Source organism: Malania oleifera, chromosome 8, assembly GCF_029873635.1.
Source record: "Malania oleifera isolate guangnan ecotype guangnan chromosome 8, ASM2987363v1, whole genome shotgun sequence".
NCBI classification, from domain to species: domain Eukaryota; kingdom Viridiplantae; phylum Streptophyta; class Magnoliopsida; order Santalales; family Ximeniaceae; genus Malania; species Malania oleifera.
The window spans coordinates 95,604,244-95,676,332 of NC_080424.1; the positions used below are offsets into that span (position 1 = coordinate 95,604,244).

Sequence of the window (72,089 nt, forward strand, 5' to 3'; positions counted from 1 at the left end):
TTTTCTTTAAATACTCACAATAGATGCATTAATTAACAATTTCAAAATACTAACTTGTCAGGAATTTTTTTTTAATAATATTAGTAATGTGATATTTATGTTCTTTATTTTTCAACTTCAACCTTCTTTCTTTTCTAGCTATTTTATATTTATATTATTCGTATGTCTTATGTGTCTAATAGACTAATGGAGTGTATAATGTATTTTATTTTATTAATTCATTTAGCACACATAAGAATTTATCACAGATAAGAACAATGAGAAGTATAAATACGCGCACACACGTAATTTTCTATCAATGATGGTTTAAAACAAATGTAAACTTGTTGCCCTTACCAAATAACTTAGTTACTCGAACTAAAGGGTCCAAAATACACTAAAACCCTTTCTAAGAATGGCCAAAAGCTTAAAACATGCAAGTACGCTAATATGCACAAGGTTGTGCGTGCTTCAAAAAAATTCACGACCGTTACACCCGCTTCCCATTATGTAACATCCGCTACTCCTGCTTCCCGTTACACCTGTTACCGTTACGTTACGCTACCCGCTACCGCAATTTAAAACCATGCCCAACATACAACCTTTGTTTCAGGCTCGGTAAGGCATAGGTCTTAGTTTCTAGAGGGACTTGGAGCATAGTATTGTGTGTAGTTTACGTAAGTGTTTTGTACATGTAATAGACTTAGTTTAGAATGTCTTGTTGGGGATTGTAAGAACAGGTTATGTTTTAAGTACGATCGTATGTATATAAGGATTTAGTTAGAAACTCTAGTTTGTCTATTAGATTCAGTATGAATGTTTATGTTTTCTGTTGTGCATGAGATTATGGTTTAGTATGAAACACCCGTATGTCCATTTTAGGGTGGGTTGTATATGTGCGATTATCAAAGACAGGTGTATTATACAGGTGTAGTAGCACTCTGGGACCGTATAAAGGGCTGAGGCATTACAACAATTGTAAGGAAGATGACAACCATATTTTAGATTGTCCTAAGAAGAAGGCTAAGGATGCTAGGGATGCTCTTAAGGCTAAGGCATCTTACTCTTACAAGCCTGTTGTTGCTGTCTCCACCAACTCCTCGGCTTCCTATTCATTTTCTGCACCTTCTTTGTCATCTCTTTCTGCAGCTAACCTTGAGGCAATTATCACCGAGATTTTATCCCGTACTTCTACTACCTTATCAATCTCCATTGGTAATTCTACATCTTGGTTTATTGACTCTCCATAGGAAGTCATTAAATCTTGTTCCCTTAATTTACACTGTTGATGGTTCACATATGTCTGTTAGTCATCTTGGTCATGTTTTTACTCCTATTCTTTCTGTACCTAACATATATGTTGGGCCTAAATTGTCTCTAAATCCTCCTTTTTGTTGGTCAACTTGTTGAAAGTGGTTTTATCTTAACCTTTTCTCACAAAGGTTGTGATGTGCAAGATCCAAAGACGGGCCAGCTAGTTGAGACCGGACATAAAGTTGGTCGCCTTTTCGAACTCACATCTCTGCATTTGCTTATTGTTCTCCTCCATCTCTCACTATTGATGTGTCTTCCAGTGTTTGGCACTCTCGTCTCGGTCATACCTCTTTGTTTCATGTTCAGTATTTAGCTTCTAGTGGTTGCTTAGGAAATGTTAAATTTGAACCTTTTGATTGTATGTCTTGTCAACTTGGGAAACAAAAAGCTTTACCTTTTAATGAAAGTAATTCTTTATCTTCTACACCTTTTTATTTGGTTCATTCTGATATTTGGGGACATGCTCCTATCTCTACAAAGGGCAGGTCTCATTACTTTGTTATTTTTATCGATGATTACTCTCGGTATACATGGATTTATCTTTTTCATGATCGCACTGGGTTACTTAATGCTTTTTTCTATTTTAAGCAAATGATAAAAACTTAGTTTGATCGCACCATTAAAGTTTTTCGGTCCGATAATGCCTTCAGTATACTTCTATCCCTTTCATTGAAGAAATTAAAGAGGCAGGCACCTTGTCCCAGTGATCCTGTCCATCCACCTCCCCACATAATGGTCATGCAGAACGTAAGCATCGTCACATTCTTGACACTGTTCGCTCTTAACTTTTCTCTGCATCCCTCCTAGAATCCTTTTGGGGAGAAATCGCTCTTACTGTTGTTTACACTATTAATCAAGTTTCAACCCCTACTCTTTCCAATAAATCTCCATATGAGGTCCTCTATGGGAAGGTACCTGATTATTCTCTTCTCAAAGTATTTGGTTGTTCTTGCTTTGTTTTACTCCTACCTCATGAACATACAAAACTTGAACTCGCTCTTGTCTCTATTGCTTTCTTGGTAATGGCATTGAACACAAGGGTTATTGACGCTATAACCCCATAGCCAAGCGTCTTCGAGTCTTTTGGCATGTTCAGTTTTGGGAACATAAAATGTTCACTAGTATCTCTCCACTTTCATCTGATTGTCCCTTATACTCTTCTATTTTCACTGACCCTACCACAAATCCCTTTTAAGATTTTTCCTCTAATGCAGGTCATGACAGCTCATCAGGTGATCACTCCACGTCTGCCTCTCACAAACCTAGACCGTCTGATGATCATGCCATCCCATCCACTCCACTTGAGTCCTCTGATTTGGATGTCCGTCATTCTAGTAGGGTAAGGGCACCTTTTACCTATCTTAGTGATTACCATTGTTTTTCTACTCTTGAATCTCTTCACGAGCCTCACAATTATCGCGAAGCTTGTTCTGTTCCTATTTGGTAGCAAGCTATGTCTAAAGAACTTGACGCACTTCACAAAACTCATACTTGGGACCTGGTTGACCTACCTCATAGAAAGACTGCGGTTGGGAACAAATGGGTGTATAAAAGGAAAACAAACTCTAACGGTTCTGAAGTATGAGGAGACATTTGCCCCTGTTGCTCGTATTATCTCCGTTTGCTCCCTTTTGGTTGTTGCCTCTACCCGATGATGGCCTTTATTTCAAAAGGATGTCAAGAATGCCTTCTTACATGGTGATTTGGCTGAGGAGGTATATATGCAGCCTCCTCCAAGGTATCCTCATCCTCCTAGTGAGGTCTGTCGTCACCGACGTGCATTATATGGGCTTAAGCAAGCTCCCCGTGCTTGGTTTTCCAAGTTCAGCTCCACTATTGCATAACTTAGGCTTGCTTCTAGCCCCTATGATTCAACTCTTTTTACTTGTCACACTGATACTAGCATTACTATTTTACTACTTTATGTTGATGATATGATCATTACTAGTGATGATACTTCTAGTATTCATGAGTTTAAGCAGTTTTTGTGTCAGCAGTTTGAGATGAAAGACCTCAGTTCTCTTTGCTACTTCCTCAGCTTAGAGGTGTCCCCTACCTCTGATGACTACTCTTTGACCCAAGTCAAGTATGCTTCTGATATTCTCACACGAGCTGGTCTCACAAATTGTAAGATAGCTGATAATCCGCTGGAGCCCAACATCAAACTCCGTCCTAGTTATGGGGAGCTCCTTCCCGAGGCCACTCGTCACCGACAACTTGTTGGGATCTTGATTTATCTCACTATCACTAGACTAGACAATGCCTATGCAGTGCACCTTGTTAGCCAGTTTATGTACGCTCCTTATTCCATTCACTATGCAGTTGTTCTTCGCATCTTACACTATGTGAAGGGAACATTATTTCATAGGCTTCATTTTTCCTCTCACTCATCCTTGACGTTGCAGGTTTATTTCGATGCTGATTGGGTAGGGGACCCTATTGATCGCCGGTCTACCACTGGTTTCTTTTTTCTACTTGGTGACTCTTTTATCTCTTGGCAGAGCAAAAAGCAAACTATTTTTGCTCTCTCTAGCACTGAATCTGAGTATCAAGCCCTTGCTGATACTACTTCTGAGCTTCTTTGGCTTCGTTGGCTTCTCCAAGATATGGGTGTTCCTTAGCCCTCGAGCACTCCGCTTTATTGTGACAATCATAGTGTCGCCCAGATCGCTCATAACGTTGTCATTCATGAACGCACCAAACACATCGAGATCAACTGTCATTTTGTGCATCATCATATTCAAGAGGGGACACTTCGCCTCTTGTCAGTTTCTTCGGCTAATCAGTTGGCTGATATCTTCACGAAGGCTCATCCACCTAGTCACCATCATGCTTTAGTTTGCAAACTCCAGTTGGCATCTTCAATACCACCTTGAGTTTGAGGGGGGATTTTAGCATATCTCCCTAATTAAGTTGATTGACCAATCTCCATGATTTGTGTAATTAGAGCATGATTTGTGTAATTAGCATTAATGTCATTAATGATTTACCTTTGTGAGCTTGTCTTCTTCACCTATAAAAGGATGGCCCTTGTACAGTTTTATATATATAAGAATACAGAAGTTATTTACAACTCTTTCTTTCTTCTCTTAGTTTTAACATGTTTAATCCCTTTTACAATGGGAAGGAAATAAGAATTCAAGTACAAATAATTTGCTTCTTCATCTTCGATTCCCTCAATAAATGTCGATGCCTATATGTCATGAGATTTGTCTTACATAAATATATATATATATATATAACCCTTTGTGAGCTTATTAATTGATACTAACTGCGAGTTTGTCATCCTAAAACTAATAATTAAAATAATGTAAGGTATGTGAAACCTTTGTTTGATATTTAGGCACAATAAAAAATGAGGTTATTAGTGAAAGATCAAAACGGTCACTATTAATCAAAAAATTGTCACTAATAGTTTAGTAATGGTTTTATAAGTATTAGTGACGGTTTTAAAATAATCGTCATAACTGTTGTTAGTAATACTTATTAGTGACGCATTACTACAAGCGTCACTAATAATAGAGTAGTAGTGACGATTTATCACCGTCACTAAAACCCTAATACCGTCACTATAAATTATACATTGGCTCGACTTAAATTCATCACTAATAGTAGACTAATAGTGACGAATTCGGAAATCGTCACTAAAAGTTGAGGATTAGTGAAGGTTTCAAAATCATCACTAATAGTGGAGTATTAGTGACGAATATAAAACCTTCACTAATACTTGGGCTTTAGCAAAGTTTAGTGAAGGTTTCAAAACCGTCACTAATAGTAGAGTAGTAGTAACGAATTTAAAATCTTCACTAATACTTTGGTTTTAGTGACGGTTTTGAAATTCGTCACTAATACTGTACTATTAGTGTAGGTTTTGAAACCTTCACTAATACTCTACTAATAGTAATGGTTTTTAAATTCATCACTATTAGTCTACTATTAACTTTTTTTTAATAATTAATTCTTGTAAAAATCCGTAATTACATTTTCCTATACATAACATTAAACCACAATTACTAAAAAATTCATATATCATTCAAATTTATAAATAATTCAAATACATTATACAAATTTAAATTCAAATATATAAATTCCATCTATTCAGATCAAAAAAATACAAAAAAAAACTCAGAAGCTGCATCCGAGTGTAACATAACGTCGTGCTGATGTTGTGACAGCTACAAATCCTACAAATTAAGAATTATAAAAAAACATTAGTATATGATTTTTGAACGTATATGTATACGTACTATATGTATCAATGATTTGATAGCAAAATAATCGGACATTCGGATATAATTAAACAAAATGATACAATTTAAAATAGCTAAGTGCTTCATATAATAAGCATTAAATAATGTAATGTGTTCATGCATCCCACAAACAATCTATATAAGAATATAGTTCCATGAAGAAATAGAATGTATGTTCGAACTTCATATAATAATTTTGAAAAGGATACTTGTAGATTTCTTGTACAATCGTCATTGTAAATTTTTAAACCACAGAAAGAAATTTTAAATTTTAAATCTTGTACATACAAAAGTGATTTTTTAATTCAGATGAGAAGGGATATTTTATCAATTTATTGATGATTTGTTCGATATTTTCATTTATATATCTACTAGAAGTATACTTTTAATACTTAAATATGTTTTACAAATCAAGTTGAAATATTTTTAATAGAAAAAATTAGAAGTACATTTATGTCACGCCCCGAACCCACGGATGGGTCCCAGGTGTGATTTTAGTAACCTAACATGTCTCTGTATCATTTAAAACATACATTATACTATACTGAATGAGGGTCCGATCCCGTGGGGTACACGTACACCCTATACACATTCACATACATATTCATACTCATCAAATATACAACCAAAATGTTCTTTCTGTACATACATCATACCATACCAGAGTCTATACATAACTGGAAATAACATCCCAAAATGTAATATATACTCTGAGTGTCTACAAAACCCAACACTGACAACCTGGTTACAAAACTCATACCTACATAGGTACTAAACGTAGCTAAACGACACCCTCGCTTCCGGACGCTAGGATGCTAGTTTCGGCTACCCAAAGGACCTAAAAAACATTTGTATATTCGGGGTAAGACACCTCTCAATAAGGAAGAAAGCAGGTTATATCAGTGTGTGGCATACGAGTGTTATTTCGGTGTAAAATATAACACAATACAATACAATTCAATACAGTTCCAGTATTTTTCACAAATCTGTTCCAGTACATATGATACTAAACATACGGTCAGTGTCCTCACGCTAAAGCATCTGATACCCTATAATAATCGAAGCCTCATAGCGATATTGTTACCAGTACGGTGTATAGCTCACACCCATCGGTGACCAGCTAAAAAAAACAGGCGATATTTCACACCCTCGGATATAAAGTCGGACACTCTCACCCTCGATAATTAGCCAAGACATGGCGTCAGCGTACGGTAATTAGCTGCACCTAGCTGATTCAGCGTATGGTAATTAGCCGCCCCTAACTCATTTACAAAACCTAGAACAATTTTGGAACTCATGTCTCTATACTCATCAGCGTACAGTAATTAGCCGCCCCTAGCTTTTTTTACAAAACCTAGAACATTTACATATGACATTTCATTCCACACTTATTTGAGTATACAACAAATCATATCGTTTTCAGTTAAAGTATGGGTATGGTCATCTTAATACTACAGTTTTAATACAACATACAATTTCTCCAACAAAACAGAGATGATACCCAAAACCCCCAAATTTTCCCAAAAACTGTAACCCAAAATCCGCATTTTCACTAAATAGATTTTCCCAAATAAGTAATCAAAACATACATACGATCGTAAACTACAGGTTTACCGATCCCGATTTAAAAAATAAACTAATATGAATAAAATCCCCTTACCTTTTCCCGAATACCAAAATACAAACTCTACGGCTCCAAAACTATGAATCGAGACACCAAAACCTAAACATCCAAGAACTATACTTCACTATAATTCTTACTACTACATATAAACCAAAACAAAACTGAAATCAGACCTGTACCTCGGTTTTGGGGTCAAAACTCAAAAATCGCTAAAATGAAGATATGGTCCACTATTCTCGAAGAGATTCTTCCCCTGATCCACGTAGTAACGTCGGATCGTCAAATCAGGTGACGAACAGCGAAGAATTAAAGAGAAAGTGAGAGGAGAGAGAGAGAGAGAGAGAGAGAGAGAGAGATATCGTTGGTTCTAGAGAGAGAGAGAGAGAGAGAATTTGAGGTTTCTTAGCACCTAAGCAATGAAATAGGATATTTATAGCCCCTTTGACCCGGCCAACCTCATCGATGAGACGGCGCCTTCATCATCGAATCATCCATACATTCCGTCGACGAACCAGCTCCTTCAGCGATGAACCCTATTCCGATATTTTACAACACGTTCGGCATTTCTTCATCGACAAGACTCTGAATTTCAATGACGAAGAGTAAGAGGGCCTTCGTCGATGAGAACAATGGTTTCGTTGACGAAACCTGCAAAAATTACCTTTTTACCCTTTCATTATTTAGTCGATCTACATATCTTGAGTCGGGCTCTTACAACCTACCCTCCTTACAAAAATTTTGTCTTAGAAATTTGTAATCTCTCTCTTACCAACTTACTACATACCCAACGCATACCCGACTCTAGAAAGAGCCGGTAGCTACCCACATAGCAGCCCCATCCCAAATACATACATACCCTCACTTATGGCGGAGGAACACCGTGGTTACATACATGCACGTTCTCGGGAGCTCACAATATCACATACTCTTTCAGAGACTAACCACACAATACTACAACGATAACAGAGTATTACATACATACATACATACATACCTATACCGACCCTGCTATCAAAACTACTACTCAGAACAACTATGGATATTTCTGGTATGTTTCCGTCTCTAACTCCCAAGAAGCCTCCTCAACCGCGTGATTCCGCCACAATACCTTTACTAACGGTATCTCCTTGGTACGCAACTTCTGAAATTTACGGTCCAGAATAAGAACGAGTATCTTCTCATATGCCAAAGCATCCTTAATCTTTAAGGACTCGTAACTAATCACATGTGACGAATCTGGCATGTACCTCCTCAACATGGATACATGAAACACATCATGGATCCTCGAGAGCGCTGGAGGTAGTGCAATCCTGTAGACCATCGGACCCACTCATTCCAGTATCTTGAATGGTCCAACATACCTCGGGCTCAGCTTGCCCTTCTTCTTGAATCTCATCACCCCTTTCATCAAAGCGATTCTTAGAAATATCTTACCCCCAACCTCGAATTCCAACTCATGGCGGCGAACATCTGCGTAACTCTTCTACCTACTCTGAGCTGATTTAATCTTATCCCTGATCAACCTGACCTTCTCAGAAGCCTATTGAACGAGTTCAGGACCCAATATTTGTCGTTCACCAACCTCATCCCAATATAAAGGAGACCGACACCTCCGACTATACAAGGCCTCAAACGATGTCATCTCGATACTAGCTTGGAAGTTATTGTTATAGGCAAATTCCACTGATGGTAGAAACTGAATCCAACTATCACCGAAGTCTAATACACAAGCCCATAACATATCCTCCAAGATTTGTATTGTCATTTTTGACTGTCCATTAGTCTAGGGGTGGAACGCTATACTGAAAGTAAGCTTTGTCCCCAATACTTCCTATAAACTCTTCCAAAATCTAGAAGTGAACCTCGAGTCTCGATTTGAAACAATGGACACCAGTACCCCGTGCATTCTGACTATCTCCTGCACGTACAAACCTACTAGCCTACTCAAAGAGTAACTAACCTTCATTGGTATAAAGTAAGCAAATTTTGTCAACCTATCCACAATTACCGAGATGGCATTCTGCCAGTGTAATGCAGGTGGTAACCCGCTAACGGAGTCCATGGAGATGTGCTCCCATTTCCACTCCGGGAAACTCAATGGCTATAACGGCCCTGCCGGCCTCTAATGTTTATCCTTTACCTGCTGACATGTCAGACATTGCTCCAAAAACCAAGCAATCTCCCTCTTCATGCCACTCCACTAGAAGGACACGCGCAAATCCCGATATATCTTCGTACTACCCGAATGTACCGTATACAAAGAACGATGTGCCTTCTCCAAAATTGTCCTCTTTATCCCCTCGTCGTTCGGAACATACAGCCTAGTTCCAAACCTCAGCACACCTCCCTCAGAGATGTTAAAATCTGCAGCCAACCCTTGCTGCACCTTTCCTACAACCTCAACTAACTCCACATCATTAGCCTGAGTGGCTTTAATCCTCTCCAATAATGTCAGCTGGATCACCAAGCTAGTAATGAAGCCTCATGATTACCATCCACCAACTCTACGCCAAGACTATCCAGATCCTGTCTAATATAATGCTGACTTACCACTACAGATACTGACGCGTGCTCTGACTTCTAACTCAAAGCATCAGCTACCATATTAGCTATCCCCGAGTGATAGCTAATCGTGCAATCATAGTCCTTGATCAATTCTAACCACTTTCTCTGCCTCATGTTCAACTCCTTTTGTGTGAAAAAGTATCTGAGACTCTTGTGGTCTATAAAGATCTCACACTATTCACCGTACAAGTAGTGTCTCTAGATCTTCAACGCATATACTACTGTTGCCAACTCCAGATCATGCGTAGGGTAATTCTTCTTGTACTCCTTGAGTTTCCGAGAAGCATAAGCAATTACTTTCCCCTATTGCATCAGCACAATTCCCAACCCCTTCAGCGATGCATTGCTATAAATCACAAAACCACCATCCCCAGATCGGATGGCTAAAATTGGAGCAGTGACCAGTCGGTATTTCAACTCCTGGAAACTCTGCTCGAACTTGTCATTCCAAACAAATCCCACACCCTTCCTTGTCAACCATGTCAGAGGGCCAGATAACTTAGAGAATCCCTCCACGAACCACTGGTAGTACCCAACCAGTTTAAGGAAACTCCAAACATCCTGCATGTTCTTCTGTTTCACACAGTCAACCATTGCTTCTATATTACTAGGATCAATTGATATGCCACACTTCAACATGACACGGCCTAAAAACACAACCTGACTCAGCCAGAACTCGCATTTCTTCAGCTTAGCATACAGCTTCTTCTCCCGTAGTACCTAAAGTACCAACCTCAGATAGTTCTCGTGATCTTCCGAACTTCTAGAGTATATCAGAATATCATTAATAAACACCACTACAAACTGATCTAGGTATTCATGGAAAACCCTATTTATTAGGTCCATAAATACCGCCGGAGCATTAGTCAACCCAAAAGGCATGACCAGAAACTCGTAATGACCATATCTAGTTCAGAAAGCAGTCTTCGCAACATCCTCAGTCCTAACCCTCACCTGATGATACCTTGATCGTAGATCGATCTTCGAAAAGACCTATGTTCCCTGCAGCTGGTCAAACAGATCATCTATATGTGGCAATGGGTATTGGTTATTCACTATTACCTTATTGATCTCACGGTAATTAATGCACATTCGCATCAACCCGTCCTTCTTCTTTATGAATAATACTGGAGCTCCCCAGGGCGAAACACTAGGTTTGATAAAGCCCTTGTCCAGTAATTCCTGCAACTGCTCCTTTAACTCTTTAAGTTTAGCTGGAGCCATCCGGTATGGAGTTTTAGAAATCGGCGCCTTACCTGACAGCAGATCAATAATGAACTCCACCTCTCGATCAGGAGGTAAACCGAGTAAGTCTTCTGGGAATACATCCAAAAATTCGTTAACCACTCGGATATCTTCAAGTCTCAAATCATCCCGAGGTGGTTCCTTCACACAAGCTAGGTACCCCTGACAACCCTCCGAGAGTAACCTTCTCACCTGTATAGCTGATAGAATCAGCAGCGTTGAACGCACACACGATCCCACGAACTCATACTTCTGCTCTCTCGGAGGTCTGAACACTACTACCCTTCTACGACAATTAATCACTGCATAACTAGAGAATAACCAATTCATCCCCAGTATGACGTCAAATCCACACATGTCGTACACTACTAGGTTCCCTGGCAGCAGTCTTCCTCGAATAACCACTGGGCAGTTTCCCAACATCTTACTACAAATCGTTACACTCCCATTTGGTATAGCCACGGACAACCACTCATCCATCACTTGGGTTTCAACCCTGCACAGTTTCACAAAACTAGCAGATATAAATGAATGAGTTGTTCCTGAATCAAATAAAACAACAACTCTATTCAAAAGCAATAACATGGTACCTATCACCACGTTCCCAGCGTGTTCCGCATCTATTGAAGTAAGAGAGTACACTCTTGCTGGAACCGTATTTGCCTAATAATTTCCCTGAGGCATCTGATTACTCCCACGATTCTAACTCTGAGCAGGCATATCACTCCTCTGTGCCTAACAGTTTTGGGATATGTGGCCTGATTTGCCATAGTTGTAGCAATTACCCCAAAATGGCTGGCATTCACTATCATGTCATTAACGGCGTCTGGTGCATGGTGTGGAAGACGAATCCCCTTACGAACCCTGCCATTCGGTATGCTGACGATACCCCTTCTTCTTCTTCCACTATCCTTGTAGAGGACCAGTCTGAGAACTAGAAGATACTGGCCTCTTCCTTTGTTCCTGCACTACCTCATCCCCTAGAGGTTAACCTCGTCTACGGTGGCTTTATCCACCAGAACTGAAAACTCTTGAATTTGCAGCATCCCCACAAGCCTGCGGATGTCCTTCCTCAAACCCTTCTCGAACCTCTGGGTCTTTTCATACTCATTCGAGACCAAATACAGTGCAAAACAAGATAGCTCGATATATCTGACAGCATATCTCTGCACTGTCAGGGTTCCCTAAGTTAGGCTTGAGAACTCATCAGCTTTTGCGTCACGAGTGGATGCTAGGAAGTATCTCTTGAAGCATACCTCCTTGAAGCGGCTCCATATACCAGATGGACCAACTCTCCGCTTCTCAAGCAGACTCACAGTCGTTCACCATCTTTCCGCTTCTCTTGGTAGTTGGAAGGTAGAATAAAGAACCTTCTACTGGTCAGTGCAGTACAAAACTTCTAATATATTCTCGGTCTTCTGCACTTAGTTCTCTGCCACTATCGGATCGGGTCCTCCCATAAATGTCAAAGGGTGCATGCGGGTGAACCTCTCTATGGTACAACCCGTAACAGTAGGAGATGCTCACGTCTCCTAACACTCCACCTGATCTTCTGCATAACCTGCCTCATCAAACCTCGAGGCACAGAAGGAGACCCATCACTTGCAGTCCACTCAGAACTACTTTCCAAGTTGTTATTCTTGGGCTCCATTCTGAAAGTAAGATAGGAATTAATTAGAATTCCTATATCGTACACAGTTAACACAATCATTGAAAACTAATCATGTCAACTACTACTCTTATGGGTTCAGGTCTATCCTACCACACCGACGCGAAGCCATCAATGGTTTATTGTGATTTTACTAAAATCTTCATTCCAGGAAAAACACCTAACACCGCCAATGAGTCTCCATCTAGCAACAAAACAACCCTTGACCTGCTCTACCCATTTCCTGTATCCTACACTCTGGTATGTACAGAAATCTACACCTAACCAAGTCTACAAGACCTAACAACCTGGTTTAACTCTGATACCAAGTTGTCACTCCCCGAACCCGCAGATGGGTCTCAGGTGTGATTTTAGTAACCTAACCTATCTCTGTATCATTTAAAACATACATTATACTATACTGAGGGTCCGACCCCGTAGGGTACACGTACACCCTATACACATTCACACACATATCCATACTCATCAAATATACAACCAAAATGTTCTTTCTGTACATACATCATACCATACCAGAGTTTATACATAACTAGAAATAACATCCTAAAATACAATATATACTCCAGGTGTCTACAAAACCCAACACTATCAACCCGGATACAAAACTCATACCTATACAGGTACTAAACATAGCTAAACGACACCCTCGCTTCCGGACGCTAGGATGCTAGTTTCAGCTACCCAAAGGACCCGAAAAATATTTGTATATTCGAGGTGAGACACCTCTCAGTAAGGAAGAAAGCAGGTTATATCAGTGTGTAGCATACGAGTGTTATTTCGACGTAAAACATAACACAATACAATACAGTTCAATACAATTCCAGTATTTTTCACAAATCCGTTCCATTACATACAATACCAAACATATGGCCAGTGTCGTCACACTAAAGCGCCTGATACCCTGCAATAATCGAAGCCTCACAATGATATTGTTGCCAGTACGGTGTAGCTCACACCCATTGGTGACCAGCTAGAAAAAACAGGCGATATTTCATACCCTCGAATATAGAGCTGGACACTCTCACCCACGATAATTAGCCACCCCTAGCTGATTCAGCGTACGGTAATTAGCCGCCCCTAACTAATTTACAAAACCTGGAACAATTTTGGAACTCATGTCCCTATACTCATCAGCGTACGGTAATTAGCCACCCCTAACTGTTTTTACAAAACCTGGAACATTTACATACAACATGTCATTCCACACTTATTTGAGTATACAACAAATCGTATCATTTTCAGTTAAAGAATATAGTTTAATACAAATATGGGTACGGTCATCTCAATACTACAGTTTTAATACAACATACGATTTCTCCAACAAAATAGAGATAATACCCGAAACTCCCAAATTTTTCCAAAAACTATAACCCAAAAATTCCGTATTTTCACGTGATAACCCAAAAATTCCGTATTTTCACGTGATAGATTTTCTCAAATAAGTAATCAAAACATACATACGATTGTAAATTACAAGTTTACCGATCCTGATTTCAATTATAAACTAATATAAATAAAATCCTCTTACCTTTTCCCAAATACCAAAATGCAAACTCTATGGCTCCAAAACTACGAACTGAGACACCAAAACCTAAACATCCAAGAACTATACTTCACTATAATTCTTACTGCTACATATAAACCAAAACGAAATTGAAATCAAACCCTTACCTCGGTTTTGGGGTCAAAACCCGAAAATCCCTGAAACAAAGATCTGGTCCACTATTCTCGAAGAGATTCCTCCCCTGATCCACACAGTAACATCGGATCATCGAATAAGGAGACGAACAATGAAGAATCGAAGAGAAAGAGAGAAATCTCGTTGGTTCTAGAGAGAAAGAGAGAGAGAGAGAGAGAGAGAGAGAGAGAGAGAGAGAGAGAGAGAGAGAGAGAGAGAGAGAGAGAATTTGAGGTTTCTTAACACCTAAGCAATGAAATAAGATATTTATAGCCCCTTTGACCTGACCAACCTCATCTGTGAGACGGCGCCTTCGTCGACGAATCATCCATACATTTCCTCAACGAACCGGATCCTTCGACGACTAACCCTATTTTGATATTTTACAACACATTTGGCATTTCTTCGTCGATGAGACTCTGAATTTCGGTGATGAAGAGTACGAGGGCCTTCTTCGGCGAGAACAATGGCTTATTCGACGAAGCCTGCAAAATTTACCTTTTAATCCTTTCATTATTTAGTTGATCTACATATCTCAAATCGGGTTCTTACAATTTACCTGTGGAATCTATTTTTTAGTTCTTAAAAGATTGCAAACGCCAACTTTTTTTTTATTTTTTCAAAATTTATATTAAAAGGATAGAAAATAAAGGATCGTTAAGTTGTAGGAAACAATTCTATTTTGATTTCTAAATTTTTAGATAATTAGAAAGTTACAGTTTATTTTTAAATTTTTCAAAAATAAAAAATGAAAAGTAAAATTTTTTTTTCACGAGTGAATAATAGTAAGTCTTTGTAGTGATCCTAAAAAAAATAAAAATAATAAAAATAAATTTTAAAATTAAAAATTAAAAATTAAAATTAAAATTAAAATTAAAATTTTTTAAAAATAAATAATAAAATTAATTAATTATATAATTATTATTAATTAAATAATATAATATAATAATAGTATAAAACATATAGATAAGAACCAAATCAATCCTGAGATTCATCTCAGGATTGACATAAGAAAGAGCCACCGCCCTCACCCCCCGCGTTCATTTTTTTCTTCATCTCCTCTGCTCCTCACTCCCACTCTCCTCCATTTCGTCTTCGTTATTTGGCCAATCAAAAATCTAAAAATACCATTGGGCTCTGCTCGCCGCCACCGACATTTCTACTAGAGCGGATATGTCGTAGGAGCGGCGTAGGCATATCTCCTGAAATAAGGCCAAATCTCAAACTTACCTCAATTTCTCTTAAATTATAAGCCCCATTAACGAATGAAAATTGACAGGAGACTCGTGGGGAGATTCTCTACAATCTAACTGGAGCGGGTTTTCAAATTGGAGTTCTGGGGTACCAATCCTAAATTGTGGGGTAAGTTTGATAATTTAGGATTTTATTGGGCTATTTAGGGTATTCAGAACTTAGGGAAATTTTAGGAAAAGTTGTTTTAGGAATTATGACGGATAATATAGTGAAATTTGAATTTCAGGATTTTAGGGGTTTTGGAACACCAGGGGCGTAGGCCCCCGTTAGCAGGTTTTTTCAGGAATCAGGTAAGGGGATTAAGTTAAGTAAGTAATTTTATGAAAATTGAATCAATTAAATTGTTATGTTTATATAAATTTATTTATTTATTTATTTATTTCTCCATTTGGGAATTTAAATGCTATTTTGGAAACCAACCATTCAAAATGGATTTTACAAACCTAAGATATATGGTATGGTATTTTTGAATAAAATGAACAGTGGAAAGCTTGTTTGTTTATATGGATTTGTTAAAATGTGGAAAATTGTGTCGCAAATGATTTAATTTGTATGGATTATTGTATATCTGGATTTGGGATTTTGAAATATTGAATTGTCTGTGAAATACTAAATTGGTTGAGAAATACTGGAAATGCTTGTGAAAATACTAAAACTGTTTATGATATGCAGGAGTTTGAACTAACGTCCAATGGCCGGGTCTTATTTGATTGGCCAAGGGTCAGGATTATTATTCGATGGCCGATGGCCAAGTTTTAATTGATGGCTATATGTTGGGTTATATTTTGTGGCCGGGGGTTAGGTGTTTGGAATAATAGGAAATATATATGAATTAATATTTTAAATGGTGATTTCTATTATCTAAATTACATGATATGTTTTAGGAACCCTGAGGACCAGTGTACTGCGAGCACGGTACCGTTGCTAGTTAGACCATGTGCACCCACATTATCTAGATAGAAGTGTAGGGGGTCCAGCCGACTACCTGCGTGAGGTTGAAGTAAGGGCGTCGGACCTGCAGCTTTGCTGTGGATGCCTACAGATGTGTTTGCAAAGGATGTTATATTTGACTTTGTTTGGGCTGATCACCCAGGTTTAGTCCAGCCTTCAGGCCGCACAACCTGTGCCATGGGGATGTAAATGGTGTGTTTGTCACAGGGAGTGTCTTATATGCATATCTGTTAATTTACGTGAATATGATTAATTAATAAGATAATTTCGAGGGTTTACTGAGAAAGGTGAGTGCCCTGATAGCAGTAATAGTACTAGAGCAGAGGGAAGCTACTTGTATGGGCGGGTAATCTTCCCTATCCTCGGCTAATTGTGTGTGTGAATGTAAAATAAGAATGTTTTCATAAATGTGTTTATCTGCTTAGTAAACTGGTTATTTTTTTTGTACACTAAATGCATGCTGGCCACACACTGACATTAACTTAGTATTTTCCTTACTGAGTTGTGCCTCACCCCTACTTTATAAACTGTCTTTTTAGGAAATCCTAGAGATCGGATCTAACGGGCTAGAGGAGCCGAGCTAGTGGTGTAAATTTATGTAGGTAGTGTGTATATAGAGATTTTTTTTTTTTTTAGTTTTATGGGATGTAGTTATGTGAAAATGGATACTTTTGTGTATAAAAATAGTTAGAACTCTGGTAATGTAATTTGAGGATTTTATATTTTATTTTCGCTGCGTATGTGTATTTTATACTTGATGAATACGGTATCAGGTACACTGACGTCACTAAAATAGCACTCCGGGCCCACGTGGCAGATTGGGGTTGTTACAGTCTTTTATTTTCTAATTTTTATAAATATTTCAAAACTAAAAAAAGCTTGACTATTTTTTTTGTAATTCTTTGAAATTTTTAAAATGAAAAATATATAAAATTGCTTTATACAACTAGACAGGCCCTAAAATTTTTTATAAAGGATGGTTTAGAAATTATTCATACAATTGCAATACTTTATTCACCAGCATATAATATAACAATTAAACTACCTCTAAATTTATGTGGTGAGCCAACTTTCATAGCTAATTGTGTTTTAAACTAATGAAGGTACTTTAATAAGGCCTTATTTATTAATTGTGGAAGAGTTATAAACCTAATATTAAATATTTCAAAGTATACTCTTTAGTTGTCACATCCTAAAAAACCTAGACGGGTAGTTAAAGTTTCGACTCATCACATATCAAATAGTATATTTTAAATATTCTCGAACTTATAATAAGTGCAACTATTGAATCTTTATATGTAATTTTTTATGAAAAAAAAATTCTTTTTAAAAATAAATATAGTGGAGCGATGGAAGTACAAGTAAAAGCATTGTGAGTCGTGACCTTAAATTTCAATAATAAAGCTTTCATTTTGCAATAATATTATTAACTCTAAGAGAAGAACAAAACAATGAGCTTAAAAAAATTTTGGTCCAAATTACTTTACCCTTTTTTTTTTTTGTTGAAAATGTGTAAAATCGTCTTACACTAAAAACTAGTTGTATAATATTTCTTTCAACTAAAACAATCATCATATAACCATCTTTAAGCATTAATATTACTCAATATTCATCTTTTGTCTAATTAATTAGTAAAATTTTTAATGAAGTAAGCCTTCAATTCCCAAAATAAGCTTATGCTAATACAGTTGCATAAAGTTCTAATCATTGAAAGAAAAAAAAAAACTAGCATTGGAAAAAAAATTCCTAGTTTCATGGTTCAACCGAATTGATGGCACTAACAAATAAATTCTTTCCCACGACCTAACATAATGGTCTAATCACGATCAATACCGCTACAACTATGTTTTCGACGTCACCAACCATGGTCGTTATGCCATGGGCAACTACAACGACTTAATTTTATTTTACTTTATTTTTTTACAACAGTCTCTACTTGCCTTGAGGGCTACATAATCATAAATAATATGTTTTGATAATATTAACATATTTGTTGTTCCTAGTGCATTTCATCTTCGTAGATTATGTTTAGTACAGATTCAAGTGACAAATACATAAATTACTAAATCGAAGGTAGAGATTGGACCAAGTTGACGTTGAAAAGGAAAGATCAAAAGGACACTCACTCGGAAGGACTCAAGCCCAACCAAAGCTTAATGAATGTATTATTTGTAATGTGGGTTGTGTGGGGTAGTATATTTTGTAACTCTTGCGTTTTTTGTTTCTTACATGATTTCTGAGTAAGAGTTGAGCAATCGCATGCATATTAGGACACATGAGTTTATAAGATTGCCCCTAAAGTCACAAACTCAACTTTCGTAATTTTCAAAGTTAAATTTAAGAGTTTGTCAAATGAATCATAAACTCAAATATGTTTTCAAAATGGACAAGTTTTCAATATCTTGGTTTTATAAACATTTTCATACTTTATCACAATTTTGTGTCAAAACGAGCTTTATGTCCCAAAGTTTCAAAGAAAGTCAAGTACTTTTATATATATTACATACTAAGCATATGAGATATCCAAATGAGTTTTAAAATATGTTTTCATAAATAAGATATCTAATATTCAAAAGAAATTTCATAAGGACAAGTTTTAAATTATATTAGTGTTATAATATTTTACAAACTTGGTCCTAATTGGGTTTAAAACCTCAGTTATACACCTATCAAATTTCTTGAACACCCTTCGGTATTTGGGGCATAACTTTTGGTAGAAAACTCCAAAAAAGGTGATCTTGGTGTCCCTGGAAAGCTAAGAAAAAATCTCACAACGTTCATGTTAATGACTTTTTCTAAGGCACTCGTCAACAAGAATAGGGGACTCGTCGACGAGTGACTAGTCAACACTAGTTGACGAGTAAAACCAGTAGCCAATTAACGCGAGTTTCTTGCCCAGGTGACTAGTCGACGAGTGGTCTCATGCCCAACTCCATAATGGCTAGAAAACGGCTAGTTTCTCATGGGAATTGTTCCCAATGGCTAGTTAAAGGCTAGTAGGAGTTTTTGTCTATAAATACAAGTCCATAGACTTGTTTAGCATGGTTTTGATTATTATTACAAGCATTTAGTGAAAAATATCTTGGAATCCAAAACCTAACACTTTACATTTAGTTCTTATTCACAAGTGCTCATCTCTCTTACTCACTTGTCTTGTATGATTTATTCCTTGAGAGATTAAGTGTGAGGTTTGTTTTGTCTTGGTGAATCGCTTGGTGAAGGCTCTTGGTGAGCACAGTAGGGATTTGTTCTCGAGTGTAAGGTTTGGTACCCGAGTTGCAAGGCTTTGCTCCACCGGTGAAGGAGTTTTATAGTGGATTGTGGAATCTTTGGCTTGGTGCTAAGGCGTGGACGTAGGCTTGGTGCCTAACCACATTAAAACTCCAATGTTAAGCTTTTCCCTCGCTACTCTTCATTTTGTTTGTATTGTGCATGATTTACATTTCATATATTGTGATATAATTGTTTGAATCTTTCAAGTATTTTATTTTGTAGAGAAAGCCCAAATATGCAAAAATATTCCATTCACCCCCCCCCCCTCTAACTCTATATACTCTCGGTTGGGACGATTAACAAGTGGTATCAGAGAGAGGCGCTTGCATTTTTCGGAGTGAAATCCAAAGCATAAAGATTAAATGGAGTATTTGGTGCGTACCTCTTCCCAAGGGTAATCCGTATATCAACCACCGATCAACGGTTCCAACTACTCGGCATGGAAAAATTGTATGGTCATATTTATTCAAGCGTACAATTTGAATATGTGGCGGGTCATTTCAAAGGGAGACTACATCTTCAAAAATGAAGAAGGGGATCCGAAAGAAATTGAAAAGATGTCTAGCACGGAAAAGAGGTTAGTTGAATTAAATTTTAAAGCAAAGCATTCCATTTTTTGTACTTTAAATGATATTGAATATATAGTCGTGTTTGCAGATGTGAAACCGCAAAAGAAATGTGGGATATGCTTCAAAGCACCCATGAAGAGCCTAGGAAAGAAATAGACTTCACCTTAGATTCATCTAGTAACACTCACCAAGACACATTTGGAGAATCACATTTGTTGACTTTTTGAATCCGATCCCTATTTTGATGCTGACAAAGCACAAGTATCTCATGTGTGCATTTAGTGCTTTTGAATAGGTTCATGATTCAGCACACACATGAGGTAAAGGACATGGAAGCCTAGTGGAACATAAAGATCATATTTTCCGGCGTATTCGATGAAAACTGAAGAACAAAAGAAGAAGACGTTCATTTTAATTTGTATATGCATTTAATTTTTATATCTTGGTCTATAATAATGCATGCATCTGCATGATATGTCTTGTATGCTCAGAAATGTCATAGATTGACCATAGGGACCGAATGACCTTAGGGCATCCTTCAGTAAACCTTTGGTCGACCAACACCAAATTGTTGGGTGTACTTGAAAAGACCCTAGGTTCCTACACATTGTGCACAAAGTCCCCAATATCACTTTACATATTATGGGAAATAATTGAGTTAAAATTGGACTTAATAGGCAATCCTGTGAGAGGTCGGGCGACCGAACCCCTAGTGTTCAAAACACCTTGGGCGCCGAACCCCTGGGAAGTTAGCTGTTTGACTTAGCTTCGGGCGACCGAACCAAATATGAACGTAACATCTACGGGCGACCAAACCTCACATTCATTTTACCCCTAGGCAACCGAACACTTGAGTTCAGTCAACTGAAGTATAGACCGAGCGACCAAAATGCAGACAGAATGATTTTCGCCTTGGGTTAACCAACCAAACCCAGACTCAGGCACCCGAACTTCAAATTTTCCTTTTTCTATTGTGTTTGTTCGGGCGACTGGACCTATGGCTCAGTCGACCGAAACTCTCGAGTTAGGATATTTTTTTTAAATGCTAAAACATGTTTAAAATTAATTAAATTTTTTTAATAATACCCAACGTGTCCCCAATGGTCAAAATTTTTCTTAAGTCTATATATACCCCTTCATAAGTCAGGATTAGTAACTTTGATTAGCCCATTTTTCTCTAATTTTTATCCTAATCAAAGTTCCCCCAAAACTTGTTTTAATTGCAAAATCTTTTATGGGGTTATATTTTATACTCTCCATTCTCTTCCATTCATTATTTTGAAAATATTTTTGAAGAGAACATTTTAATTTGGGTATTCATTTTGATTTGCACATTTAGTTTCTAAATGCTTGTATTTTGTTTTGTTGTGCAAAATCATTTGAAACTAAAACCCTAGGTTCTCCGGTTCGTTCTTGAAAAATATTATTTGGAGAAAACATTTTGTTGGGTTTAAATCTTTGAAGCTTTTTATTATATACATACTTCTTAAAGATTGCAAAACCATTTTTAGAAAAGCACACTTACTCTATTGAGCATACATTTCATATCATCATAAAGTGTTTGCATTTGAGCTTAAATGTGTATATTTATGCTTGTATATTTCAGAAGCATTTTTATGTACAAAAATTATTTTAAATGTAACGGTTGGGTTCAGCCCAAAATTGAACTGGGGAGTCTAAACCCCGTAAGTAAGACCGGTTTGATTCAACTCGAAAATTGAACTGGGAGTCTCAGCCCCGTAAGTGAGATTAGTTCGGCTCAACCTAGCAATTGAGCTAGGGTTTTTCTCGCCCTATAAGGAGAAGATGTAAACGGCTTCTACTCTACCCGTTTAAGTAAGCAGGCTTAGTGGAATCCTTGGGGGTTATACCCAAGGTGGGGACGTAAGCCGGTTTGGTCGAACCTCGATAACAAATCTTGTGTGTCTCTCTCTCCTTATCTCATTTAAATTACTGCACTTTAAATCAGTATGTATATGCTTATTTATTTACTGTTATATTTAGTTGCATGCACACATTTACATTGAATGAGATACACGTGTATGCATGAACCAATAGCTTAATCATTGTAAATACACGCGTTAAATATTGAATAGGATGTATTTTGTGGTGAATCGGTGAAACATTTAAATTAGCTAAAAAGTTTTTAAAACCCAATTCCCCCCCCCCCCCTCTCTCTCTCTCGGGATCACACCAAAGTCAACAATATTGTTTCATAGCCAACGAACAAGAAGGGGAAATTAGTTCGGAAGATGATGATGAATATATTCCTTCATATGATGAAGTTGTAAATAATTGTGCTAAATTGTATGATGAATTAGTCTTAGCAAAAATAAGGAACAAAAATGTTGAGAAAGAGCTTACCTTGTCAAAATAATGGGAATCCTAATTAAAGGAACAAAATGATTTTCTTAAAAGGGAAAATGAGGAGCTTTGTGAAAATTCTCAAAAAGAGCATGGGATTTTAGAAGTAAAAATCAAAAGCTAGGAGGGAAAATTGTCAAAATACAAAGGTAAGGAACTTTGTTTTTGTTCCTCCTTGAAAGATGAAAATTGCTCTTTGAAAATTAAAAATAAGGAGCTTATTCAAAAAGCTCAAAAAGACCATGATTTTTTCAAGTTGAAGTGGAAAATTTAAAAAATCAAATTGGAAATGTTTTAAAAGAAAACACCATCTTGAAAAAGAAAGATCATGGTAAAGTCACAAGAGGAAAAGAAAACACCAAAAAGGTTTTGGGTGTTGAAAGAAATAGTCCTTACCAAAAGAATTTGAAATCCTCATATAAATCACATGGTTATGCCTCAACGAATAAAAATAATGCAAATAAATCAAAACCCTCTCACACAAACAAAATTTGTTTATATTGTGAAAGAAATGGTCATATTCCATATTTTTGTATTTATAAAGGAGATAGAGGTAAAGAAAGGAAGATGGAATGGGTAGTGAAGAAAATCAACCTATTGGCACCCAAGGAAGAATGGGGACCAAAAGAAAATACATGATTTTTAAATGTTTATTTCCTTAAAACCTAGGATTAGGAAATAAGATTTAGATAGATTTAACTACACCTAGGTAAAAATAAAAAGGGAATATGATGTGCTTAAAGTATTAAAATCTCATATTATGCATCTTAAATTGTTTGATTATTTTGCTGGGAATTTTTAGAAGTTCATGCCAATGTTGATGAAGTTCAAAATTAAACCAATATAATGCTTTAATTATATATCTCCTTATTTGATTGGTTTATGTCTTTTTGAAATATTAGCTTTCGTTTATGGGATGAAATAGCATGTACTCAAAGCTTATTTTTTAAGGAATAAATTTTTGAGTGGCAAATGAAAAAACCTTGTTTTTCTCTGTAAGTTATTAAGGTTTTGAATATAAGTTCAAACGCATACTATATTAGGTAAATTTATCTCTTTTAAAAAAGAGATTTGTTTTGATGATATTTGCTTAATTTGGATACATAGTTAGAATATCTATTTCATAGCATTCATCAAGTTTAGTTTTAGAGCTAATCATAACAATAATTGGAAAATTTGCATTGAATGTTTGATCCAACATCATATGGTATTTTCTTAAAGATCATCATTCATGAGTTTTAAAGGAAATCAGTCTTCACATTTCTGATGTTATGGTTTAGCACCAACTTTTAGAATATGAGCTTAGCACACACTCACCTCACCACCATGGAATCTTATATTAAGGGGGAGAAATCATTTTTAGGTAAAATGAATTGTACCTCTCTTTTTTATGATGATCAAAGGGGAAGAAGATATTTGGTGCCCTATATGTTAGGAAGAAGATGTTTGGTGTTATGTATGAGAGAGAAGTGAAAAATGTATGTGAGGTAGAATGCATATGGTAGTATGAAAGTTCATTTTGCTTATTTGTTTTATCTTAAATGATCTTTCTATGGTTTGCATAAATATAGCTCCAATAGTTATGAATGTCTTTATTATGTATGCATATAGTAAGGGAAAGCGAACTTTAGTTTATTTAACAATATGCATAATTTGAGGGGGAGCTTTAAAATATATCCTATAGAGAACACCAATGGTTTGCTATCATCAAAAAGGGGGAGAATGTTAGCCTTAGAGGTTACGTGAGCTTAATTGTCTTGTTTTGATGATAACAAGTTATTAGTGATTCTAGGTAAGCTTATCTTTGCATATCAAGTCATGGATAGTATAAATACAAATGCAAAGATTAAGTAGATTCTTAATAGGTTAGACATCATCAAAAAGGAGGAGATTGCTAGTCTTAGGGGCTACATAATCATATATAATATGTTTTGATGATATTAATATATTTGTTGTTCCTAGTGCATTCCATCTTTGTAGATCATGTTTAGTATAGGTTCAAGTGAGAAATACATAAAATATTGGATCAAAGGCAAAGATTGGACCGAGTTGAGGTTGAGAAGGAAAGATCAAAAGGACACTCACTCGGAAGGACTCAAGCACAACCAAAGCTTAATGATTGTATTATTTGTAATGTGGGTTGTGTGAGGTAGTGTATTTTGTAACTCTTGCGTTTTTGTTTCTTACATGATTTTTTAGTAAGAGTTGAGCAAATGCATGCATACTACACATGAGTTTATAGGATTGCCCCTAAAGTCACAAACTCAACTTTCATAATTTTCAAAGTTAAATTTAAGAGTTTGTCAAATGAATCCTAAATTCAAATATGTTTTCGAAAGGGACAAATTTTCAACATCTTGGTTTTATAAACATTTTCATACTTTGTCCCAATTTTGTGTCAAAACGAGCTTTATGTCCTAAAGGTTCAAAGAAAGTCAAGTACTTTATATATAGGACATAGGCATATAAGATATCTAAATGAGCTTTAAAATATGTTTTCATAAATAAGATATCTTATATTCAAAAGAAATTTTATAAGGACAAGTTTTAAATTATATTAGTGTTATAATCTTTTACAAACTTGGTCCTGATTGGGTTTAAAACCTTAATTATGCACTATCAAATTTCTTGAACACTTTTCGGTATTTGGGGCATAACTTTTGGTAGAATACTCCAAAAAAGGAAATCTTGGTGCCCCTGGAAAGTTTAAAAAAAAAATCCCACAACTTTCATGTTAATGACTTTTTTTGAGGCACTTGTCAACGAGATCATGGGACTCGTTGACGAGTGACTAGTCGACACTAGTCGACAAGTAAAACTAGTAGCCAACGCTAGTTTCCTGCCCAGGTGACTAGTCGACGAGTGCAAGGGACTCGTCGACGAGTGGTCTCGTGCCCAGCACCATAACGGCTAGAAAACAGCTAGTTTCTTGTGAGAATTGCTCCCAACTGCTAGTTAAAACCTTGTAGAGGTTTTTGCCTATAAATACAAGTCCATAGACTTTTTTAACATGGTTTTGATTATTTTTACAAGCATTTAGTGAAAAATAGAATTGAATCCAAAACCTAACACTTTGCATTTAGTTCATATTCACAAGTGCTCATCTCTCTTGGTCACTTGTCTTATATGATTCATTCCTTGAGATATTAAGTATGAGGTTTGCTTTGCATTTGATATTTGCTCAATCAATGAGCATTTTCATTGTAATCATCTTCTTGTTGTAAGGTTCGTTGTGGACCATCGTGAAGGTTCTTGGTGAACCGCATGGTGAAAGCTCTTGGTGAGCACAATAGGAATTTGTTCCTAAGTGTAAGGTTTGGTAACCGAGTTGCAAAGCTTTGCTCCGCCGGGGAAGGAGTTTTATAGTGGATTGTGGAATCCTTAACTTGGTGCTAAGGCGTGGACCTAGGCTTGGTGTCAAACCACATTAAAACTCCAGTGTTAAGCTTTTCTCTCGCTACTCTTCATTTTGTTTGTCTTGTGCATGATTTACGTTTCATATATTGTGATATAATAGCTTGAATTTTGTCAAGTATTTTATTTTATAGAGAAAACCCAAATACGCAAAAAGAGTCCATTCACCCCCCCCCCTCTGACTCTATATACTCCCGACTGGGACGATTAACAGCCTCAACAACACCTCTCCCACCATCCTCTTTAAAATCACCTTTATCATAGACCAACATTTTTACATCACCTTGATCAATTGTTACAATCTGCTTATCTCGATAAAGTTGATAAGGGTATCGAAAAATACATCTACTTGGGTGCATGAGCAACCTAAGCTCGATCCATATGCCTGACAGGACTATAAATAAGTGCATAGTTTTGATTGGCCTCCCTTCAAACTTTAGATATTGTTTCCTACTTTCATAGCTAAAATTTTATTTTCTAGAAAGAGAAAATAGGAAAAAAAAAAAAAAAGTCATTTTTATTTAAGAAATACTGAATTATTAATATTATCTTGTGGGTTGGTACAAGAAAAATATTTGAAGGTAAAACTTTGTGATTTAACACATGAAATTAAAATTTCATATATTTTTTTTATAATTTCATAGTTAAATAATTTGATTTAAGACATATTTTTAGAAGCATATGTCGTGTATAGTATGGGGTCTCTGCTAGTAATAATAAAATGAAATCGCTTTTATTTAAGTGTTTGAAATTTTCTCTTATATGAGCTAAATTATTCCCATTGGACTTTTGGTTATTGTACAAAACATGCAAAATTTTATTATTCAAAAAATGGGTGCAAAAATTAATTTTCCAAATGAAGATTTGAAAGCAAAATTTGCATCAACTTATGAACCTAGAAAGAAAAGAAAGAAAGCAAATTGCATAAATTTTGTATCGTTCAAAGCAAGCACCAACACAGTTGCATTAGAAATTTGATTTATGTTTAATTTCTTATGATTTTAAAACAAGTGGAATTGACAAATGTATTTATTATAAGTAATCAGATGTTTTAATATGACTATATGTCGATGTTTTTATAAATTTTTTATTTTAAATATTTAATACTACTAAAATTTTGCTCAGTAATTCAAGAAAAGAAAATGTTATTCTATCATCCAAATATGTTATTACAAGCTAGCGTGTACTTCTTTGACCCTACTATTCATTTATTGTCTACTAAAAATTTATATATATATATATATATATATATATATATATATATAATTAGTCTTAAGTTCTATTAGGTGAGGTCAATAATATGAATCCTTTTCCGTCAATTAATTTGAACGATAATGTTTTCCTCTATTAGATTAAGGGTTATTAAATCCTTACTACTTCACTGCAAGTTATTATAAGTCTATCACTACCTCTTTTCAAGTCAGAAACGATAACTAATATACTCCTCCTCATAAGTGTTTTACTAGACCTGAGTTTTAAATACCCAAACCATCGAAGTAGCCCTTCTGTTATCTTGCCTTCATCTAGTGTTATACTTAAATTATATGCTCATTTCCTATTTTGTCTTTTTGTCATTCATTCGCCTAAATATTTATATTTTAATAACTTTCACTTTTGCCGCATGTTTCCCAATTGTCCGACATTTGGAACCATAAAACATTGTCCGACTAACATTGGCTATATCCTACGGATGGTGGTAATAATTTAAAAGTTAGATAGCAAAGATTAGTTAGTTCGTCAATTGCGGAGCCTTTAGCTGGTGAAGAAGCACAATACTCATTGGGGACTAACCATGGCCATAATAGTCTTGAAATTTGTGAGAGTACGTACACAATAGTTATGAATTTGTATGAATAAAAACAAAACTCAACAAAATTCCGAAATGTGTTTTATCCAAAATCACCAACCAACCTAAAATTCCAAACTCCCAAAAATAGGGTAGATATCCTGAAACCAAAATTGAAAGAAAGAAAGAAAGAAAGACCAGGCCTTATTCACAAAATCTAAGGTTTGTGAAAACGCAATTGCTTACCTCAATCCTACAATGTTTACTTAATTTAATTATACAAGTGTTTGATTAGTGTAAATATAATAAAATATCCCGTAACAATGTCAAAGGAGCCAAAATCCAGAACATCCGCAACCCCGCTTGCACCTTATTTCACAATCGACACAAACGTAACTTACAGAGAACCAATCAATAGACCCGCCTCCTCAATACTCGCACTTCTAATTAATTATATAATGCCTTCATTGAACAACAAAAGGAGGCACTAAACAGCTGATAAAACATCAAGCCTAGTGGAAATATTGAAGGAGAAAAGTTACCCTGATTAGATTAAGCTCTGCCAAAATATTTTTCTAACCCTTGCCAGAAAAATTAAGGAACACTGATTAATGTTAAAACATTACTTCACAAAATCGCGTAAGCAGATTAAATTAGTGCTGCTACGGTTGCTCTATAATTACCGTAGAAACAAAAATCCTAGGGGAGAAAAAAAAAAGAGAACAAAACAAAACATTTACAGACGTCTTTCAGACAAATGTATTTACAACTGCCCTCACAACCTCACCCCGAATCTTCAACGGTCTGAATCTCGCCCATCATGATCCGGTTGCTAACAACGTTAAAACCCAAAACTGCTGGGCTAACCTTCTTTCCTTTCTTCCCCTTCTTCTTCCCTCCGCCTTTCGCAGAGCCCTCATGACCCATTGCAGAATCTCGCTCAAAATCAGCAACACCCACAATGTCAGAATTCACAACTCCGGCACTCAAACCACTGACGTGATCATTCCGACTCTGGAAGGCAATTTCAAGTACATCGGCTGGTAAGAATTCCAGGTAGTTCAGGAACTTGTCGATGAATTCATGATTAGGATCAAATGACCCTAAGTTCTCCACTAAAAGTATCTCAGCCTCTGATCTTGGTTGCTTCAAGCAAAATTCCAGGAAGCTCGTATCTAGCCAGGAATAAGAAAAGATCAGCCAGATCTCCCAGTTAAACAAAAAAACAGCACTCAAAACACCAGACGGCAGCAGCTTTTAGAGATTTGTGAACTTGTTTTCTTGTGCACTCCATTTTATGTTTCATAGCCTTTTCTTGGTTTTTTTATTTTTTGGGTTTTTGGATGACAACCCCATAAAATAAATCAGGATTCAAGTGCCCGTACTACTCTACTAGCTAAATCAAAATCTGTAAAAAACTAAAATGATTACAAATAAAGGAGCAGGAACCAAAAAAATACCCTTTGTCCCTGTAAGCCTGACAGACTCACTTTCGCACCAATCCTTAAAATCCATGGCCTCTGCAAAGAGAAAAATTTTACTAAAACAGAAGGGAAAATCCAAAAAGACAATATGCCTGTTGGGATGAAAGCATCCGCCAAGGTTACAGTTGCTCACCAGAATGCTTATTTATCGCATCTCTCTTTCCTTTATGAGAAGAAAGCTGCACAGGCGCAGGAGAGGATGAAAGAGGACGCTCTGCAGGTTTGCCACTCACAGGCTTCTGTCGGCCCAATGACCCACTTGAAGCGCCCTTTATGGGAGTGTTCTTAGTTCCCCAACTGACCTGGTTTGGGGGTTGAGGGAAATCATTCCTGCATAAAGGCAATTTACATTTTCCTTCACTTTATTCAATAAATGTCACTGAATATTTTCAGACAATGTCAACAAAAAACAAAAATATGAAGCATTAAAAAATAAATAGAAACAAAACTTTAATTTTGCCAGCAAAGAAATAAAAAGAATCAATCTTAATGGTGACGTTGACATTATATCAGCATCAATTAAGGTCTTTATCTCAATACCAAGAATACATTCATTAGCGCATTGTGGCACTAAAGGCAAGACATCACATGTTAGACTACTTCTATATTCTTCATAACATGCAAACTATATATAAAATTAATTATTCCGCAACCAAGTATCAGTGACTAGAAACAGGAGCACCTAAATATTAAATGAGAGATTTCAGGTGAAAGTTCCTGTTATGGACAACCATATGAAACAATTTTGGTCCCAAAAACCACCAATTTCAAAGAAATCATCAGTGGTTCCAACTGGCTCAAAACAATTAAGCAATTCTAATAACTGATTGAAAATAACCTACAAAAAGGGAAAGGTGTTTCTTTTTTTTCTTTTTTCTTTTTTTTGTGGTAGGGTGAGGTGGGGTAGGGGTGGGACAGATGGATCACATCGTGGGTGTCAAGTTTACTGATGGATCTCATGCACTTGCATACTCCAACCAAGACAACCTAGGGTTTTTGGATATTGATCCACTTGCAAGGATTAAAACGAAACATCCATTCCATGTTTCATCTTATTAGGGAGATTTGTCTTTCCGCCACTTCCTCTTGCATGAACTTCAACAATCAGCCCTCTCTTTTTTGTTCAAGCACTTGCTCTCCAACTCCTTGGAGCAAATTCTCAATACAGGCCTTCTCATGTGAATACAGAGACTACATTATCTTTTATGGGCTTGCACTGCCTCCCAATAACAAACCATGTTGCCTTTACCTTCCCTAGCTCTAGAAGCATTGTTGCATCAGATCATAGAGAAGTTTAGTTAAATGGGCCTTCCATTTTCATGAAGCCCACTCATGTGGGACAAGGGATACAGGGAAGAGATGGAGAAAGAGAGAGAGGGGATGAGGGAGAGAGATGTACATGAGAAGAGAGACTGGGATCAGTTCAGAAATCCAAAAGGATAATTGTCAAAAACATACTTACAAAGTATTTAAACCCTATAATTAACTAAAACACATATTTAACAAAATAACCCCAACATTACAAAAAATTACACAACAAATAAACAAAAGGTTAAATTCATGCATATTTGTCCTGAATCGAGGCAGAAAATAAATAAACCGAATTGGAGTCATAAATAATGCAGGCAGTCCTACTTTGCATTAGACTGACTGCTACCCTAGAAATTCCTTCAAAAAGCTTCATGCCTGCAGCATTGGACCATTCTCAACCCTTAAGATGGGTATTTACTTGATTTGCCTGATCATGCATCCATTACTCCAGTTTTCAATGTGGAGGATTTTGACCTCTTACCGGTGCATTTTCAACTTTTCCAGCCACTTTTGTTATCCAGAGCTCATCCAAGTTCAGCTGTTGATCAGGCCCATTCCATTACACAACCACACGACACATCAGAGTCTATTTTAGATGACGAGTTCATCACTTCTACTCAAAAGTGGTTCTTGAAGAATCTTGAAAAAGTGGAGAGAGAACTCTTCTTCAAACGCTATGTGGCTTACAGAAGATGATGCTCACGAGTGCTCCTAAGCTGTTAGGGGGCATTTGGTTCACAGCAACTTTCACAATTCTCAGCAATGTGATGCCCATAGAATCTCAATCCCACGTTTGTTTGAGCGTGGGAATCAAACATGTTGGGAATGTTCACATTCCTAGGAATGAAAGGATTTTCATAGACATGGACATTCTATTCTTCATGGGAATCCTATTCCCATCAGAATCCTACTTTTTTGCACGAAATTGCCCTCATTATTTTGATGGTTAGACAATAATACCCCTGCTAATAAAATAAGAGTTAAAATAAAAATCTATTAATAACATAAAAATACTACTATTTTATTATAAGAGTTTAATATAGGAGTTAATATTTAGAAACTATATTGCAATTGATTATTTCAGTTTATTGATAATTTAAGTTCTAAATTTTTTTAATTTATGATTGTTGAAAATTTTAGGACATGTATTTAATCAAAGTAAATATCTTTAGTAGGTTTTAGTTACGAAAATATAATTATTCTTTATCTATTGGTTATACGCACAACCAAGGGTATAATGGTCATTTCATGAAATGCCTGCTAGGATTCTCATGTTGAAGCAAAACATTGACATTGGAACTCATGCTTACATTCCTGAGAATTTTACAAAGCAAATCAAATAAAAATATTCCCATGACATGAGTGTCTCATTCCCAAGATTAAGATTCCTAAAACTGTCGTTCCATGAAAATATTTTTAATGTCATGAACAAAACACCCTTTTAGTGTCATACCTACACACAGTTACTCCCTCTACGGTCAAGTACCTTTTGCAAGGGAGTATGAAAGAGGAACACCTTCATAATTTCAGGCCACCTATTCGCCATAGTTATTTCCATCATAAATTTAGAGCAACATCCATGAATTAGACCTTATGTTTTTTGCCTAGTAATTTTCTATAATGTTGCATTATTTTGTAAATGTGCTTTTTGTTAATTGTAGGGTTCAAATACTTTAGCAGTTGTATATTTGAGAAGGTTAATTCGTATCTGCTCTCTCTCTCTCTCTCTCTCTCTCTCTCTCTCTCTCTCTCTCTCTCTCTCTCTCATATTTTTTTTTGTTGAGTAAATTTTCTACAATATTGGGTTATTTAGATGTGTTTCTGTTAAATTGTAGGGTCCAAATACTCTAGTAGTTGTGTCACTGAGATGGTGAATTAGTGCGTGCGCACACACAGAGTAACCTTATTTCTTAGTTCTACTCCTCCCCCTCATTTCTCTTTTTTCCTGTATCTCTACAACCTACATCACTCACTTGACCCATAACTTTGGCGATCGGATCATCACCAACTTTTTTGAAAGGCAAAGGCATAAGATCACATGTTTTAACCTTTATGAGGTGACACATAAGTCTTGGCATTGAGACGCAAGGCCTTTCAGAATAGTACATTTAGACCAAAATATGTAAATATGAACAACATATATTTCTAAAAATTTTTAAAATAAATAAAATTGCACAAGAAATTTTAAAATTTCACACAGAATTCTTAACTTGTTAGCCATTCTAAAAATATTATTAAATTCATTATGTAAATCATACCAAGAAATTAACACGACATTACCAAGTTCAATTTCAAGACCTAAGATGCAACTCTCAAATATCTCATTAAATTTTTCAAGCCAAATCCAATTTAACTTTTACACGAAAAAGAAATGTTGTGAGTACCTGAAATGCAGAAGTTTTAACCAAAAAGGTGCAAAAAGCATGCTTTTGTATAAATTCGTAGGCCTCATCTGCCTTCTCCAAGCTTCAGTATTTTAGACTACACCTCAAAACATTTTGGCATGCCCCATCTTGAGGCAAACCTGAAGGAGAATGTTGATTGACCATATTAAAACATTGGTCTTCACTGCACCTAGCCACCTAGTGTATAAAAGCCACTATGCAATTCCCTGTTTATCCAGTGCAAGACTTTGTTTTATTTATTTCACTTGCACAAATCTACAAGCAGCACAATGACATAAGGCAACCAATTGGAAAGTGTATTGATATGGAAATCAAATCCCAATAAGGGTATAGTGATTCTATAAAGCAGAAAATAGGTTTTGTGTTGTTGAAAAATCTGATCGAGACACAACTCTAGGTTCATTGATGCCAATTCTCAATTCAAGTCTATGGTGCTGTTAATGGAGCATGGTTTCTTGCATCACTCAGCGTTGGCTCTCAAAGAGTCCAATTTTGCTTCTTACTTCTACTCCTCCAACATTTCAAAATTTGAGGCCAATTTTTTCAAACTAGGAGAGATTTGTTGTAAGATAAGAAGCAAGACCTTGGGAAGATCTTTGTTGGATAATAATTAAGAAAAATTGGGTTAAGCAGTTGTTGGGTTTGGTTAGTAGTTAATTGTGTGTTTTGTTTAATTAGTATAGGATTATGTGTATTGGGGTGTTTGTAATATTTGTGTATTTTAAGGGTATGTATGTAATTTAATTTAGTTTTAGGGGTATATATGTAAGTTCATGTGTTAAAGGCTTTCTTATAAATAGTGTGTGAAGGCCATGTAAAAGGTGGTTGATGAATTTGAACTCGAAGTGAACGAGAGATTTCCCCCTTGTATTCCCTCTCTCCTCTCTTTCCCACTCCCTTCTTCCCCTTTCCTCCCTTCTATATCTCATGACTCCTTGACAATGCCCCTTCATCACATGCATTTAATTTTTTTTTAACAATTTTAATTTTAAAAAATATAATAGTAATATATTTAAGTACTGTCTCGAACTCATAACACTTCTTGAAACCTTCTTTGCAGACAGGATGCTTCATTAACCTGTATATAGTTTCAAACAGTGTTTTAAAAGGCGTTCTTGAGACGCGCCTCTTGATGCATTTTGGGCCTAAAACGCCCTAAGGCATTAGTGGAAATGCGTAATTCCTAAAAGGCGTACGCCTCAGGTGTAAAGTCTCGCCTTTTTACGCCTCAAATGCCAAGGCATACGCCTTTTGGGATTCTTGGTTTATAACATAAATTGAACAGGGCAGAACCCAGAATGCATCGAAAGCCCTATCCTACGTCTCTCGCACGAAGCTTCCTCTGTTCTGCTCCCTCGACGAAGCAACCAGCAAGTCTTCTCCTCAACAATAGCCTCTGCTCTCTCTCCCATGGTCTTAAATTTCCCTGAAATTGTCGAAATTTTCGATTTCCATTGCCCTCGAAATCGAAATGGCAGTCGATTTCCGTCTTGCATAATTTCCGACGAAATCTAAACGAATCGTCTGAAATTTATCGAAATCTCGAAATTTTAGGGAAACTAGTCGAAATTTTAACTATACAATGAAATTTTACAAGAATTTAAATGAGAGATTTAGGAGTGAAGTGAAATTTCTCTTTTAATTTATTTTATTTATTTTATCGAAACAAAAGATTATTACAAGTGCTTTTGAAATTATATGGAAAAATAAACTTAGAATAACATTTTATTTAACCATTCATGTCTAAATTATCATTATTTGTATAATAAATAATATTTAAATGATTTATGAATTTCATTTGTATTAACTGAATATGTTTAATGAATATTATCTCACAAATATGTTTGATACACATAATATTTTACAACTTTTCTACCTCATACAAAACATAGATGTATTTAATTTGTTATATATTAGTCCTAAAACTTATATTATTATGTTTGTTAACCATTTCTAAAGTTTCACAAAGAATTCCATGCTTTACTATCCGCTATTTTTTCAAGTCAAAATCAAAATTGACATCGAAATCAAAATTTCCGTTGAAATTTCCATTCTTTTGGAACTTCAAAATTTGAGTCGAAATCAAAATTTAAGACCTTGCAGACTCCGACAATTCCTCCAGCACCACCTCTCTCTCCGACGACTCGGCAGCTGCTTCCAACAATTCCTCCAAGCTTCTCGTCTCTCTCCGACGAGTAGACGTTCCCTTCCAAACTCTGATCTGCCTCCAACGACTCATTCTAACATATGTTTTCCCTTCGACGAACCCTTCGGAGCTGTCGTCTCTCTGCAGCAACACTCTGCAGTCTCTCACCTCTCTCCGCGACCCTCTCACCCTCTCGTACTCTCTGCCGCTCTGTTGGCTGCAGCTGGCTTTGAAATTAGAATCTTGAGACATCTTTAATTTGGCTTTTTCTTATGGCTCATGCTTATTTTTTTAATATATATTGTTTATGTTTGTCAGTAAAAACTTAAAATTGGCCTATATGACATTTAAAAATTATGTTTTTATATTTTTCTCTATTATTTTAAAATTTTTCACATTTTTTTATTATACATAAATTGATTTTATTTATTAATTATTTAAAAAAATAGTCCCAAAATGCTTACACCTTTAGGCTTACGCCTTGCCTTACGCCTTCGCCTTTTAAAACACTGGTTTCAAATATATAATACTAATGTAGGATACTTCTCCAATACTTTCTGGCACTCTTTGGATCTCCCAACAATTTCTTGAAACATGTTTTGAAAGACATGCTTTGAAGGCTCAACAATAAGGTTGTCACCGTGTGACCTGGAGGTCACGGGTTCAAGGCGTGGAAACAGCCTCTTGCAAAACTGCAAGGTAAGGCTGCGTACTATAGACCCATTGTGGTCCGCCCCTTCCCCGGACCCCACATACACGGGAGCTTTGTGCACCAGGCTGCCCTTTTTTTTTAATGTCTTGAAAGACATGTAAGACATAGTGAAAGTAATGTGATTTTATTTCATTTTATTTTCTTCATAAAACAAGGAAAAAAGAATAGACATAAAAATTTTGAATTTTTTTCAAAAAGTTACAACTTATTAACATTTACAATAGAATAAGTCATATACTGCATTTTTTTTACAAAATAATTAATATAACTACATAAGAAGATGAATATTTACTTTTTAGATTTTTTCACAAATACTGTTATGTAAATATTAAAACTTCATAGTTGAAATATGTAATGTATTTATATATAATATTATAAAACTTTAATCAACAAGTTTCTGTCATTCATGTCCTAAATATTTTGGATTTTTAGCAGTCCCTATATCTAATTGTCTATGTGTTATAATAGTATCCGATGACAATCTTTATTGTGTAATACACTAATAAGTAATATCAAAGAAAACATAAATTCTACAAATAATTTTGGATATTTTTCCTTTAATTTATAAACTTAATTATGACAATGTATTAGTCAAGAGTGTAACTAATATCGTTAACATAATAGATTATGCTATTATGATAGTTTTATTAAAGAACATTATAATACACATGCTATTCCAGCACTTGTAATCTCATATTTTCAAGAATCCTCATCAGCAAACCAAACAAAAATTACTCCCACGAGATAGTAATCCTATTCCCAAACACAATATGCCCATGAAAGTGATTCCATGATGGCATTTAGATAACCCAAGCAAAATGCCACCTAGAATCTTCTCTTTCAAATTGGGTTCATTAGGAAGCCACCAAATCTGGTGCTACCGAATGGGCCATGGCCACTACCAATCCCATAATCAAACCCAAACCCCCCCTCCAGGCCCTTTCCAGTGAGATTTGAACCGGATTTCTCCAAGGTAAGAACATCTGATTTTCTCAATTTTTTATGCTATTTTTCAAATTTCCAATGCTGTCAAGATGGATTTTCTTCCCATAGAAAATTTCTCAGTATAGGTAGCAAGCAATAAGTAATTCAATTTCAAAATTGTAAACAGACTAAATTCATCCAACCAGAGGCTCAATTTTCAGCAAAAAGGGCTTTGCTGCTTTTCCCTACCTGTTTCACTAATCATCTGTTCTCCAACAATAAATGCTTGAGGACAATGCAAAACATATCACATCATCACCATAGAGACACTTATTAACCCTGGAAATGATCTACCCAGATGGAAAAACCTTCCAAAGAATAATTAAAGGGTCATTTGGTCTCACTGAAAAATTATGAAAATTAAAACCAAAAACAAAAAATCAAAGACTACCTACTTGGTTGATATTTCTAGAACTAAAACAAATCAGAAACTTGATTAAACATATATTCAATTTTTAACTTGAATCAAATAACAATTACAAAATATGATTAAATAATAAGGGTATAAATCAAAAATGCTATAACAAAATATATATTATTATAATTATTTTACTTAATTATTATGTTTCAAAATTCACTTTAAAAGAACAATCTTATTGTATATGACAATTGAAATATAGTAAAAATATTTTGTAAACGGTTTAATATTTTTAATTTTTAAATTTTATAGGCATTTATTATTCTAATTATATTTTAAATTCAAATAATCATTTTATTTTTATTTTTATTAAAAATATAGATAAAATGAATGATTTAATCCAAAAAAGGTAATTCTGAATACTAAAATATTCTGGCAATAGCTGAAATTTGGTTTTCTCTTTTTTTGGCAAAACAGCTGAAAACCATCAAAATCTGCAAAGTAAACAAACGCATATTCATAATCTGTTTTTTCACTTTACAGGCACAAAAAACAGAAAACCAAAAACAAAAATGATATCAAACAGACCCTAATATTACAGAATATGAAAATAGAAACCAACACACAATGGCAGCAACAACTTTGTGTATGTGAACACACACGAAAGAGAGATCGCGAAAATGAGAAAGATATTATTAACATAAGTTATTTTTAGAACACAGTCGTGCAATATAACCAGCAATCTAACCCTATTTGCATTAATATGAAATATGCCAATCAATACATAGCAATAAGCAACAAGCATAACTATAAGCATATAGATATTATTGAAACTGAAAAAAGATTAGAGTCGTACTGTTTAGGTTCTTGCTTTGATGGCTCAATAGGACCCCAGAATAGATCATCGTCTCCTTTGTATTTTGTTTGAGCAGAAGAATTAGAACTAATCTGAATAGGAGATGCAGCCTTGGACGGAGATGATGCAGACAGTGACCATGAAGAAACACTTCCACGTGCAGTCTGAGTTTGCTGTGGTTTTTGAGGAGCTGACATCTGATTTTGATTCACAGAAGAAACCCTTTTTCCCTGCTCTTTCTGAATATCCCTTAATGATGCAGGTTTAAGAAGCTTCCCAGAATCAGTAGACCATGCTGGAGAAGGGGAAGGATTTGTAGACTCCCCCTTCCAAAGAACAAAATCTCCTAACGAAGGCCCAGATGGGAGTGCAGGCAAAACCTCCTCCTGTTGTACAGGGCGAGAATTTTTCACCTTCTCCACCGGAACTGGTGCAACAGGTACATCAGCAGAAGCAACAGACACCAATGCTTTACTACCAACACCTTTAGCTTTTGCAGACTTTTTGCGACCCTTTTTAGTATCTTTAGCCTCAATAAAGTTGTCATCATCAACTGAATCCAGTGGGATGTTAATAGGCGGTAGGGGAGATGCACCATAAGAATTGTCCAGAACCTCCTCTCTTTCATTGGTTTTCACCAAAACTTCTTCAGCCAGAAGATCATGTAACTGGCTCTTCTTGCTTTTTAAATTCATAGAACTTTCAGTTCTCCCCAAATTTAACTCCGCACTGCCAGTATCCTGGTGAAGTTCCTTAGAAGTTTTAGGATCTGAACCTGAGACAACTCCAGCCCATGGAGATGATGAACTGGTGGAGTTAACAGAAGCAGAAACACTGACCTCAGAAACCACCATTTCTGCCATCCTTTGCTCTTCTTGTTGGATTTCCAATAATGATTTTGCCTTGACACCAGGTGCAGGTTTCCAAGCTCGGTGCCCAGGCTGCATTTGAACATTCTGCACTGGGAGCGATCCAACTGGCCTAGTTTCATCATTTAATTCCACTGTTTCCACATCATCTCCTCCAATGGTCGAAGGCCACAAGCTGTTAACTTGTTGAGAATGAATAGCTTCAGCAGCAGGAATCCCAGACTTATTATCTTTCATCTTTTGTGGAGACATTCCATAAATTGATTCTCCTGCTATAATTTGTGGCTCAAGTTTCATGTCAGCCACATATGTGCCTTCAGTGTCGGATTGCTTCAACTTTTCCAAAAATGGTGCCTTGGGCACTCCCCTTGCCTGGTCAGAAACAGAATGTGCCTTCGACTTTTGCTTTCTGGACTTCTTCTCTGAAGCTTTTCTAGCTTCCTGCACATCAACATTTTTTACTTCTTTAACCATGCAAGGCTCATCATTGCGTTGCTCTGTCCCAACCTGCTGAACCCCAACAGCAGCTGCAGCTGCTGGTTGAACTCTCACAGAATTTGCCTGTTCAGGCATTAAAATTTCATTCCCGCGAGTTCCTACCAATGGCATGGTAAGAGATCCCAATGGTTCAAAATTTACTTCAGAGGCTGTAACTCCCACAGGTTCACTGGTTCTTGAAATGTTTTGTAAAGAACCCTCATCAGAGGCAAGGACACCTTTCTGTAAAACAGGAGGATCGTGTGAAGATTTATTCACCACCTCAGTTAACAGCGAGCTCTCCATCATTGCTGATGATACCAATGAATTTTTGTCCTGAACAACATCAATTTGCTCTGGCAGAGTAGCACCCCAACTTTTCTGACGGGTGACATTCCCAAACATCTGATGTGGCAAATGCAAAGAAGAGGATTCAGAATTGACACTGTAACTAACATTCTGCGAAACCTGTGATGACGAATTTACAAAGTTGCTAGCAATAGGTTCCTCTGGCATACTAGGAACTGGTGATATCTGAGAACCAATCGGAAACAACTCGTGTGCTAAGAGCTGAGGATGATCCACTGATGCATTTGATGGAGGCACTGTGGCTGCTTGTAACTGCCCAAAAGATGGCTCACCAAACCGCTGATGAGAATGATGCTCTGAAAGAACCTGGGAAAGCAATTGTTGCTGCTGTCGCAACAACTGCTGCTGCTCTTCCTGCTTTTGTTGCTGCTGCTTAAGCATCAACAGCTTATCCAACACCGACAGCTGTTGTGAAGGAACCGGCGCCTGGGAATGTAACTGCAACAAATACTGCTGCTGCAGTATGCTTAACATTTGGGGATCTTGAGAGAGTCCAGATGAGAGTAGATTTTCATGGTTTAAAATGCCAGGATTTTCTATAGCTTGAGCAACAAGATTGGTCAAAGAGGGCTGATTCTGTTGTTGTAGCCTCTGCTGTTGGATTCCAAGTGCAGCTTGTGAAGGAAAATTCTGACCATTATGCAAGTCAAACTTGTCCTGAAGTGAATCCACAGCACCTTGGGCAGCAAAATTTGGCCAACTGTTGACTCCATTATTAACACTGGTTGAAGACCTATCAGATAGACCATGAAGGATAGACATCAAATCCACATTCTGAGAATGAGTCTGACGAGGGTTGTCAGCCATTGAAGAGAGGAGTTTTGCATGTTGCATTGTTGAGTCTAGCGAAACCTCTGACTTTGAAGCCATGACTGCTGCATCTCTACCTGGCCAATAAGGATAAGGATTGGGTAAAGACCTCTGCCTTTCAAGCGTCATCTTCTTGGCCAAAAGGTATAAGTCATTACCACCGTCGACACCCAATGGAGGCACACCCCCAGAATTATTTCCACCATATCCTTGTAAATCTACAAATCAAAATAATTATCGCAAACAGAATTAGCTGCTCCTAGAAGAAAAATGAAACAAACAAATTATAGTTACATTAGAGATTAATGTTCTAAAATCAAAGGCAAATTATATCATTAATCAGACCAACCTTCAGAGAAAGCAAACTTCTCAAGTGGGGAACTGCTCAAATTACCAGACATCAGTGACTCTAAAAACCTATTCTCAGCTTCCGTTGTTGAACCATGTTGGTTTCTAGGTTCATTCTTCACCATATCAGTCTCATTTGAACCAGAATGAAGCTTCCCAAAGCCACTGAAGTTTAACCTATTAGAAGCATCAGTAATTTCATTCGGTTTTGGTCCCCCAAAACCAGGCGGTGGTCTAGCTTTTGCCCTTAAGTGGGGCATAACATCACCAAGTAATGAAAATGGTGTATCGCTTGAAGCACTTGCTACGCGAACGTGCAAATCGATCCCAAAATATCCAGCCTCAAACCATCCAATAATATCAATCCCAGCAAAAGGACCTTGGATTTCACCCTGTGGATCTTTATAATAAAGCAAAAGTTCCTCCGGAGAAGGCTGTAACACTTTACGGGTTTCCTGTTCTCTTTCCAAAGCTGTAGATGTCTGCTTTCTAGCAATAGGGTCCTCCACAATTGGCCATTTTGGTTCATCTTTGGAGAGAGATGAATCAGCCAAACCACTTCCCCTTTCATCATTGACATTCTTCTGCGGCTGAGACCAGCCCAAATCCAAGGCTCCTGATCTGGCATCAGTTGAAATCTCTCTCCAATCATGAGAAGCCATCTGTGCTCGTTCTCCAAGTGATGGTAATCGCCATGTAGTTCCAGGATGAACAGAGGAACTTCCCTGCATGTTCAACTCCTTACTAATGCCCACCTCGTCAACCTTTCTATAGAGAGCACTATCACCTCTTAAACCTGCACAAAGAACAAATAATAGGAACACGTTGTGATAATAAATACTTTAAATGGAGAAAAAACGTGTACTTTTTTACAGATTAACTACAGACCTCTTGGGTAGTATGCTAGAGCTAGGACAGTATCAGTCTAACATCCCATGGTGAAACAAAATTTAAAACTAAATTTAAAGAGGAAATATGATCAAACAGAGCTTGACCATCAAGTTTTGAAATATAAACGGTGAGAGTAACAATCCTACGCAGGCAAATCTCCAGGACCATTCTATACTCTCAGAGAATTCAAATGTTAAAGAAAAAGTAACACCATACTTTAAAAAAGAAAAAAATTGAAGAATTTTTTTATGATCCACAGAAAGTATCTGACTGAAGAGCACATCATATAAAAAAGGAATTGCATGACATGTGGTTTCTATGTATTAATTTACCTTCAGTATTGAACTTGTTATCTAGGTAGATCTGATGATCCTGCATAGCTTCCATTTTCGAGTTAGACCCGTAAGATTGCATCTGCTTTTCAAGAGGAAAGCCATCTGAATAGTTTGAATACTGAGCCTTGGAATTTTCAGCACTTTCCTCTCTACCGTCATCGACAGCAACAGAGATGTCTTCTCTGCTACCTGCTCAGACAAATAGGGTCCTAACAGATGTTAATCACACCTATAATACATGCATGAGCAGTATATGCATACATGTGCATATGTTAGATTAGTACAATACCAAGTTTGGTTCGTCTTGATTGCATATTATCTATCGAATTCCGTCCAACAGATCCATCTTTAGAAATTTGAGGTGCACCACTACTTGTAATGTCACCTTTGTCAATTCCTTTCAAAATAACCTAATCAAGCAATAATGCACTAAATCACAAATGATTTTTATATAGTTCTCCAAAAATATATATACATAGTAAAAAAGAATTACCAACTCCTCAGAAGTAGGGGCACAAAGAGCCAGAGGGTCTAATGATTCTTCCAGTGAAAGAGAAGACACTTTTGCAAATCCATCTAATAGTTTTTGATAGGATCTCATTTCAGTCCTCCTGTAAATGTCAAGCAATTTTGTCCTACTGTATTTCAAAGGGGAAGGCTCTCCATGGGCACCATCAACCTTGTCCGAGATGGCTCCCAAAGAATGTGAATGACCAGGAATGTTGCTCATCGGGATTCCACTAGAGCTAAACCTTCCACGACCAACTGAAAAGGTTCCAGGATTATTCTCTCCACGCCCCCGACCATAGGCAAATGTCGCAGCTTGTTTATTTGGCGTAAGATTTTGGTGATGAGGGGGCTCCATCCTTCCCCGGTTTTGGGAGGAGTTAGACCTCCATGGCCGATAATAATCCCCCTCCTTCTCATCCTTTACATGATTAGTAAGAGAAGATGACCCTTTGTCAAGAGGCATGTCACCATCTCTACTGGGGTCTATCCACTTGTCACGCGAACCTTCTGTCTCCTTGTCATCTGGCCCCCAGCGTGTGTTCCATTTGCTCTCACGCCGTTGATCATAATTAGTTTCCTTGTTATTCAATTCATTCCATCGCTCAGATGTCCCACGGCGACCTTCTCCGAAGTGTCTCACCGATGAGTTCTCCATCCATCTATCCATTTTGCGCGAGTCACCAAGCTCCTTGTCTCCATCCCTCCAACGATCTCTGCGAATGGAAGAGTTGGTGTCTCTTTCTTCATCACGCCAGCGCTCACGACGACCAGATTCAATTTCAAGCAAGGATGGCCTAAAAACATCCTTTTTCTTATGAGTGTCATGCGACGCCTCACCGTTTCCCGATAACTTCCCAATATCTGAGCGACCAGCATGACCTGGATACGGGCTAATTTCCTGTGTATGAAAAAAAAAAGAAAACAGAACCAATGCATGTTAACAGATAAAGAAAATAAACACAACAATAAAAAGTAATAGATTATCCCGATAACCAAATAGCAATAATATATGACTCTGTTTCTAACCAAATAAGCATGCTATGGAGTTTCACTAAATAAGAAAGTATTAAAAATAGTTACTGCTGACCTACCGCAGAAACCATCCCATGCTTGTTTTCCCCAGGTTTCGGCTGAAGCCATTGTGGGGAAAGCGGAATAGAATTGTCCATTCCATGCATATCTGATAAAACAAATTGATGATAAATTAAAAATTAGCAGACAGAATGTAATCAGTTTGCAGACAAGGATTTGTAAACAACAAATCTAGCTAGTCAATTTATATAGAAAAGTAGCATTGAAATGGATCCACTAGTCCCCACACCACCCCAACCCAACCAAAATGCTAAAAAGCGCACTCACATGCACACAAAAGAAATGGCAAAAGAAAAAACGAACTACTGTTAAGTACAGAGGGAAAAAATCACTTTAGATGCAAACTTACATGAATCGAGAAACAATATGATTGCAATGCTACCCTGATCAATTAACAGTGTTTGTGTAACAAGAAATGAGTCAAATTAAACAAAGAAACCTTCTGATCACTTTTATGAGAACCATAAATTTGTTATGAATAACAAGTCATGGGTATTCTTTACATTTCTAATACTCATATCCTTTTTTAAGTATTTGTAGGAAAAGGGACACATGTATCATCTCAGTTAGGCCAGACTTCAAGGAATACAAATGAATGACCACCTTAAGTCAATTAACTTTAGAATTGTGAGGAGAAAATACAATCTTCGAAATCCAAAACTAGATCAAGAACAAAGTACTATCACTCAGGACTTCTAGGTGTAAAGTGTAATAATGGCCTGAGAGCAAAAAATGAAAATGCAACATTAATTGCCTTTATTTTAGAAGGATAAGCAATGGAAATTTTGGATCAAATAAAAAATATGAGAACTCACATTTTTATATACACAAATAAATAAATAAATAAAATTAACACAAACTTTTGCATAAATTAATAGATTATCATTTCTGCTAATAATTCCATAAACATTATTTATATACATGCATATATAAAGAGATAGAGCAAGACAAGAAGTAATACAACAGACACGGAGGCAAAAAATTGGACCTTTAAAAGTATTCCACATCCCAATTTCTGAATAAGGTAAGTACAAAATTATAAAATTGGATCAACAAAAAAGAATTTCAAAATGTTGACACCGGTATGTACAATAGTATAAATATGAAAGCACAATGCCTGCTTTCATTTTTTTATCTTCCAGCAGTTTAGATACAACAAAACCAGTAACAATTGCCCACATCTGCTTCTCAAAAGCACCCAACAGCCCAACACAGTTGTTCAAAAAACTAGGTAACGACACAACTATATTCACAAAGACCAGCTCACATGGATGACCTCAAAAATCATAAATATCATGATATATATTTTCATCAAAAGAAACAAAATCTCTAACAAAAGAAGGGAAAAAAATAGCAAGTACACGGGATGTAGATACGAACTCAATAAAGGGAGATATAGTGTAAAAAAAAACAAAATAAGAATGACACAAGGAATAACTAGTGCAACCCTTATTCCTTTAGGATCATTCAGAGGTGGTTTCCCAATCATCCAGCCCTATTCCAATTGCAAACATGAATTATGGATGGGTTAAGTGGTTAACATTTGAAAATATTTGTCCATACATAAAAACAAGTGACACATGTTTGCATGTGCATACTACATACTCTCCACATGTGCAATCTAACTCAAGTTTACTCACACAGACCCTTTAACATAAATGAGTCAAGCATTAGTCTGACACTGAAGTGTGCTACAAACAATTTTGAAAGAAAAAGTCAATCAGTGTGACAGTAAGGTTATGTTGTGTTCATGGAGTACCTATTTATAGAAATAGGATGGAATGCAACAAAAATAGTTTGTACTATTCCATCCAACATAGAATAGAAAAAGAATAGACATTCCCATGGTGAAATTTAGGAACAATCATTCTAAATTTATTCCTTTTTTATGAAACTATAAAATTTTTACATTGTTATTTGCTTTATGATAATAACAATTTTTTTTCCAGTAAATTATCAAATTTTTCTAGTATATTCACTCTATTCCTATGAATAAACGTTCAGCAAACCAAACGTAATCAAGAGTCATAGTGTTACAGTAGCAGCCATCAACCATGTTAGAAATATATACATACTTGTTAAGAATTTACCAATTCACATGCTTTGACCCAAAATCATAAAAACTAATGTTCTAAATGATTTTTAATGAAATTTAATGAAGCCACATGAAACACATGGAAAAAGTCCTTAACGTTATCTTGGATCTTTTAGACATTATAGATGAACATGTATTAGCTACTTCTCACTACTTTATCAACTATAAGTGGAATTTAAACTAAGAAACCATGAGTACAATGAAACATTTTTTTATCAGCAAAAAAATTTTAACCGAACAAGGCTGGGCATCAAGAAGATGCCATTCAAGTACAGAAAAAATAAAAAAATACTAAAACAAAATACCGGTCGCTAAAGTACATCCCAGAAATCAAGAATAACAGAAAAGTTATTGCAAGCATCCCACCATGCCAACTAGAGATCATAGACATCTAGTTTTCCATGACAGCCTGCAAAGAAGATACTGTCCCATTGAAAGCCCTTCTGTTCCTTTCTTTCTAAACCACCCAAAAAACCATAAGCACAGTGAAACATAGAACATAGAATGTTCACTTTTCATGTAAGCACAAAATGCATTATGCAGTAGCTACAAATATCTTATCCCCAAATTAAGTGTAAAAAAAATAAAATTGAAGCAATTTACAATAAAATATTTATAGTAATTTAACGAGAGAAAAAAGTGGATTTATTTGAAGGCTGGTTATCAAAGAAATACCGACCTAATATAACATAAATTAATTTAAAATGAAAATTTTAAAAATAAATTAACTCAAAATAGATTTTCTAAGCTTAGTATATGAAGATACTTGGAAAAAAAAATCAAAAAGAAGATTCAATACGCAGTTTAAGCATTCGCAGCGAATTTGGCAGCTTGGTGGCCTCTAACAGTCTATGAGTAAAAGGCCCTTAAGGTACCATACAAAATCATAGCAGTCAATACATATGTGAATCGAGGAGACCTAAAACATATCACCCTACTATGGCATCTGAAATTACTAAGACAGTCGTACAGCAACCATTACTGTCATTGAACACAGTTTTAAACTATGGTGCTAAACTCCAACATGAAGGTTGCACATTCAAATCATGGAAAGCCTCTAAATGCGGAGGAAAGGCTATGGAAATCGTGCTCTGTGCAGAATTCCAATGCGGCACAGGAGCCTCCTTCACTAGGTAATATGCACCAATAAATCTAAAAATTATCCAAGCCAAATGTGAGTTCAATCTGCTAGCGATTTATCAAAATTCAAGATATGGATTTCTTAGACGAATCCAAACCACTAAAACCAATAAATAATATTTAAAACTTGCGTAGGGTTTATTACAGCACCTTTAGGGCAATGTATAAAAACTATGAGCATATAAAATTGAAAGAATAATTCAATGTACTTGCACAAATGAAACTAATATTTTTCTTCTGCTCATAAAATATATAAAATAAAAAGCATGTTTCACTTCCATTTACACAATGTTGTCAATTAATTATGCCAGTTCAAACCGAAGGTCTGCAATGTATCTATCTCTAGCTTGATTTTAAGCCATGTTAATACCTGCCCAGACAACCATCATTGGGTTCAAGTTCAACAAATCCTTGCTCTTTCAGTTAGTTAATACCACCAGGCAATTAAATGCTACATCCATTACAAACCAGCAACCAAACACCAGATCTTCAATTTGATTTTCATATAGTTCATATGTGAACCAAAATTTACTCTGTAATATTCCCTCTCCCTATCCAAAAAAATATCAAAATTCTTAAACAGTCTAAGCATACACCAGAATTGGACTCAAGCTTCTAATCTCATATTCAGTTTTCACATTTCATCAATGTGGTAATGAGTAATTACATTCAGAACAATGACAAGCTGATTTCCTGTAGATATCCACCTCCACCACCTAATCAAATTTATGGTACAGATCCACTGCTATCACCTACCTTCGGATTATGTTTAATGTAAGCTGCTCAAAGGGTCAGTTGTAAACAGTTAGCTAACTATCTATGCAATACATGCATGAACTTCACAAACAATAATCAAATCCAACGGGTTCAAGAGGATATCATCCCTCTGTGCTTGTACAGCACTGAGATCATGCATCTCCATCCAGAGGCCAAATGGTAATAGCAGCCAAAGTAGATATACAAGAACAAATGAGCATGTTAGACACAAGGAACTCATGCTCATGATTAAAAGAACAGCTGGCAGGCCTTTCAATAGCTAATCATTGACCATTATCTTCTCTTGAACTAATAGTTTTGTGGTACTTTGATATGAGCCCCTCCATTTTCCATGGCGACTTTTTTTTAACCTTAACACTGCAAAATTGCTCAGACTAGGCAGCAACTTTGAATCCTTACTCTTGTTCTCCACGTGTAATTGCTAAACCAAACACTCCAGGTAAGTGATCAGGCCAATGTCTACAAATCTATATACACGTGGAGACAATTTTAACCATACACTGACGGAAACCAAAATATGTCAGTTTTTTTTCTAAAGAAAAAAAAAAAAAAAAAATAGGGAGCATTAAAGGGCACCAAACCAAATACAAAGTAGGTGGAGGAGCACCCAATCCCACAAATTGGGCTATCCTTTGTGCCGCACTGCTTATGAGATTTCAAACTATCCACTATGATCCAATGACCTAGCACTGCCAAATGAAACTCTACAGCACCTGTGCAATTCTGCAGTGCAAGAAGTGCTATGATGTCTATCCATCTTCCTTACAAATGAAACGCCAGCTCACTACAATGTTCCCTTCTCTTCAGTGACTATCCCTTATGAGGATAGCTTCTGCACAGCTGCCCGGGCGAAAAAAAAAAAACTACCTTTTCTCAGGCTTTTGCTCTTCAAACAAGTTTCTAAGGAAAAACTCCTGCCCTCACAATTCATGAGAAGATTATGGAAAGGATTAAGTGAGAATCTTCCTCCTTTTTTGGGCATTTTGATCTCCAAAACATATAGTTCACTCGAGGCACACGATCACAATCAAACCCTGCTATGAGACAAGTTCACTTCTAACATAGTTGATTAGTCGAAGCACTGTGCATCTGCTAGCTTCAGAAGACTCATCAGCTTTTTAGCGACTAGCAAGACACATGGTTGGGATAACAATGCAACAAAGTCTGCAATAGGGTCACTACATCAGTAATCATCCTACCAATTTTCCTCTTGGACCCCTATTGAGTTTCGTGACATGAAATTTAAAGATTGATTGCTTACATTCACAGGTGACATTGAAAATGTGTAGGAAATTCATTCCTTTCCTATTTTTCCTCCACTCTCTTCTATTCTTTTTATTGGGTGGGTGGAGGGGGGTTGCACAAAAGTTTATGCAACACAACAACATGAGAGTGGCCTTGGAAGCACAGCGTGAACAATTCGGTTAATTTTAAACAAAGCATATGTTTTTGCATAGGAATGTGCACACATATGTTTACAAAGAAACTCTCAATTTGAGCAAACATGTTTCCATGTCTGATTTGGTAAGTGGAAAATTTAGATGTCTGTTTCCATTTTTATCCCTTACAAAAAATGAAAATGACATTAAAAAAAAAAAAAACCCAAGTAGTTAAAAGTGAAACAATAAATTTTATTTAACAATAAATTGTAATGTTTTATTTATAATTATTAATTAAATAAATGACACGAAAATATTATTTGTATTAAATTAAGAACTTTGATTTATGTAATTTTCTGTTAATTCCACCATATAGTTATGCTCTTGACAATTGAGAGGGTTAAAATTGAAATACATGTATTCACATATTAGATATCAAATTAACATAATTTAGTATTCATAGTCAAGTTAAATCCAGAACTGGTTCACAAATCATATTTGAATTAGGTGTTCACTTTTGAAATGGTTCATGAAATCATATTTCAATTAAGTGAGTATACATAACACTTAATTTAACCAAACATCCCCGAAGGATTATTACTCTAGAACAAACACTGAATTCAACTTCATCAATTCTATTACTCTAGAACAAGCACTGAATTCAACTTCATCAATTCTAACAATGTTTGAACCAGACATAGGAATATGGTGAAAACTTCACATAAGAAAATATACATATCATATCATGTGTCATATCATTATGAAATCTTCTTGCCAAAACTATTATTTTATTTTAAAACATGCTTTGCTTCTCAAAGAGAAACAATATTATGAAGCCAGACACTTAATTCTGTTTAATGAGAATTGATGGATGGCAAAGTTTAGAGCTAATGCATTGTTTCTTCCACACATTTTTCACAGAGAATAACATTCAGGAGCTTCTTTTTCCTGTGTTCTTCAAAAGCATGGTTGTGGATAAATATTTTTAAAAAAATAAAAAAACATTGTCCCACATAAAATTTTACCAATTTTCAGGAGGTTTCCAAAACATCAGACAACTGACATTGGACTTTGTTTAAAGAAAACTGGTAAAACAAATGTAAGAAAAGAAAAGAAATAATGCACTTAACTTTGTTAAGCAATGCTACTAGCAAGTCGCAGACACTAAGGAAATCTAAACACCAACAATAAAGTCATACAAACTTCAGTTTAGTTATGTCAACTATAAATGTGGTGGGCTTGCTCCAAAAGATCATTGACTTGCGTTATGACCTCATAACTAAGCTGACAACAGCAACACACATTTTTCCACCATTCAGCTATATCTAGGGTCACATCCTGTCCATTATATTTTCAGCCAATAGGTACAACCATAACCTTCCTTGGAACATCTTGGTGTAGCATGCCCTCAGCTTCCACATAATCCAAAATTTATTTATAACAAGGAAATGTGACTCATATTACCAAGTTTCTACTCAACACTCTTACTCGCTGAGATGACCATTGATGCATTATGTAAGTTATGTCATGTCCTTTATAAGGTCCTACTTTTTAAAAAACTTTCTGAGTTTAGGGAATTAGCAACCCATAATAGAGTGCCTTGGGAGTCGGTACATAGAATGAGTATGTACAGCATTGCTCTATGTAGAATTTTTTTATATTAAAATAATATTTATTAAATAGATTAGACAAAACTCAATCACAACACAAGTACAAGTATCTGAGTTTAAATAAATTCATGACCCAACACACCGACAAATGATGGAAAATGAAGTGGCCTCGCAACGAGAGAATTACAGATCATTCACCCATCAATAATATCAAAGGTACTACTCATTCAAATGCTCATTTCAGTACTAAAAGGTTACCCCAGGAGGGAGGAGTGGATGGAATGTAAACCATAGCATGGATATTGGAGGAAAGCCGAAAATGACATGGCCTCGCAAAAAGAAAATTATAGATCATCCACCCATCAACAATATCAAGGATGCTACTCATTCAACTGATCAGTACTAAAAAGGGGGGAAAGCTTACTGCTTAGATAACTCCCACTGATAGAAATAGAGAAAACAAGTAAAACAGAGACTGAAAATGAATCAAAGAACTGTTGTATATTTCTCCTGTGATTTACAGCCACTGCACAGTACAGTATATATACAGAGCAGGGAGCAAAAAATATTCTTTCATAACAAAATAACAGAAAGGGAGAACAGAAAATATTCTTTTAACAGAAAATTATTCTTCAGCATGTGATTGAGTATTGGGTGGTTGAGTATTGCTAATACGCCCCTGCGAGCCAAACAGGTCAGGAAGAACAGCGAGGCTCGATCAGAAAGAGGCAAATCTGGAAGTTGATAATGGTTTTGTGAAAATATCAGCTAGTTGATCCTTGCTTGAAAGAAATGAAACCTGAAGAGCTTTGGCCTGAATTCGATTGTGTACAAAATGATAGTCAACATCGACATGTTTGGTGCGAGAATGCATCATAGGATTCATAGAGAGGTAAGTTGCTCCCAAATTATCACAATAAAGAGTTGGAGGTGCGGATAAGAAAATGCCCAATTCAGATAAGAGAGATTGTAACCACAGTAACTCACAAGTTGCATGAGCAAGAGCCTTGTACTCGGCCTCTGTACTTGATCTAGCTATAGTAGATTACTTCTTTGAGCTCCATGATACTAAGTTGCTTCCATAAAAGACACAATATCGCCAGTTGACTTTCTGTCATCTGGACACCCTGCCCAGCCGGCATCGGTGTAGGCAGCTAGAGATGAAGTGGTAGAACATTGCAGAAGTAAGCCATAATGAAGGGTATGCTTTAAATAGGGTAAAATGCACTTAACAATCTGCCAATGAGATAAACATGGAGAATGCATGTATTGACAAACACGATTGACAAAGAAAGCAAGGTCTAGCCTGGTACAGAGAAAGTAAGGTCTGGCCTAGTGAAGAGTAAGTATTGCAGACAGCCCCCTGCCCACTGCACTACGATTTAACGTAGAATCAATTACAAGAGTGGAGTAAGGCAGATAACTTTGTGGACGAGGACATAGGGCTGCTGACTGGCTTGCAGTTAAGCATGTTCGTCTTTCTAGGCAAATCTAAAATATACTTCCGTTGAGAAAGCATGAGGCCAGCAGAGTTACGATGACATTCAAGACCCAAGAAGTAATGCAAGCCCCCCCAGATCCTTCAATGGAAAATTAATGCTTACAACAGATATGAAGAGAAATCACGCTCTGACTAGAGCCAGTAATCACAATATCGTCAACATAGACAAAGATGTACACAATCACCGAATGATGACGATAAATAAGTAAAGAGGCATCTGATTTTGAAACAGAAAATCCCAATTCCAGCAGTCGAGAGCTAAATCGCGCATACCAGACACGGGGAGCTTGTTTACAACCGTATAGAGCTCGATTGAGTTTACAGACATAGTGGGGAAATTGAGGACGTACAAACCCAGGAGGTTGAGTCATGAACACATTCTCATCAAGAGTACCATGTAAAAAGGCATTTTGAACGTCCAACTGATGAATCGGCCAGCAAGATAAAAACAACAATGGAGAGAACTAACCTGATAGTAGTAGGTTTGACCACGAGACTAAATGCTTCAGCGTAATCAAAACCTTCAAGCTGACTGTAACACTTAGCAACCAGGCATGCTTTACGTCGCTCAATGGAACCACTGGACAGATGCTTTGTCTTAAAAATCCATCGACATCTAGCTACATTCTGATTTGAGGCAGGCAACCAGGTATTAGTGGACATCAGCGCATCAAACTCAATCTGCATCGCATGCCGCCATTTGAGAAACTTAAAGGCTTGAGTAACAAAGGTGGGCTCTCTAGAACAGCAACAGAGGTAGTATGGGCGCAAGGCGAAGGCCGTGAAATGGTGCCATCAGTTCGGATTTTAAGGCAAGACTTATTGGCTTTGGCTTTGGTTTGCATAGGATGAGTCAATGTGGAGGGGATCGCAGGAGAGGGAGGAGAAGAAATCGACGATGAGGATGATGACGAGATGGAGTCGAGAGAAGCCCTAGACACAAGAGTGGATGGGCTAGAGTGAAAAGAGGCGTTGGGTGCAACTGAGGGAGTTTGGGCCTGGGTCCAAGAGTGGGAGAATGGGTTGGAGGCCGAACGTTAGTAGGAGAGATAGATGAGTCGGGCCTAGTTGAAGAGTGGGAAGAGGAAGAAGAGTCAATGGGCTGAAGCATAGAAGTGGGAGGAGGTGAAACGTGAGACGGAATGGGTTGAGCTGAGGATTGCTGAAATTTTCTTAAGCTAGAAGCAGAAAAAGGAAAAATATTTTCATCAAACAAAACATCCCAGGAAATGTACATGCGGGCAGTAGGAACATGAAAACACAAATAGCCATGATGAGAAGAGCTATATCTAAGAAAAACACATGGAAGAGATATAAAGTTCATTTTGTGATGGGGCGTCAGACCAGTAAGAGTGAGGCAAGGAGGAATGAGCAAGAAGAGCAAGACCTATTTCCACAATGTGTCTGTGTTCCCATTCAACCGAACCATTTTGTGAGTGAGCATGGGGACAAGAAATGCGATGACAAATACCAAAGGATTTTAACACATTATTAAGAGTTCGGAATTCACCACCCCAATCAGATTGTAATGAATAAATTTTTGTATTAAAGAGAGTTTCTACATGACGTTTGAAAAATAGAAAAGTTGAAACGACATCAGATTTACATTTTAACGGAAAAATCCAAGTAAATCGACTGTAGTCATCAACAAACGAAACAAAATAACAAAAACCACCACGAGAAAGTAACGGTGTAGAGCCCCAAACATCTAAGAAAATGAGAGAAAGTGGAGCAGGTGAACGATGCAGTTTGGCCTTGCAGCACGGATGTACATAAACCCAAGGATGAAGAGGAAGTGGTAGGCAAATACATATGAGAAATTACTCTGTGCACTAGTTGCATAGAAGGGTGTCCTAGCCAAGCATGCCACTGAAAGGGAGAGACACGCTCACCAACATGAGCTTGAGGTGAAGATGATGGAAACACGTACATGCCATCCTTAGTAGGACCGCGAAGAAGAACTTTTGGGGTTTGGGAATCCTTCACACAGAAAAAGGAAGAGTGAAACTCAAAATATACAGAATTATCTTCACATAATTTCCTGACATAAATTAAATTTTAGAGATTAACAAAACACGAAGAGTTTTGAGAGATGGATACTGCCATTTGAAGATGAGATGGTGGAGCTGCCAACATGATGTATTGGGAGAGAGGAGCCATCACCGACAAGAACCTACTCATCGCCCTTATATTCAGATGAGTGAAGAGACAAATTGCAGAAGTCATGGGTGAAGTGATGGGTAGCCGCAGAGTCAGGGTACCAATTGGGATCAGCAAAAGTGAGAGTAGGTTGCTAAAAGAGTGGACCTGAAGTAAGATGCGCTGAGAGGAAGGGTGGAGGGGGAGACTAGTAGCTAGAGTCAAATATGTGGTAGCACGTGAGGGCAGTATGGCCTTTCTTATGGCACACCTGACAGGTAGGACGATTAGGTGAAAAGGGAACAGGAGGGGGAGTGACGACCACCATGCCTGCCACGACCACCACGACCTCTGAAGTTGCCCCGGACATGTGAGGAGCCACGGACACAACAAAAGTTGGAAGCAGATTTTGTCTGAGTGGAGTTAGCAAAGAACTCAAAGGAAGCTGTAGGGGTGGAGCTCTGATGATTTAATCTAGCCTCATGCGTAAGAAGACAACTGTAAACTTGAGCAGGTGTGAGAGGATCCACACAAGTAGAGATGGACGAAACAAGGGAGTTGTAATCTAAGCCTAGACCAGCCAGGAGAAAAGTGATGAAATCAGATGATGAAATAATTTTACCAGCCATGGCAAGAGAATCCTGAAGCAGCTTTGCACGACGATAGTACTCAGCGATAGAGTCTAAACCCTTTTTGAGGGTGGTGAGTTGTAACTGTACTTGCATAATATTAGCATTTGATTTTGCAGCAAATAAATATTCAAGAATTTCCCACACCTCACGAGAAGAGGTAGCCGTGAGAACATGAGCAATCAGTGTCTCAAAATGAGAAGAAATCAGAAAGCTAATGATGGCTTGATCTTGCTGTTGCCAAGCGAGAAACTCAGAGGATGGTTTGTCGAGCAGAGGAGGAGGAACAATAGAGCCATCAATGTATCCAAATAGGTTATGACCTTTGAGATAAGGAATGATTTGTGCCTTCCACAACAAATAGTTGTCATGGTTTAGCTTTACTATAATCAAAATGATGGGGGAAGGAAGCAAAATAACAAGAGATTGTTGATGGGAAGAGGATCCATTGGGAAGATAAGCCATGAAGAGTGTGTTGTGAGCTTCAGATTGAGAGCCCGAAAGAATGGACGTGAGTCTTAAAGGAGCTCTGATACCATGATAGAAAAAGAGAAAACAAGTAAAACAGAGACTGAAAATGAATCAAAGAACTGTTGTATATTTCTCCTGTGATTTACAGCCACTGCACAGTACAGTATATATACACAGAGCAGGGAGCAAAAAATATTCTTTCCTAACAAAATAACAGAAAGGGAGAACAACAGAAAATAACAGAAAATATTCTTTTAACAGAAAATTAAATTATTCTTCAGCTCGTGGTTGAGTATTGGGTGGTTGACCTCAAAAAATGTCCAAAGAACTCAAGCCTTTGAAACAAAAGTTTCAATAGAATGATATAATTTCCCAACAAGTTCCAGAAATTAACATATACTTTTACAGAAATAACAGACCATAAACACAGTACAACAGTCAAAACATTCAAATGCTGCAACTTGTGCTGTAACCCCAATGCCCACAGAAAAATAAAAAAACAAAAAACAAAACAAAACATAAAAGGCCATTAGAAAGAAAGAGGGGGAGGCAGAACAAAAAATTGATTTCTGTACTCAAGCACTTGTCCATTATTTTCCATCGCCCCTTCCAGCAGCCAATATAAGTACAATTAAACAAAGAAATCTGACTGAGCACATAAGATACCAACTTCCTCAGTTCACATTAATTAAATGGGAAAGAGATAAAGCATGAGACTTGAAAAGACACAACAAAACCCTACATGCAAAACACTTTAAAATCAGAGATAAATATTCCTGATCAGTCCAAAGTACTGACAAATCCACGGTGTCACTATCATAGGCAAGAAATGAAAGTCGGCAGAGCTCAAATGCTTCTAATAAACTAGGGTTCCATTCGAAAATCCAACTAAATCGCACGACAGTGGGTGCGCGCATGCAGTAACTCGGGAATCGAAGAAGAAATTAGCTCTTCGTCAAATGCAGAGAACAGTGTCGAGACTTGCGAATTTGAGTACTTACCTTTGGAGATCTGCTGAGGAGAAGCGGTGACAGAGAGGTGATGGCGAGCATCGGACTCCACGCGGTCACCCATGGATGATAAAGGAAAGTTGCAGAGAGGTAAAGCTCGAAGCCTGCGAAACCCTTTAGCGATTGAGGAACAGAGAGACGATGGAGGGAGGGACGGAACCAAACGCAGTGCGGGGGGAATACTGGTTAAGGGCAAAGTTAGGATTAAAAAAAAAGTGGGGGGCATAGGTTAAAACCATCACACTGTCGGCTTACGTTAGCAGACGGAGAGGTGGATTGTCCGACCCTAGATACTGTTGAACGAGTTCCTACGATTTTTTTCTTTTTAGGTTCATCATGACGCGCCTTTACAAAGACTGAACACACTATCCGTATTTGAAGCGTCCGTTAGGTTATTTCCATCGTCATGATTCATGCGTACATTGCACGCGTCTTCTTGGGCTGGGGAACTGTGAGATATTGTGTTTGCGTGACCTCTCTGTGCGGATGCGCACAGCGCCACGTACCGCGCAGGTTAAGGTGACTGCAACTTCGGAACACGGCGTTGTGTAAATAGTTGTAATCGGACGGCTCGTACATGCTGAGATTGGTTACGTGTCGCATATATGCGTAATCAGCCCTAGGCAACTACCTTCTCCGCTTTACTATTAAGATTTAATGATATTAATAACCTCAGTAATGTTCAAGACCCATTTTACGAAAATAACCTTAACACATTGCCGCATGCCAACCATTTCTCTCTAGCCGCTCTTAGCTTGCATTTCAAGCTCAAAATAAATAAATAAATGAATAACAGGAATTCGAAGTTAGGGCAATAAATCATTGATTTCAAAGTTAATTATGCAAATAGAATATGATTTTTTTTTATGACGTGGGAACTCCAATCATTGACCAACCTTTTGGACCCCTAATGCGACATCAAAATCTCGAGACAGCATCCGTCCCCTGTCTCGTCACATAGGTAAATCTAGATGTGGTCATAGCTTATACATACTCAAGCCAGACGTTCAGAATATGAAAATATGAATTTTTTAGTCAAGACTAAAATGCGTTCATCTAATTATATTTTTTTTCTCATGAAATGCTTGTATTGAAATTTTCTATTTTGTGGATAAACTCAATTAACATTTACAACTTTAAATTTTAATTATATAATTTGTATAAAATATAATATAGCAATTTAAGTGTCAAATATATATATTTAAGATTGAGTGGTGAACTTTTTCTTCAAAAAAAATTGTAGGAATTAAGAACGCACTAATAATTCAAATCAAATTTTCAAAAAACTTACCTATGTTAAGGTATCATCCTAGTCTTAGCTGAATTGGAATCTAATTTTAAAGAAAATTTTCAATATAACTATGAGAAAATTAAATTTTATCTTTGGTCTATGTTATATAAAAGTTATCACTTTGTAATATGATATTGAAAAAGATGCTTGTAGCAAAACTCATTTTATTATAGAAATAATTATGGCATATGCAAAAAATGCCCCTGCGTGCCTCGCGAACACCCTTTCACGAGACCACAATTTGTTCTTATTTTCTAATATTTGTCCTCATTGACGTTGGATTTTGTCTAGGGTGGCAACAAAGAGGGAATAATGGTCCCCAAACGAGAAAGAAATAATTTTAATTAACAATGAATTAAAAAACTAACTACAAAGTCGTAATCTTTTTTTTAACACGGAAAAAAAATAATAAATAATCAATAAAAATACCCAACAAAAATATCTACAAAATTTAGAAAAATAAGTTTGGGAGTACAATTGTAAGTAAGGAAAGTGATTAGTCAATTGTCTTAGGGATGACCAGTCTTCCAACACCTCTAACAACACTCGTTTGCATAATGATTGCCGTAATTATGTAGATATTATCTTCAAAAAAAGAGAAAAGAAAAAAAACATCATTTTTAGTCATCAAATAATGAAACCATTGTCCGAACACTCCAATGTAACTTTGAAAAACCCCCAAAATATTGCTTTAAAAGATGTTGGTTTCATAATCCTAAATTTTGATGAAAACATATTGATGAGAATGGTGATTGATGGAAAACTGTTAGCTTGGGAAATGTCAAGTTTGTATTGCCCTTCTGAAAAATCAAAGTTTTAGAAAGGGAGATCAAACTTTTATCATCGATATTTGAAAATGATGAATGAAAAAAAAAATGATTTTAAAATTGCGAGTCAAAGTTGAAAAGTATGGTGAGATGTATGAGTTTTGAAAATATAATGCTTCATCATTAGCCATTTAAAATTGAGAAACACGCTAGAAGATAAATAATTTTTTGGGAGTTTTAAAAATATTTTTAGAAAAAATAAAGCTTGGACACTGTTGTGGGGTAAAATCGGCGGTGACCAGTGATACTGCTCTTCGACTTTCGTTAACCTTAAAAGGAGAAAAGGAAAAAGGCATAAAGGATCCAGGGTGTACTCCGGGGGATCATTCTGATGCCTAACTATGGGAAATGCTTCAAAGAGACTAAATGCAACAGAAAGAATGGGTGTTGAATGACTTACCTTGGCCTCTTCCCCGTGTCCCTTCTCATAGTGGCTAGAGTTGACCCGAGGGGGTATGGTCATTTATTGGCTAGTTATGGCGTTGACGTGAATCGCTCTAGCCTTTAAGGAGCTAATGATAGTTGTTAATGGCACGGGCGTGAATCGCTCTGGTGTGCATAGAGTTAACTCCTCAAGAACAGCTACCCTTGGGCAATAATAGCCTTGATTGTGGCTGCTCCTTAATACTCCATTATGGTAGATGGATTGTTTTAGGACTAGTATATTCGGGGCATATCAGTTGTCCCCCTTTTAGTTTCAAATTTCAAGGAATTTTGAAAGTTGTCGTGTCTTATTCTTTTATATATTAGTTGTCCTCCCCTTATTTATTATTATTATTTTAAAAAAAAAAATATCTGCTGCTGGGCTAGCTGACCTCAACCCGGTTCGGCTGATTCGAGCCGCAGTGATGCACCACTTATGTCAAGCTAATTGTTTCTGAACTGCCATTCTCGAGGACTTGTGTCGAGCAAACATTTCCGACCAACTTCGTTCGCCTGTTTGTGTCGAGCAGATCCTTTCGACCAAATTTTTTTGAGCAATCTCATGAGGGAATTTTGTTCCCCCCGACCCTTGTCAAGTAGCTTCTTGAGGTTTTGCTCTAAGCAAATTATGCTGAGCAACCTTCTTGGAGGCATTTTGCTCCGGCCATATTTTTCCAAGCTTATCTTGATGACAGTTTCTTTCGAGTTGTTCTTTTGAAGCATTTTCTGCCACACTATTTTTCAAAGCATTTCGGGGCACTCTTTGCCGAGCTACCATTCGAGGTACTTTTTTCCGAGCTGTTTTGGCCGAGATGTTCTTCGAGGTACTCTTTGCCGAGCTGTTTTTGCTGAGCTGCTGCTTCGAGGCATTTCTTGCCGAACAGACTATGTCGAGCTACTCTTCGAAGCATTTCTTGCCGAGCTGGCTGTGTCGAGCTGCCCTTCGAGGCAATATTTGCCGAGCTGACTATGTCGAGCTGCCCTTTGAGGCACTTTTTACCAAGCTGTTTTTGCCGAGCTACCCTTTGAGGCGTTTTTGCTAAGCAGGTTTTTGCCGAGCTGCTCTTCGAGGCACTATTTACCAAGCTAGTTGTTCTGAGCTACTCTTCGAGGCATTTTTTACCGAGCTGCTCTTAATGGCTTTTCTTGTCAAGCTAGTTGTGCTGAGTTACTCTTCGAGGCACTTTTTGTCGAGCTAGCTATGTCGAACTATACTTCGAGGCATTTTTTGCCGAGCTAATTTTCGCCGAGCCGCTCTTAATGGCTTTTCTTGCCGAGCTGGCTGTGCTGAGCTGCTCTTCGAGGCATTTTTTGCAGAGCTGGTTTTTGCCGAGCCACTCTAAATGGCTTTTCTTACTGAGCTGGGTGTGTTGAGCTGCTCTTCGAGGCACTTTTTGCTGAGCTACTCTTCGAGGCATTTTTGCCAAGTTATGCTCTTTGTTTGTCCATGGGCTTTATTCAGCTAATGAGTCATGCTCATTTGTTGGGCTGTTACGTGGCCTCACAAGTTGTGCTCGTCAATTGGGTCTTGTTTGCCTAATGAGTTGTGCTCATTTGCTGGGTTGTTGCACGGCCTCGCGAGTTGTGCTCGTCAATTGGGCTTTGTTTGCCTAATGAGTTGTGCTCATTTGTTGGGATATTACGCGGCCTCACGAGTTGTGTTCATCAATTGGGCCTTGTTTTCCCAATGAGCCGTGCTCATTTGTTAGGCTGTTGTGCAGGCTCACGAGCTGTGCTCGTCAATTGGGCCTTGTTTGCCTAATGAGCTATGCTCATTTTTTGGGCTGTCAGTCTAACCGCTTAAAAGCGATGTTGAAGTCTTTTCCCAATGTCCGCCGCCCTAAAAAAGTTTAATAAGTACCTATCAAATTGGTTGTACATCGGGAAGTCAAGAATTCTAGCACCACATCAGCATATGTATAGGGATTTGATATCTTTTCCCTCGAGATGCACACTTTGTTGATGTGTTCCCGCCTTCTTGAGATGCTAATTTTCTCGGAGATCCATTTAGGCTTTCTATATAAAGGTCGTAGGCTCCCTCTTTTGCTTCTCATCTCCCCCAAAGGGTCCTTTCTATCTACTAGGTACACTCTCCTTCTGCCCTTTCCTTTTTTGCTTTTCTTTGCTTTTGTGTGGTATTGTATGTTTGTCTTGTTCTTTAAGTTCTTCACTGTTCTTATGAGAAGTTTGCCTTTTTTTTCTTTTTTTCTTTTTGCATAGTTTCTGTCATGTTTTTATGCAAAATCTACCTGTTTGATATTTGTTTTGCACAGTATCTTCTGTGTTTTCATGGAAAGTTCACCTGTTTTATCTATTTGTATACTTGCATAAATTGTTTGTTTTGTATTTCAATTTTGTCATGGAGTCTTCAGCGCCCCCAGGGAGGGCTTCCGTCATGGTAAGGAGTGCTCGGTGCAATCTGTCCTCCTCAGATATACAAAATGTCCGCTACTTCTTTGCTATTCCTGCAAACATTAGTATTAAGTTGTATACTAGCTCAGAGTCGGCTCTTAATCCTGACCCCAGTGAACTCTATTTGTATACCGACTATTTGAACTTAAGGCTTAGACTTCCTTTTCTCCCTTTCATTTTTGAGGTGTTACGTTTTTATCGTATAGCCCACTCGCAGCTTGTTACGAACTCGTACCTTTCTTTAGTGTGTTTTGCTGTCCTCCTACTCAGAAAAGGTCATCAGCCCACAGTGCCTCTCTTTCAGAGCTGCTTCCAAATGAGGACGCACTTTGTGGAGAATGAACTGTACTACTTCAACTCTTTGTCCGACTATAAACTTTTTACTCTAGGTAGCTCTTCCATTCACAATTGGAAGTCCTAGTACTTCTTTGCATCTAGGGATTTGAATTATACTAGGCCTCGCGTTTGGTTTGCTCCTCTTTATGGTGACGTTCTCTTCACTTTATTTGCTTATTACGTATGTAGGAGCTATGTGTAGATACATGCTGCTTACCTTTTTCCTCTTTTTCTTTTAGCTCGAGTGCATCATATACCTTTGATGCTGTCTTCCACTGAGTAGGCCACCCTAAAAGAGCTACGAGCCCTTGGTGGGCAAGGTATAGTCCCTCACGAGGAGCTGCTCAAGGAGTGAGTCCTTGTGCAGTGGGGGATTAACCCTGTTTCTCCAAGTCTTATCTTACATTTGATCTCATGATGTATATATTTGGATGTCCCTGCAGTTTTTTGTACTCTTACCTCCTATTCTCCCTTTGCAGATATGGAGTTTAACAAGTACAAATCTCTCATGGGCGAAGCTAAGAAAAAAAGAGCAAACAGGAGCAACAAGAAGAGAAAGGAGCTCGAGGGGGAGTTGTCTCAGAGGGAAGCGGCCACTATAGGCGAGAATAAGCTTCCTACTGCAGATAATGTTGCGAAGCACATCCTCCTAGCCCGACCGTGTTTAATGAAGTTATCTCTCACGAACCGACCTATTCCGCTCCTGCGCTGCATAGGGCGGTTCACTTGGAGGATTTTGTGCAAGCTTAATGTTATTTTCCAGGCGTCCTTTCCGCAAAGATTAAACATACCACGTAACCAGTACCTTTGAAACTCATGTTTTTTTACTATACTTGTCTGTCTCCCTCTTTCTGCTTAAAATTTTTAACCTGTTCTTCCCTTTTGTTTGGTCTCAACTGGCGACCATGGCTTTGGCCCAAAAAGAAAAGGTTACCGAGATGTATCGGTAGACCTTGGATGATAGAGAAAAGTATGTTGTTGTCCATAATGATCTCCGTGAGGCCGAGCTCCGCAATTAGGCCGTTTAAGAAGAAATTGAAAGGATCTGAAAGAAGGAGGTTCCTATTGTTGCTGCGGCTGCTGCTGCTGCTAAGAGCTGTGGTGAGGAAGTATAAGGATTCATCACGGTTCGTCATAGACACCGCCAAAACTTATCGTGTAGGTTTCAGGAGGTGTCGGGAGCAAGTCAGGACCATGCACCCTGACCTTCCTCTAGATGGTGTGTGTTCACATGGGTACGACCATGAGAGTCCCAAGTCCATAAATGAGATGAACGAGGAGGATGAGGTGGAGGAAGAGGAGGTTGTAAAGAGAAGCAAAGCCAACTAATCTACTAAATAGTCCATCTCTGTGGTTTTATTCAATATGATGTAATGCACTTTTAAGTTTCTTTGTGGTATAACTTTTGTATTTGAGACTTACTATTCCATTGTACAACATTTGGTGAAATGAAAAATTAAAGAGTAATATTTCTTCAGCATATCAGAGTTCCATGGATTTTTTATCTCCTTTCCCTCTACGTCCTCGAATTTGTATGTTCTTGGCTTTATTTCCGCTGTAACTTGGTATGGTCTCTCCCAATTTAGCTTTAGCTTGTTCGGCCCTGGTTCTACTGAGCTGGTTCGCACCTTCCTGAGGACTAGATCTCCGAGGTGGAATGTTTACACTCTTACACGATTATTATAGTACTTCACCTCCTTTTGCTGGTATGATGCGATTCTCACATGCGCCTGCTCCTGCCTCTCCTCTAGGAGGTCTATCTCCACCCTGAGCTCTTCATTGTTGTCTTGCTCATCAAAGTATTGCCTTTGCCAAGAGGGGATCCCCACTTCAACATGGATAACGAATTCTACTCCAAATGCGAGCATAAATGGGGTTTCTCCTGTTGCTACTCGTTGGGTAGTGGGGTATGCCCAGATTATAGAGGGGAGCTCTTCCACCCACCTACCTTGCGTAGACTCGAGTCGTGTCCTTAAACTATACAGTATCGTTTGGTTCATGTTTTTTACTTGACCATTACTTTGGGGATGTGCTACTGATGTGAACAAGAGTTTAATGGACAAATCAGAGCAGAATTTCTTGAGGCGCTCATTATCGAACTGTCTCCCGTAGTCCGTGACTATAGCCTATGGGATTTCGAACCGGCAAACCACCGACGTCCACACAAATCGTGTGATGTTCCGCTCAGTTATATGAGCTAGGGCTTCGAACTCTACCCACTTTGTGAAGTAATCAATTGTCACCAATAGAAATTTCATTTGCCCAGTCACTTTAGGTAGTGGCCCCAGGATATTTAGTCCCCACTGAGCGAAGGGGCAAGGACTAGTCAGAGGGGAGAGGAGATTGGATGGCACGTGTGGTATTCCTGTGCACCGCTGGCACCTATCACACCGTTTGATGAACTCGAGCACGTCCTTTCTCATTGTGGGCCAGTAAAATCCTTGTTGTAAAGCCTTATGAGCTAGAGCTCTACTGGCTAGATGATTTTCGCATACCCCTTCGTGGATCTCCCTTAGTACGTATTCTCCTTATTCATCACTCAGGCACCGCAGGTATGACAGCGTTAAGGACCGCCTATACAACTCTTTGTCTATGAGTGTGTATCTTGCACCTTCCTTCTCACCTTTAGAGATTCCTTCTTGTTCTCTGGTAGGGATCCGTCGTGGAGGTATCGCATCAAAGGCGCTCTCCAATCCCCCTTGTTGACTTCAGATGTCAGCAAGTTAACACTGCCCACCTCGAATGAGGGTTTTCCGACTCACTCTAGGTAATTAGCATTTATTGACCTTATTGGTCATATCCCGTTTTGATTATGGCAAATACTATGATATTCAATAGTTGATGAGTTTGTGTGTAGGACTAATCGGAAGTATCATATGGTGTAAGCACATGAGTTAAAAGAAGATGAAGACTCAAAATGTTTATTCCTTGTAATTTATATTTATCATTTTGGGTCTATAATAGTAAGATAAGAAAATGGTTTGTAATAATTAATGTCTTACCTGCATGGCAGGATGGATAAGCTCAAGACCATAGATGGACCTTAGGGAACATCCTCAGACTGACCTTAGGACCCACAAATCTACATGAAAAAGGTTTCTATTTCATTAAAAAATAAACATCACATGAATAGGGTCTATGTATAAGGAAATAGAACTAAAATGCATGTTCGGTCGACTGTACTTCACAAGTATAAATCTGTCAGTCGATTAAACCGGTCACTAGGTCAACAATTTGACCATAGCACAGTTGACTGAACTTTGCCCAGTTCAAGTTACCTGGTCAACCAAACTCTCTCCCGGTCAACAATTTGACTACACGGTCGACTGCACCTATTACTTAAGCCAACCACTTGGTTGATCAAGTTTCCACGTGTGTTTAGCCAACCGCCTGGTCGACTGAACTACTTAGTTCAAATCCACACGGTCGATCGAACCGTGCTAAAATGGAAAAATCACCTTGGAACCCCTAATTTGGTTGACCAAACCTTCAGTTCAAATTTCGCCTGGTCGAACGAACTTTGTCACCTAGTCAACCGAACCTTAAGTCCGGTCGGTGCTTTCGGATTAAAAAATTTCTTTACCACAATTAAATTTTTTAAACAGGGTTAGTGGTGTTAAAATATTTTTAAACAATCCTAATAATACCCTACATGTCCTGAACGGTTATATTTTTAGGGAACTCTATATATACCCCTTCATTTGCAAAAATTAGCATGAGATTAGCAATAATAATTAGCAAATATCCTCTTATTTTTAGAAAGCCAAAATCTCATATTCAAACCATATACCACTCCTCTTACTATTTCATATTGCAAATACTTCTTTGTAAGAGTATTCTTGTGTTTGATCTCATCAAGCTTAAACTCTCTGTTGTTTGTTTTGATTGAGATTTATTTTTCATAGAGAGTAAGCTTCTAGTTTTTCTAGGGGGCTTCATAAATAAGTCTTCCGTAAAAAAACTTCTTAGAGCTTCTAAGTTTTGCATTTTCATTACAATACTCAAGAGTTCATATTGTATTTTGGTTGTGAAATAATATTTTACAAATTGATCTCAAATATCTTTTGTGGTTTATTTTGAGAAAAAATATTTGTTGAAGGTATTTGAAGTGAGCTTGAAGATAAATACTATTTTACAGACCGATTTCAAATATCTCTTGTGATTTATCTTAAGAAAAATATTTTGAGATATTTGTTAGCGTGCTGAAGATCTTTGTTGCTATATCTTTTGATTGATATTATCTTCTTGATACAAAGATCAAATAAATTTTTGCAAACCATTCTTGAATATCTCTTGTGATTTATATTGAGAAAAATTAGTTGTTGAGATATTTGAAGTGTGTTTGTGATCTTTGTTTGTGTATTGTAATTGAAATCATTATTTGACACAAAGATCATATCATTTACACTCTTACGCACTGATTGCAATATTTGCATAAATATTTGACAGTAGACACTTAGACTACACTGAGCTTATCAAATCCCATCTATTGGTAGTGTATTTGTCACGCCCCGAACCCTTTAATCCGGGTCCAATGTGTTATTCCTGATCATATCCTGATAAATCATAATCCATAAAATACGCAGCGGAAAACATAATCATAATCTCCAAATAATATAATACCAAAGTTCACTAATTTCTATCTATAATCCATATTAAATCATCCATCACCTGCATTTCCATAATTACATATATCTCCAAAACATTTTAGTATGTTCTCAAACATTCTTTACTCAACAACCTTAAAACATAAGGATATAAAATATAAATATTTACATTCCCCAAAATCAACATAGAAATATACCCTTTTCTTTTTCCATTTTCCAATAATGCTATAAAAACCTCGAGCTCTCAAAGCTCGATCTCGAGGAAATCTTGAAAAAAAAAAAGATAAATTCATACTCGAGTGAGACATATCTCAGTAAGGAAAGAAACCATATATTAAAACAGTGTGTGACCAACATGAGTTTATATATAACATAAGATTTAACATTTGAAAATCCTTAACATAATTTCATGAAACCATTCCCTGATTCTAATCAAACACATGCAAATGTTTAACCCACGAGATTACCTGAGGATAGGGGTGATTACCCGCCCATACAAGTAGCACCCCTCTGCTCTGATACATTTGACAACCCAAAGGTCACAATTAAAGCATACCAGGACACTCACCTTACTTAGTAAGCCCTATAGTGATAAATTGATCTCGTACTCACACAGTTCATACAAAAGTTTACCGGCAAAGGCCCTAAAGATAGGGAAATCTACCCGCCCATACAAGTAGGTTCCCTCTGCCCTAATACGTTATGCGGCTACTGCCATATTTGTAGCTACTAGTGTACTCACCTTACTCAGCAAGCCCTTAGGCGAAAGGTACGCCTCGCCCAATCGTAACATGCTCTACGTACATACATACTTATATTATCATAATATATCATTCTTTTCTGTCATTATACATTCATGCACATTCATTCATGTTCATAACTTAACTTTACATTTCGTTTCATTTTAAGTGACTCTTTCCCATTTGTATCATTCACATTTCACATTTCATTTCATTGCATTATCATTCATTGTCATTTCATTTCATAACATTTTCATTTCATTCATTTGTACTACAGTCGCTCTTTAGCCGTCATTTGTTAGTCCACATAGAAATGCATTAGAATATGCTAATACAGCTCCTTTTAGCTATCATCAGTTAGTCTACATAGAAATGCGCTAGAATCTGCTAACCCGACTTTCAGCTGTTGTACCTTTACATGATTGCATTTAACATACACAGACAACATTGTCCATATCATATTTTATTCTCATTGTTTTACTTACTTAGCCTGCATCTCGTACATTTAACATATATTTGCACACAACATTCTATTTACTCATGCTACACAATTTAACAATAAAATTCATACACTGCTTGTAAAATAAGCCAACCAATATTTAATATTTATATACTAAAAATACCTTTCATGTCTTACATAAATATTCTAAAAATATTTTTCCACTTTCATCAGTTCATTTTCACACATACATATCTAATAAACAGTCTTAAACTCGAAAAAAAATATAATTTAAACAGTTGGAATTTTACCCATACTGAAACATATATACGTACATATAACACAATTTATTTTTCCATTAAATTCATAAAAATTCTGATTTAATATATATTTTTCCCGTTACCTGGTTTCTTGAACTATGCCAATAGAAACTCCGAAAAATACCTGCGGCGTTCACCCGGACCCTAAAATTATATTCCTAATTCCAATAAATTATTCCTGAATAAAATATTATTTAAATATTTCCTATGGCCATAATTCCTAAATAAATAATAATACCCTTAAATATAGTTAAATTTCCTAAATCCCACTCTCGTTTTGGAGTAGGGTCTAGAAAATCCCAATTGAAAAATTATCTACGTCAAAATGACAATGACGACGACTAGGACCACGTGGTGGTACCCGATCATCGATTTAACAGCATATATTAATTGCAAAATTGAGAAAATGGAAAAAAATTACGTTTCCCCAGAATCAGTACCTAAGCCGTTCCCATGAAAAATATGCTCCAGTAGAAATGTCGGCAGCGGAATCAGGATTCCAACGGCATCTTCCATTTCCCGATCCATCACAAACTCGTCAAGAAATTGAGAGAAGGAGAGAGACGAAGACGAACGCAGGAAAGAATAAAAAAAATTCAAGAGGGGGGGGCGCCTGCTCCAGCTTCTTCTTTCTTCTTTCTTCTTCTTTTACTTTACTTTATATATATATATATATATATATATATATATATATTATAATCTAATTAGTTTTTTTTTTTAAATCCAATGTAAAAATATTTAATTTAATAACTAATTATTTAATTTATCTTAATTTAATTTAATTTCTTTTTTTTTAATTTTTTTTCTTCTTTTTCCCACGTCATTCCTTTTATTTATTTATTTGTTATTTTATTTATATATTTTTTTCAAATTATTTTAATCCTTTTAAATTTTCAGGTCTTTACTGTATTGATTATACTGTGTGTATTGTAGTACATATCAGCTTGTGAAGAAGCGTATTTCCATGTACAAAAAATTTCATATCATTTACTGTATTCCAGGTATGAGCATGAAGAGGGAGACTAACCCTGTTAAATAGTCTTGGACTGACTTAGACTCGGTTAGGAAAGTTAGGTGTGCTATCCAGGTAAGGCGTGTTGGTTGAGGTCAGCCCCTTGAATTTACCTGATTGTAATCAGTGTCGCTCCACCCATTAAGTGAGTAGTAATGGAATCCTTGTGCTAGCATAGCCAAGGCGGGGACATAGGCAATTTGGTCGAATCTTGATAACATATTACGTGTATTGTTTCCTTTTTCGCACTTTACTTTTACTGCACGTGTATATTTATTTGTTGATTGCATAGACTGACCTTAGGTTATGTAATGCTGCTGTTAAACCGATTAACCTAGGTGATAATTTTTAAATTCCCAATTCACTCCCCTCTTGGGGTTGCGCCAAAGCTAACAGCATTCTTCCATTATGAGTCCGTGTGTAATGACCTGCTTAACTAATCATATAATAGAACATAATAAATAAAATAGTCAACTCGAACCCGTGGGTAGCGGGGACAACTGTCATACACAGCGGAACCTAGGCAGCAGTAAATGTAAATCACATTCATCAACCATAAATTACATAATACTAGAGTCTACTATATTCCCAAAGATACTGTATTTATATACAATCTCCAAAACATCAAAATAAACATAGGATCTTACAACAAAAATCTTCTGATCCTAGATTAAAACTTACCCTTCTAACAGGGAAGTTCAACTCACTCAGCGGCGGCCCTGACCTACTGGTCTCTCCGAGTTTCCTGAAATAATTTAAACTTAGGGTGAGACACCTCTCAGTAAGGGTAGATAAATTAAAATCAGCTGTGTAGTCACATGAATATTTAATGTTGTAATACATATACCGTACATTTCACATACCATAACACATAAATCGTAATATGGTTATATAAACATATAATTTTATACTTCCAAGTAATCATACTAATCATGTATTATCTAATATAATCTATAATATTGAAAACTACCCAGGATGTATAATTAGCTGATGTCATGTATTACCTCCCATGACGGGTTGTGTAGCTCGAAGGTGGGACCCGACAATGGCTAGCCGACCACTGCCGAGTCAAAAATGTCTGTAAGTATGATGGGCCCGCCACACCCTAGTCCGGACTGCGAGGTGGACGTGTACAACTCTACACTGAAAGCCACATCGACTATCCATCTCTCACCCCCTCGTGGGGTGGTTAGCATCAATCTGAACATAGATATCTAATCTATAAGTTACGGTATCGTGCTCCTGAAACTGAACTAAACTAACATCTGCGTTCTGATAACATATAATACATAAACATATACTGTTTATCGTAAATCAAGTAATAGCATTTTCTGAATCCTACATTAACATAATAATTACGGCCTCACGCCAAAAACATGAATAAATGCGGTCTTGCGCCGAATAACATGAGTAATTGTGGCCTTGCGCCGACCATATCATATATTATGAAATCATAATGTACTGTGTTTATCATGTTATTCCTGAAAATATTTGTAAACATGTTTTATTTTGTAAATCTAACTTAACATGGTATAATATATATATATATATATATAATAATAATAATATTCACGCCACACAAATTGAATGAAATCATATATTTCGTTCTGAAATCACATTTCCTGTACAATTGCAGTATTTTCCAAAACTTACATTTTCTCAATTATACTCATATATAATCACATGCTTTCTAAAAATTATTCTACTATTAAATAATAGTAATTTCAATGGAAAATAACTGTTTTAATTTATCCCCTTATTTGGAAACTGAAAAGCCCCTCTATAATATTGGTTTTACACCCGTAGGAAACCTTGAGTAGTATCCTGAAAATGATAACTTCAAGAACTAAATTACAGTATTTATTCGAGTACATCATTTCCTTTAACTGTGGAAAGACCAAATTTCGAATAAAAAGCTTTACCTCAAATCATAAATGAATTTCAATTCGCTTCCACCAACAATTCGCTCTGGCAGGTTTAGAGATAACTTCCCCAGGAGTGTTGTGGTGGCCTCAGATCGTCGATTCGGTGAACTACAAAGCTGAAATCAAAGAGAGAGGAGAGAAAAACCATAGGGAGAGAGAGAAGGAGTGATTTCTGATTTTCTTTTGCGTTAAAATCGAGTTTCATACTATTTATACTAGGGGCTTCGTCGACGAGCCATGTCACCTTATCGACGAGGTCAATAGGCAATTCGTCGATGAACTCTCCCCTTCATCGACGAAATTCAGAGTCGCCCAAAAATACTCTCGGTATCTTCTCATCAACAAAACATACCCTCGTCGATGAGACCCTATGTTATCCTCGTCGACAAATCCCCAGTATTCATCGACAAGTCCTTGATTAAATTCCTTGGTTATTACTCTCAAAGTGCAATGTCATCGATGAACGCGAAGTCTGCTGCCTCCTTCTTTTTCTACTTCCATTTTCCTTTCTTTTCTTTCATTATTTAAAATACCATTATTCCTTGGGTCTTTACATCGTGGCTGAGGCTAATCTTGCTAATACATCAGCCTTTGTGTTCTTGGCCCCTGGCACAAGCTCTATAACGAAATGAGCAAATGCTTTAGCGTATTCTTGGGCCTTGGCTAGATACTTCTTCATTTTCTAATCCCTAACCTCAAATTCTCTTTTCACCTACTCCACCACTAACTAGGAATCACTCGATACCTTAATTTGTGCTACCCCATGTGCCTCTGCCAAGCGTAGCTCTGCTAGTAGAGCTTTATACTCAGCATCATTGTTTATTGTTGACAACTCCAACTTTAGTGCATATAGGGTCTCCGTACCATCCGGTTCCGTGAGGATAAACCCGCTTCTCCTCTAACTGCATTAGATGACCCGTCGACGTGTAGTGTTCATACCTCCAATTTTTCTGCTGCCTTAGGGGATCGTTCGGTTGTGAAGTCAGCTAGTACTTGGGCCTTGATGGGAGACCTTGGTAGGTACTGTATGTCAAACTTGCTCAACTCAATTGACCACTTCATCATCCTTCCCGAACTCTTTGGCCATTGGAAGATCTGCCTCAATGGTAGGTTT

At 37.0% G+C, this 72,089-nt stretch overlaps 1 protein-coding gene across 1 annotated transcript; it reads right to left on the bottom strand.

Moving 5' to 3' along the window:
• Positions 1-28,459: 28,459 nt before the first annotated feature.
• Positions 28,460-56,843, bottom strand: LOC131163004 (protein ESSENTIAL FOR POTEXVIRUS ACCUMULATION 1). Its single transcript, XM_058119678.1, has 10 exons — positions 56,635-56,843; positions 43,892-43,980; positions 42,784-43,698; positions 42,580-42,700; positions 42,288-42,479; positions 41,066-41,860; positions 38,192-40,934; positions 29,553-29,749; positions 29,396-29,455; positions 28,460-29,110 (listed from the first exon to the last, which is right to left on the bottom strand). The coding sequence occupies exons 1-10, from the start codon at positions 56,705-56,707 to the stop codon at positions 28,719-28,721; spliced, it is 5,577 nt and encodes a 1,858-aa protein (XP_057975661.1). The 5' UTR covers positions 56,708-56,843; the 3' UTR covers positions 28,460-28,718.
• Positions 56,844-72,089: the final 15,246 nt, after the last annotated feature.

Bases quoted from the DNA above. Each gene is read 5' to 3' on its own strand.
- LOC131163004 (XM_058119678.1), bottom strand. From the start codon at position 56,707: ATGGGTGACCGCGTGGAGTCCGATGCTCGCCATCACCTCTCTGTCACC. The intron at 43,699-43,891 runs GTAGGTCAGCAG...TTTCATACACAG, and splicing joins AGCATGGGATGGTTTCTGCG to GAAATTAGCCCGTATCCAGG. The intron at 29,111-29,395 runs GTATTTTTTTGG...ATTCCTGGCTAG, and splicing joins CAGGCTTACAGGGACAAAGG to ATACGAGCTTCCTGGAATTT.